General features: G+C 39.7%; 2 protein-coding genes across 2 annotated transcripts; one reads left to right on the forward strand and one right to left on the reverse strand.

The window, feature by feature from the left end:
- Positions 1–1734: 1734 nt before the first annotated feature.
- Positions 1735–35902, reverse strand: PKP-ALPHA (Pyruvate kinase family protein). Its single transcript, XM_077389324.1, has 6 exons — positions 35155–35902; positions 12016–12106; positions 11691–11884; positions 11160–11281; positions 4972–5450; positions 1735–2297 (listed from the first exon to the last, which is right to left on the reverse strand). The coding sequence occupies exons 1-6, from the start codon at positions 35698–35700 to the stop codon at positions 1996–1998; spliced, it is 1734 nt and encodes a 577-aa protein (XP_077245439.1). The 5' UTR covers positions 35701–35902; the 3' UTR covers positions 1735–1995.
- A 14806-nt stretch (positions 35903–50708) lies between these two features.
- Positions 50709–54681, forward strand: LOC143885248 (putative histone H2A variant 1). Its single transcript, XM_077389326.1, has 3 exons — positions 50709–50864; positions 51278–51393; positions 54184–54681. Exons 2-3 carry the CDS (start codon positions 51286–51288, stop codon positions 54478–54480), a joined length of 405 nt encoding a protein of 134 aa, XP_077245441.1. The 5' UTR covers positions 50709–50864; positions 51278–51285; the 3' UTR covers positions 54481–54681.
- Positions 54682–72089: the final 17408 nt, after the last annotated feature.

Raw genomic sequence — 72089 nt, forward strand, 5'->3', positions numbered from 1 at the left:
CCAATTTTTAACCCGATTGGAAAGGCGTTCGAACTCCCGTTGATAATCCCTCAAGGATCCTTCTTGGCGAACCCTCGCTAAGGCTTCATCAAAATCCTCATACTCATTGGGGCCAAACCTTACCAACAACACTTTTGAGAACATCTCCCACGCAATATAATGGTAGGAGCGCTCCATAGATTGGAACCACTGGTTCGCCTCCCCCTCTAGGTGGAACGAAGCAAGCAATACGCGTTGGTCCAACAGCGTGTCTTGATAGCGAAAAAATGGTTCCGCACGATGAAGCCATTATGTAGGTTCGGTGCCGGAATATCTCGAAAAATCCAAGCGTGCAAAACGAGCCTGAATAGTGCCATTGCCCGCAATAGTCCATGTTTGCAAGTTGAGTGGTCGTTGCACATTACTTCCATGCGTGCCCTCAATCTCCTGCGGCATCACATTCTCACGGACAGGGATGCCTAAGGATGCCTATAATTGTCCATTCTGCGATCTGACAGTAGCCATCACTACTACCAAATCTTGGACCGCCGTAGTGAGCTCCCGTAGAGAGGTCGCGGTCTCCTTTTCCTTCGTTTCGAGAGCCTCAATCCTCTCCTTGTTAGTGGCCATGGATCGATGCTCTCCTCTCCTTGTTAGTGGCCATGGATTGATGCTCTGATACCAGTTAATATGATTCTATGGGTTTCTTCGAGGGAAACCAACCTCCTAAACCAAAGCTTGAAAGAAAATATGCCATGCCTTATTCAATCAACTACTCTCTCCTAAATAGAGAGAGATTTACAAAAGGAAATAATCTCTCATACATGGAGAGATTTGCAAAAGAATAAATAACTAATATAGAAGTTCCCAAAAGTAACAAAATCTAGAAGAAACCTACCAAACTAAGGAACTAAACATGGCATGAAATAAAAGCTAAACATGGCATGAAATAAAGCATATCAAGAAGATCTTCTAGCGGGTCCACGATTGCTATCAAAATCACCCTGATTTTATGCAAAGCATTCTGTTTATTCACTACAACTAACCAGATACAGTTGGATCTCTTATGTTTTATATTCCCGATGGCGTTATTTTATAGGGTTTTGCTAACGAGTGCCCTAAGGGCCTGTTAAGGTGCATTGGGAAAGAAAATTTACACATGTTTCTATAAAGAAATCTCAAAATGGGTGTAAAAGTTTGAAAGTTTTGGAAATCTTCTTCTCCAATGCACCTTAACTGGTGCCCTTAGGGCACTCGTTAGCAAAACCCTATTTTATATACCATGTTAGAGATTATTAAGTACTAGAAAATAAGTATATCACATTTCCCTTCTGATTACGTAAACACAGATACTTCCTTTTGATTGTTTCTAACAAAGGCATTTTATCTGCGTTTCGAGTAATCTGGGCCAAGAGATGGATGGCTATAACCGGAGTTTTATTGACTGTAATAGTCATGAAATTTTCAATATCTGAAAATTCTCAACAAATAAGGAAGCAGACAGTTAATTTGCCTCAATGATTGTGCCTGTGAAAAATGGTGAAGGCTTAACTCAGAAAGAAGATCATCTGTACTCAACCGGGTTTCACCGGGCTTGGATATACGCTAATAATGATCAAAACTGAAACTATTTCTATCAGTTCAAAGCCCAATCATAAGGCCGATACATCACTTTCTCATATGTTGTGCCTACATATGGAAAATAGTATAGGAAATTTTATGTACTTGAACAACATTTTCTAAGAAGATACTATCTTATATCTTATATCACCAGATTTTTCTATTGAGCATTAAAAATAAGAGATTATAAATTACCAACATATGAACAATGTCTGTTCCTAGTCTGAGCATAAGATACAAGAGATTATAAATTTATGGAGCATTAATTAGGAGAGCCCCAACTGTAGCTGATGCTCAATCAAAAGATCAAACTAAAACAATAAATAACAATTACTACAGTGAAAAAGTTACTACAGAAACCAAAGAAAAGCTAAAGATGACTGCAGTTGAGTTCTCTTAAGGGACATTCATTACCTGAATTGATTGTAACATATCAGAGACGGCAATTACAAGATCACCTGATTGGATCATCCCCCTCGCCTTTAGCAAGGAAAACGTACGGTTGAGATTGCTCTCCATGTCGTCCGAGAAACTCAGGCGGAAAGGTATGAGGCCCCATTGCAGATTCAAGCGCCTTCGCACGGACGTAGTGGTTGTGAATGCAAAGATTGGACAGTCGGGGCGGCAGCGGGACAGGAGAGAAGCCATGTGCCCATTCTTTGTGTACACGAAAAGTGCATCCACTTCCAAATTGTTAGCTGCAACATAACCAACATTATAATCAACACCAACACAACATGATCACTAGCAGGATATACCGTGTCAGACATGTTAGATTCCAACACTTTAGAATTCTTTGCGGCACTCGAAGATTTCTTATATCTTTTTTTTTTCCCAGAATACTACTACCACAACTTTACAATTACCGCATATTTTGAGTTTTAACCATCCTAAGTGTAACTTTTTTCCTATGGAAATAAAACACTATATTAACTTATTAAAGATTTCAATATGAGCACCACTTAAGATGGCTTGGGCATATCCAACGTAGGCCTTTGGATGCTTCAGTGAGAAGAAGTGACTCGTGCCAAGTTGATGGAATAAAAAGAGGTAGGGGTAGACCGAAAACAACTTGGGTAGAAACAACGAGGAAAGACTTGAGGGCTAGGAACATAACAGAGAACATGACCTTGGGTAGGATAGAATTGAAGAAAATGATCCATGTAGACGAACCCAACTAGTGTCAGGATTAAACTTAGTCAATTTGAGTCGGGTAGATCCTTTCACCTTCTTCATGGAAATTTTCTAAAGGATTCATTAGCCGACCCCAACTAGTTTGGGACAAAGGCTTAGTTGAGTTGAGTTGAGTATTAAAAATTTCAATATATTACTTGTTATAACCATATTATTATGTAAAGAAATTAAAATTACAGAATTGATTAAAATATTTTGGTGAATCCACAAATCTTTCCTTTTGAGGTTTGCCATATTCGACACTCGATATCCGTGTTGGATTCCAACACTAGTACCCGAACTTATGCGATATATGCATATACAAAGGATACAATTCTATTATAAATTACAGATGCAACTAGATAGCAGAAGCAGTTACATTTCTGAATGGCTTCAATCAATTTAAATAGTAATCACAGTAATGTGGATGATGATGACAAGTTGCAATGACAGCAAGGGAATACAAATCACAGCAAGAAAATTCAAAGCAGACATCGAAGCAATCAATACCAGCGCAATTCAAAGCAAAAATTGAAGCTATCAATACTAGTATGATTTGGGCAGGCTCTGGAGGAGGAGAAAAAGCTTCTAAGCACCCAAAAAACTATTAAAAAATAAAAATGAAATTTAAATTTAAATATACAAAATTAATAGTCATAGTCAACCTCAGCTACTAAATTTTAAAAAAAAAATTCCCTAACAAAACTCAAACAATTAACACAGGAACTTGCAAAAACAAGACTACAACTAAAAGCATCCAAAACTAAAGGTAAAGTCACGAAAGACAAGTTCTATAAAAGCACTTTAGAATCCCTCTAACAAAATAAAAGCATTCTAATTCTTGTTAAAACAACACGTCAGGATTTCGAAAGTTTATGGCAGTCGGATCATGGGAGAGCTTTCTGACGATGACAAGATGACATCATGATAATGTCATGGCCATGTCATCAGTACCCCCTCAGTTCAAACAGTCTTTTGGCCTTCTATTGTTATCTTTTGCAGGGGACGGGGATGGTCTTTTAGAAGCATGTGGGCCATTTTCGGTTGCATCAATTCCACCCCATTGGCAGAACTCACCCTCAAGTCCATCCATTCATGTACTTTCGTAGCTTTACCATTAATCTTGTCTATGTTTTTGACATTTATCCGTGATGTTTCTCTTCACGGGACACAATACTGAACACACGATGTTCCATTCCAACAGGGACATGACAATGTAAGATTTAATTCAAGTTCTTGCAAAATTTCTTCAATTCTTTCTTCCTCTTCCTTGGTCGATGACCGTAGTATTCCATAGAGATTGAGAACATTGAATAGAAAGGAGACATGAAGTTCAATCTCATAAGCAGTCCCCCATTCTCTTCAAAACTGCACAGCAAATAGTTACTTAGATATGAAGTTTATTATATATCCCCAAATTAAAATAAACCGAAGAATTGTCTATCCTAGGCCACCTTACATAGACTACTCAGATTATGGTGTCTAACCCAAGTTGTGTAGTCAAGTAGATTGACATCATTTGCTATTTAGTCATTGAACAATGAAAACATAAGTTGAACACTTGACTTTCTTTGAACTGAATTGAAGACTACCTTGTTTGGAAACTAGTGACTTTATTGTTAAGATTTACTACCTGAGTATTGAACTATAAGTTTTGAGTTTATACATGTGCTTAATAAGTGTTGATGGTCTGTTTTTCTTTCTTTTCATAGTAACTTAGAGATTAATGAGTAGAACATTGACGTCACAAGTTGAATACCAGCAAACCTGAAAAAGAGAAAAAGAGTCGCATGCCACAATAGCCCTCAATCGGTCATAAAACGACAGAAAAAGTTAGACAGAGCTTCTCCTTATGAAAAGGGAAAATTTACATGTGATTTTTAGTGATAACAGTTAACCTATTGTAACAAACATAATGAGAGTTGGTCCTAGGTAGTTTTTTTTTTTTTTTTTTTTGAAATGGTAATATCAATATTAAGAAGGGGTAAACCAAGACCAAAGAGGTCTAGGGGAAATATACAAGTTGGTCCTCAGTAGTTAACAACTTAACATCAGCTAATTCAAGTTATGCTTGCCAATTTCTTAGAGAGAGAGAGGAAACAAAATTTGCCAATTAAGTGAAAAATTACTCTTCAGCATGCTAGCCAATTTTAGTGCAAAAGATGCAGATATTCAACAATCAGAAATGTAAACACTAACCCATTTTTGCAGCAGAATTGCAGATCTCTTCTGAAATACTGTCCGAAAAGGAAGATGCAATTTCTTTCAGTTCCATAGCTTCATGCTGCTTCTCCTCTCTCCACCATCTCTCTATTCTTACGCTCACTGTTCTAAGCACTGCCAATGCCTTTTCTGGGAACTGGCCCATGGCCGATTCACCGGAAAGCATTAGGGCATCTGACCGCTGCCTAACCGCATCGGAAACATCTGCCACCTCAGCTCTGGTGGGTGTTGGATACTCAATCATGGACTCGAGAAGCTGAGAAGCAACAATGACTGGCTTGTTCAGTTGCCTACACACTTGTACGATCTTTTGTTGGGCCGAAGGGACTTGTTCCAATGGAATTTGAGCTCCCAGATCACCCCTCGCCACCATAGCTCCATCTGAAGCGCGAATAATCTCCTCTAAATTCTTCAATGAATCAATACTCTCAATCTTTGCAATCACTGCAATATCACTGCAGAAAACCAGTGGTAGTTTGGTAACAATCAGAAAGAGATGGAGGGAACCAAAGGTTTTCTAATCATTAATACAAATCATGGGTAGTTATCCAAATTTGGCAAGCTTGGTCATTTTCCAAGTTTATGAACTGTTTTGAGAAAATGCAAGGGTATACAAGTCTACCCTGCATGAAAAAGGAAAGGCAATTCAACAATTAAATTACAAGGGAGATTTGTTTCAAAACAAAATAACGCCAATTATTATTTAAACCAAAGTGAATTTTCGTAAGGATAACCAATTTTGATGAGAAATTGATACTTTTAAAAATGCATGATATCCACACCATTAATCATCTGATTTAAAACTACTTCACCAAATCTAAATCACAAGTAGCTAATTTACGCTCTTCACATGATCATAAGAGACCATACAATGATTTGCGAAGCCGGCATAATGAGGAGGACATATCCCCCTGAGCAACATACCCAGGAGGTTCCTCCATATACACCTTGTTAACTTACCAACTTCTCCAAAAGCTTAAGCTACTGGAGAAAGGCGTTATTTATCTTTTATAACACTCCCCCGCACGTGAGGCTCACTTGGCAAACACGTGGCACATGTGGTCCCACTTTGGGCCGACCATCACATGTGGATTTTTTGCTATTCGGGAGGTTTGAACTCGAGACCTTTGGCTCTGATACCATGTTAACTTACCAACTTCTCCAAAAGCTTAAGCTGTTGGAGAAAGGCGTTATTTATCTTTTATACTTTAACACACCTCCTCAGCCAAGTCGCCATGGAGGGAGGCATTTTTGACATCCAACTAATATAAGGGCCATCCATGGTTGATAACAAGAGAGATAAGCATACGCACAGAGGTAATTTTAGCACTAGGAGAGAATGTCTTGGTGTGGTCAACTCCATAAGTCTGAGTGTACCCTTTGGCAACCAAGCGCGCCTTAAGGCGCTCAACTGTCCCATCTGGAAAATATTTGATGGCATAGACTCATCGACAACCAACATGCTATGCACCAGGAGAAGGTGAAACGACATCCCAGGTATGATTAGCTTGAAGGGCGGCCATCTCACTGTCCAAAGCAGCACACCAGCCAGGGTGAGCAACAGCTTCTTGCATAGACTTACGAAGGGAATTAGAAGACAAAGAGGAGATAAGAGTGCGAAAAGTAGGAGTGAAATGATCATAAGAGATAATGTGAGAAACAGGATAAGCAGTAGAATGAGAACGAGTATGTGAAGCACTAGGGAAGTCGCTAGACACATCAGGAAATTGAACAAGAGACATCTGAGATGAATGCGCTAGGATAGCCGGCTGAGATGATGATGGCTTGGGAGGAGGGTTGGGGGCATCTGGCCGTTATCGGCGCTTATAAACCTGTATAGGAGCTAGAGGAGAAGGAGGGAGGGGGAGGAACCGGAGGTAGCGGCAATGGTAAAGAGGGTGAACATACAGGATCAGGTAGAACAGGAACAAAAAGAGGAATTTGAGGTTCAGATACAAAGGGACCGCTCTCAGCAGGAGCAGTAAAGGAGGAGGTAGACTCAAAGAAAGTGACGACGGTGGAAACAAATAACTTGCAAAGTTGAGGACTGTAACACCGATAACCTTTTTGAGTACGAGAGTAGCCCAGAAAGACACAACTCTCTGCCCAAGGATCCAATTTATCTAGCCCTGGGTAGGGTTTGAACAAAGTAAACACAGCCAAAGACCCATGGGTAAGAGGAAAGGGATCACAGTGAGGATGTAAGATCGAAAATGAGGATTTGCCATCAAGGAGTGAGGAGGGAAGCCGATTAGCCAAAAAATTGGCGGTAAGGATGGCATTGCTCCAATAGGCTTTAAGAACCCGCATTTGGAAGAGAAGAGTGCGGGCAATATCAAGCAAGGACCGGATTTTGCGTTCGACTATACCATTCTGGTGGGAGGTATAGCCAAAAGAGAATTGATGGATAATACCATGAGGATAAGAACTCCTGATAGCCATTAGAGGCAGAAAAGTACTCTCCAGCATTATCGGTACGTCATACTGGGGTAGTAATCTCAGCATGGAAAGTACGAAAAGCAGTAAACACTTGGGATCGATCCTTAAGGGGAAAGAGCCAAGTCTTATGAGAGAAATCATCAACAAAAATGAGGAAGTATCGATAACCTAGAAGAGACATAGTCCGGGAAGGACCACAAACATCAGAGTGGACTAGCTCAAATGGACGTGAGACACGACTAACCAACCTGGGCGGGAAGAAAGTACGATGGTGCTTTCCAAGCTTACAGGCCTCGCACTGAAAGGACTGAAGAGTGCCAGAGATAACAGAGGACTGCTGAAGTCGCTGAAGAGAAGGATGGCTGAGACGGCAATGCCATTGATGGGCATCAATGGAGCCATGCAACACAGCACGAGGGGGATCACAGTCAAGGTAATAGAAACCATTGGTCGCACGGCCAGACGCAATCGTCTTCACAGTAGAAAGGTCCTGAAAGACACAATGAGAGGGGAAGGAGACCAAACAGTGATGAGTGTTGCGGCCAAAATCAGGGATCTGCTGATGTGGCAACAGATAATAGAAAGATAGACTAGAATAGTAAGTTTTTTGGGATCCGACCCCCTCTCTCTGAGCTTTAGGAGGCTATTTATAGTAGTAGGCTAAAGAGGGGTTAGGTGTGAGATTACCTTAATGCCCCCGGACAAGTGTCATCTTGTGATCGAGCAAGGGCTTGGTCTAGAACTTTCTAAATTGGGTAAGATAACGCACATACCCTTTGCCACGTGGCGGGCTATGATTGGACCGTGCCCCCTTTAAAAGCAGCCCAAATGGTCCATCTCCTCGAGCTTGCGCTCCACGTGAATTGCTTTTTTATCTACTCTCTCCGGTTTTTGAACTGTTGTTCTCCTAACCATTCCTGCCAGGTGTGGACTCGAGGCTGAGTCTGAGTAGTTCTCAGGACTTCTTCTGCGGTGGTGGCGCTTTATTGGGTCTGGATGGCCCCTCCGGGAGCACGAATGGCGATCCTTCGACCTTGAGCGCTCTCTATAGTGACGTTGATGGTAACTAGGGGACTCCTGCCGCTCATAGGTATGCTGAGGATGTCGATTGGACGATATGGGGTGGCGCCCGCGGTATGTGTGTGCTACTCTCTCTTGGTGTGCTGACCTTTGCTCATGCCAAGATCCAGCAGAGTGGTGCCCTTCACGGTATCTGAGCTAATCAGTTAGAGTCGCAATTTGGTGTACCAATGTGTTGAACTGCTCTGCAGTAGGTGGAGCTGTTTGCATCGGAGGCCCACGGATGGCGCCAATCTTTTGCAGCCAAAATCAGGGATCTGCTGATGTGGCAACAGATAATAGAAAGATAGACTAGAATAGTAAGTTTTTTGGGATCCGACCCCTCCTTCTGAACCTTAGGAGGCTATTTATAGTAGTAGGCTAAAGAGGGGTTAGGTGTGAGATTACCTTAATGCCCCCGGACAAGTGTCATCTTGTGATCGGGCAAGGGGGTCTAGAACTTTCCAAATTGGGTAAGATTACGCACATACGCTTTGCCACGTGGAGGGCTATGATTGGACCGTTATTTTTACCCCCTCAATGAGTTTTGGTAATTTGAGTCACAGACAGTAAATTAAAGGGCGACTTAGGAACACAAAGGACCGATGACAAGGTAAGACCAAGGTAAGGGGAAACAGTGCCGGTACTAGAGATGGGTGCACTAGTCCCGTTGGCTAACGTAACCGTAGAAGCAAGCTGAAGGGGCTGAAACCAAGGTTTTAAACTTCGGTTTCAGTACTTCGGACCCCACCGAAATCTCGTAAGAATTAAAAAAGATTATTTAATTAATTTCGGAATTCCGGACTGAAATTCTGAAATTTCGGCCAAAATTCTCAAAATTCCAAAATTTCAGCCGAAATTTGGGATTTCGCGAAATTCCGGATTTTGGCAAATTTCAATTTCAGTCGAAATTTCAAACCATGGCTGAAACAAGCGAAGGAAATCACGGTTACCCGTTATATGGTTGGACGCCCCAGAATCAATAATCCAAGGACCAAAGGTGGGACTATTGGGTTGTACAAAAGGGGCAATATGGGCTTGGCGATACGCACGCAGGTGCAAAAACTCATCATAGTCAGCGAGGGTGATACGAGCTGGTCCAGTGGAGGGGGAAAGACAACCACCGCCACGGCTAAAAGATCCATCACCAATATACGCACCAAGAATAGAAGCCCCAATCAAAAGGGTTAGGAGTCAGCAGTGGCAGGGGAGCCAAAGGTAGAGAAGTCAATCCGGTAGTACGAGGGGATCTAAGATGAGAATCCATGATGATAGAAATATAGAGACACCCTCAAGAACACTATGGTAAAGGATAAACAAGAGAGAAGTGGAGAATCACACGACGAGCCCGGCCATAATAGCGTAGCTCCGATGAAGAGACAAAGCATAAGAAAACATAGGATCACTTGCCATGAGGAGATGAGAGGTTAGGAGATGAAGGCGGAGGCACAATAGCTCACTTAGACATTTTAGCAAACACGTGGTATGCACCTTTGATAAGAAGAGAAAGGGTAGGAAAAACAAGGAAAGAGGAAGTAAACAACGAGAGGAAGATGAGCTTAGATGGGCCCAAAAGACATACTGCGGCTCCGGAGAAGAGAGATAGTGGAGGGAGGCATAAGACTGCACGTTAAAATAGAATGGCAATCTAGTGCATTAGGGCACTAGGAAAAATAGAAAATGCTGAGAATGAATAGAAAATAGGTGATTCAAATGATGGTTAGGGTTAGGGTTTTAAGAACAAGGAAGTAGAATACGGTAAGGGCAGGCTTTTAGAACATATGTTAGGGTAGGATAGAGGGTGCGGTATTGATTTGGGTAAGGGAGAGAGGATGCGACACTAATTTGGGGTTGGAGGGGGGCGCACTAATCACGGTACTGTTCACGGGTACTATTCACGATACTGTTCACGGCACTGTGCACGGGTACTGTTCACGGGTTAGGGTTAGGGTTTGGAAAGGATGGATTTGGGATTAGGTTTGTCAGAGAGAGAGAGAGAGAGAGAGAGAGAGAGAGAGAGAGGGAGGGGGGAGGGGATGAGGCGGAGGCGGAGGCGGGGGCGAGGCGAACGTGGTCCCTAGGTCATCGTTACCCTAGGGCTCTGATACCATGTTAGAAGAAGAGGAGATGAGAATGAGAGAAAGAAAGACTGAGTTGAGGATAGCTCCCCCTCACTTATGTATTTACATAAAGAGAGAAGACAGTACAATGACCACTATGCCCTTAGGCATCAACACACATACACATACATCTAACAGTGTTGAATAGAAGTGCCCGAAGGTATCTACATTCCAAATGATAAGAAAATAAGTATCAGCAAAAGAAGATACAACAACCATATTACATAACATACATCAGAGAATATTAACAAGGAATTAATATTCTTCTCTTGGATACCAACCTATCTCATACTTTCAAGAGCCACCTCAGACTAATCCTGGATCAATTGAAAATAATGCAACCTAACATGTCTATAAGAGTTCATAATAGAAATCCCAAATAGTTGCCTATCAGACACCTGGATGCAAACAATTTGTTACCAATTTACCTTGATATTTGGATTATCGTAACCCAGATTACCAAAATAAATAAGCAGAAAAAGGAAAAAGTCATGGGTATATTAAAATGTAAAAAAACACAGACCGGAGAAAGATATTCCTAGTTACCTATCACGAGATCGTGCAGCAATGTAGCTTTTAAGATGATTAATCACTTCTGCAGACTTGACAAATGAAATTGCTATGAAGTCTACTCGCTCAGAAATCCCAAAATCAATGTCCAGCCAATCCTGCAAAAATCCAGACGCACGAGAACATGAGTTGCAGTGAAACCAGTGCAAATTGGGAAGAAAAAAAAAAAACCTAGCTCACTTTTCTCTTTGTTTGCACATGTCTGTATGAAAATTTTTAGATAAATCCGCTACAACTTTCAAATGGGAAACTGTAAGCTAAACCTTATTTCAGGGTAGATAAAATTCTTAAAACAGACCGGTGGCTTTGATCCAGCACATAATGCATCTATTATTTGATGGAAATCATGAAAAGGGATTCCAACAATCAGGCAATGATTGCCAATAACAGCATCAATACAATATAGAAGATTCAGGAAATAGGGAATTAATAATACCAAGAAAAATAAGGGTACTTTCCGAATTTGTGGAAGAATTGTTTCAAATCCAAGCTTGGAGAGGTACCAACCTTGGAAGAAATTGTGGGCAGCATGGCATTACGTTCTCGAACAAGACTACCATCCCGCCAGAATGTTAGATTAGCCCGGGGTAACAACAACCCAGGATCAGTACAGCGGCACTTAACATCTGGCCCAATCTTTTCAATCACGTCAAACCTGACCATTCCCCCATCCACCAAAAGTTCATCGCCCACTTTCACGTCTGTATGACATCAAAAAATGTTTCAAATTCAAATTAGATATTCACTATTATTTTTCTTTACTTACAGAAAAGAGTTGGAAAGAGTGAGCTACAAAGTCTTCAAGCAAAACATGGGTCTTAGAAATTATGACCTTCAGCAAAGCCATCATAGTTCACATTGATAGTGTGATCGGGAAGAGGGGAGTCAAAAGCGCGGACACTGAAAGTCCATATTTCACCATCCTGCATATATGGACAGGTCACTTGCATTAGTCACCTGGCTAAGAATCGAATATATGTATGTACTTAAAAAAACAAGGTAAATGTGTAAATGTTGCATAACTCACCTATCTATTATTAGAGTGAAGGAAAAATAAATGCATTATCTACATTCTGATCAGTCCCACAAAACAAAGCATTTTAATCATTATTTGTCCATTACCAAGGGTAATCTTACTATTTTTATAAAGAAACACAACAGAAACCCATCTCATCACTCTGGAACATTCAAAGCAGCCTAGCATTTTGATGTTACAACAAAAAACAGAGTACTGCTCATCTCAGAAATGTGATATAACAGAATATTTAAGATCGTATAATAATTGCAGCATGCCATTTTGATGTTACTCCAAAAATCAGATGAATAATGCCATCTCAGAAATGTAATCCTGGTATACCAGAATAGCTGAGAGCTGAGATAGTATAATAATTTGCAATTGGATGAGGTATTTTGTCCAAAAGAAAAGGATCAATTCCGTGGATGATGCTTAGTAACAATTAATCATGGTAACATGATAGGGAAGAGGATTTCCCCTTGCCAAAGGTATTACAATGCCAAATAGGAGATCATTCACTACAAGTAAAGACTCCTTTAGAAATGCTCACCATTTGCTATGAAGTCCCATAAGACTAACATGCCACATTTTAAGTGTCAGAAACTGACACAAGTATGGGGTATCGAACTGGGCAAAACCTAAAATCAGAAGTAGATTTTTTTTTAGGGAAAAATACACTTAGACCCCCTGTGGTTTCTGACACATTCAACTTAACCCCTAATGTTTAAAAAGTTACAAGTAGACCCCCTGTGGTTTCAATTTGTGTAAGGTAGACCCCCTCAGTTGACGGTTCGTCCACAGATTGAAGGGTTAGGATGATCCGATGGAGCTGATTTTTTAGGCACACCCTATCTATGTCAGGGCCCATCAAATGAACGGTTTGGATCATCCAAACAATGTGGGCCCATACCCGAATCCAAACACTACCAAAAAAAACAGTGGGCCCACATTGTTTGGATGATCCAAACCGTTAATTTGATGGGCCCTGACATAGATACGGTGTGCCTAAAAAATCAGCTCCATCGGATCATCCTAACCCTTCAATCTGTGGACGAACCGTCAACTGAGGGGGTCTACCTTACACAAATTGAAACCACAGGGGGTCTACTTGTAACTTTTTAAACATTAGGGGTTAAGTTGAATGTGTCAGAAACCACAGGGGGTCTAAGTGTATTTTTCCCTTTTTTTTAACGATAACAAATATAAAATGGCATAACTAGATTACAACAATGGGACGAGGCATGCCACTCATGCAAACAGAAGCTACGCTAAGCTCAGAATTGTGAACATTTACATGCTCAGCCCAACCCAAAGAACTCTAAACACATGACTCTTAAAAACAACAGTAGATTTGACAGCATACTTTAATCAACTTTAAAAACTTCAGGATGTTTATTTAATAATAGGCTCGTAAAGGTTATATAATAGAAATTTTAGTAGGTTGTAAAAATGAAATATTCCATTTTCCATGTTAAAGCTTTCTACAAGAACGCAAAAAAATCAAAAGTCAAGTCGATCGGTTGACCAGGCCAATAATCGAAGGAGGAAAAATGAAAAAGTGTAAGGCTTAAAAATTTTTATTTTTATTTATTTTTTTTGAAAATTGACAATTTCATTGATACTATGAAGATTACATTGGGGACCAGGGGTCCCTACTTGCATTACATAGAATCAATTAAAGGTGGCCAGGAGCATACTCCTAGGCCAGTAAAAAACCAAAAGAAGTAATCTTCTGGGTCAACCGCTACAGTGAGGACTACACTTCCAAATATGATATATATATATATATGATAGAAAAAAGTATGGAGTCAAGGAGAAGAATAGAATCTTTCAAAAACAAACAAAAAAAAAAGATTATGGGGAGAAACAAACAGAGAAGAAGCCGAGGTAAAGGGGGGGAAGGAAGTACAAGAGGATGAAGATTGAAGTCATGGAGAAAAAAAACTTGATGAAGAAGGTAAGAAAAGAAAGAAAAAGAAAATGGATTTATTTCTCATTACAGTTATTAAACACTTTAAATCACTATTTAGAAAGTCCTTTATTTGATCATTTACTAACCCGAGTCAACTTGTTTTGGTCCTAACAGGTCAATTGGTCAAACTAACCCCTTTGGCTCACCAAAGTCAACTAAAAACTTGCAAGTAAACTTAGTTTTATCATGGGCAAGTTCTTTTCCAAGTCCGAGTTTTTAATCACTCTTTAAATTGCAAAAATTTTCATTTATTAGGGTATTTTAAAAAAAAATCATTTTAAAATTAATAGTGTTGCTTGTTTTTCACAAAAACCATTAGGATATATTGGTAAGTATTTTTTAATTTATATATTAGAGGTTATGGGTTCAAGTCTCAAGAGCATGACTTTTTGTGGTATTTATCACCTCTATGGGATGATCTCATCCACTGATGAGAAATCTCATTCAATGGTTGAGAATGAAGCTCTCAAAAGATACATGAGATGTGTCTTCTCTTGTGGGTAGATCCCAACCATTGATGAGAAGACTCATCCAATTGTGGAGAATGAGTCTCCCAACTATAACTACCAAATAGCTAAACTTCCTCTTCTTTCAAAATATGAAAGGAAGAAATATGTAAAAGGCACATTCCAAATTAAAAGGTGGTAGTTGGTGATGATTATGAGAGAGAACTCTCCTATTGGATGAAAGAAGAGGAGAGGGATGTGTCTTAAAAACACATCTATTTGTGGAGAAAAAGAGAAAATTATGTATCTTAAAAGACACATCCCTTTGGAAAAAAAGTAAAATGTTAGGAGAACACTACTCTATAAATAAAGTAGAATGTAAACATTAAAAAATAGAAAATATTTAAAAAGGGAGGGAGTGCTCTTTCCAACAGAACACACATTCTTATTGTGCTCTCTCTCTCTCTCTCTCTCTCTCTCTCTCTCTCTCTCTCTCTCTCTCCACATTATTATTCAGATGCTCTTGACTTTATCCCATTCCTTAATTATTATTTTCACTTATTTTGGGTGCTTGATTCATTGTGATTTTGACGGATTACAGTTGTTGATTCACAAGAGTGTGTCGGGCATTCTAGGGGCAAATTTTCCAAGAGCCACCGCAAATTTATTTTGGATATTATCCTATTGTGGAGGAATCTACTGTCTTTAAGACAGTAATTTAAGTGGTGCGCATTGCCCTTAAATTTACTATTATTATAATATTTTAATTCCTCTCATCTCTGCCATTTCCAAATTGTTGGAGAAATAGGCAAAAGCGGAGAACGAATTTGAAAATGACGGGAGGAATAAAAATATGATAATAATCCAATTAAGGGAAAGGCGCACCGCTTAAGGCATTGTCTTTAAGACAGTAGATTCCCCCATAATAGGATAATATCCAAAATAAATTTGCAAGTGGCTCTTGCAATCTCTGGATACAATGCCTGACACACTTGTGAATCAACGACAGCAATCTGTCAAAATGACAACGAATCAAGAGCACAAAATAAATGAAAAACAAAAAGACATGTATGCGATAAAGTCAAGAGCACTTAAATAATAATGTGGAGAATTACAAAGAGAGCATAATAGGAATGAGTATTCTGTTGGAAAGAGCACTCGTATTTTTATTTTTTTTAATGTTAACTAGGGTTGTAAACAAACTGAGCCGGGTCACGAACGCATTTGGGTTCGGGTCATTAAAAGCTCGGCTCGGGCTTGTTCGTTTACTAAACAAGCCGAACCCGAGCCCAAAAATTAGGCTCGTCAAATAAACGAGCCGAACTCGAGCTTTGTATAGCTCGGCTTGGATAAGCTCGTGAACTTTTTAGGCTCGGTTCATAAACAAGCCGAACGGAGCCGAGCTTTAAAGCTCGGATTATGTTCGTTATATATATATATATATATATATATATATTAGTTAATGGTATTTGTCTAATATTATGTTCTTGGAATGTGTTTGGAGTTGTAAATTCTTGAGCCCGAACTTGATAACGAGCTTAAGCTCGGTTCGTTCCATTTGATGAGCCGAGCCGAGCCGAGCCCGAGCTTGGTTGAATATTTGGCGAGCCAAGCTCGAGCCCATAGTATTAAGCCCGAGCCGAACACGAGCCTTTGTTCAAACTAAGCGAGCAGAGCCCGAACGCCCCAAAGCCCGGCTCAGCTCGGCTCGTTTGCAGCCCTAATGTTAACATTCTACTCGATTTATAGAGTAGTGTTCTCCCAACGTTTTACTTTTTCCTAAAGTGATGCATCTTTTAAGACACAATTTTTCCTCATTTTCTCCACCAATAGATGTGTCTTTTAAGACACATCTCTGTCTCTTCTTTCATCCAATAGGAGAGATTATCTCTCATAATCACCACCAACAACCACCTTTTAATTTGACAGGTGTCTCTTACGTATTCCTTCTTTTCAAATTTTGAAAGAAGAGGACGTTGATAGTTATTTGGTATTTATAGTTGGGAGCATGGTTTCAAATTTCGATTTCGGAATGCGTTTCGGTCCTCACTGAAACCGAATTTTCTGTCGAAATTTCGTTCGAAATCCGACGAAATCCTATCAAATATTTATCGTAAGTCGTACAAAATTTCGTTCGAAATTACCGAAATTATTTCGGTCGAAATTTCGGGATATGATTAAATATTAATAGAAATCCAGATTTTTTGGGGAAATCCCTTAAATTTCGGCCAAAATTTGGGGATAAACGAAATTTCGATCGTAATAAGTTACCATTTCGAGTATCTGTGATTTTAATTTCGGTCTCGAAATTTCGATCAAAATTTCGGATTTCGGTCGAAATTTAAAACCATGGTTGGGAGACTCATTCTCCACCATTGGATGAGTCTTCTCATCAATGGTTGGGATCTACCCACTAGAGACATACCTAATGTATCTTTTGGGATCTACCCACAAAAGACATACCTAATGTATTTTTTTGGAGCACCATTCTCAATCATTAAACGAGATTTCACATCAATGGTTGAGATCACCCCCAAAGTAGTGATAAATACCACAAAAAGTTATTCTCGAAACTTGAACCCATAACCTCTAATATATAAAATCAAAATACTTACAAATATACCCAAATGCTTTTTATGAAAAATCAAGCACCAATATTAATTTTAAAATGATTTTTTTAAATACCCTAACAATCCCCCACCATTTTCAAAAATTTTGGAAGTATAAATATTAACTTTAAAATAGAGTAAAAATATGGAAGTGAAATGTATACCATTATGTGAACGAATATTGAACCTATAGCTGAACATAGCCAGTCTATTAAGAGGATAAAACCTTGATCTCAATCTTTGGACTATAGATCTACCATGTTCATATTGCACTTGGGCTATTGATTCTTTTAAAGCCGCGCTTTATAAGTTAAAACCTTGATCTCAATCTTTGGACTATAGATCTACCATGTTCATATTGCACTTGTGCTATTGATTCTTTTAAAGCCGTGCTTTATAAGTGTGCTTATCCAAGTTTTTGTGAGAGCTTTAGGGTTTTAATGGATAAACCAATAGGAAGCAGCCCTGACTTCCACACTCACAAAGGTGAATTCATCAAGAGTGCTTTCGCTCACCCCAACTAGACATAGTCGATAAATTCATTAAGCCCTGACTTCCACACTCACAAAGGTGAATTCATCAAGAGTGCTTTCCCTCACTCCAACTAGATATAGTCTATAAATTCATTAAGAACAAAGTTCAACCTAGCCTTTGCGGAAGTTCATAGTGCATTTGACCAACAAGAAATGGGATTTTATATAAGTATTAAAGCACCTGAAATATTGTATCTCACAATATTTCTATTGCGGATAATTTGTTGGCTAAATTTCCTTTGAACTCTATTCTTGAAAATTCAAGAAGTGTAGGCTACAACCAATATTATCTCACCTCACAGGTAATAATCCCATAACTCTCGAGGACCTAAAAATACTCGCTCTAACCATAGGTTTAATAAGAAGGTATGCGTGCTTCCCTTCTCTTACAATTTTTCAAATATGGTATAGTTCAAGTTTACTCATATACAACATCATGACTTCTTGAGAATATATTGCTCAAGAATTTTTTATTATTATCCATATCAAAATATTTTGTCATTTCGATCTCATGGATAATATAACTTATTATTTATACCATAACTTTAACTTCTGTGACTCCAATTGTCACTACTCCAATCTTATTACAACTATTTCCTATTCACTATTCACTGGATAACCAAAGTAATAGTTTTTCATCTAGTTGTAAAACTAGATATACCTCTATAATCTTGGGTTTACTTGAATCAGAATCAAATATGCAATCTTGGATTTGCTCACATCCAAAACTCAGTCTTATAAAATAATTTCCCATTCATGCATGCTGTCTTCTCAAAGTACATACGTATTAAAAATTATTTCCTACATAGCATGCTATATACATAATAAATACACTGTAATCATGTATTTTCAAAGAAATAAAAGTTCACTTTCTGATTATATCAATAATATATTCACATTATAATTATCAACTCATGATAATAAAATAATAATGCATGAAACACAATAGACAACATATTTAATGGTCACTCGTGATAATCTAATCACAAAATCAAGAATGTCAAGTCAGAGACCTTATTATTTATTGTCATCATATTCCACAATATACATTTGTCTATGAAATGAATCCTAATTATTCTACACAAAATCTTCCAAGAATTGAACTTCTCATAGGATAATAATCACGAATCGAGTTCTACAGTCATCATTGTTTATTTTTGCATTTATAAAAGATGCTCTAAATGATTTCCCATGCTTCATTCATATTAACTTACATTAAAGAACCACCAAAAAAAAAAAATTCCACAAATGTTTTTAATGAGAGCTACTGTAAGCATATGGTACAATTACAATGGGTTTATTCTTACCAAGAGGTAAGATATTTTAAGTATGTGCATAAATACTAAATGTGTCCAGAGATTTAGCTTGAGAAAGATCCAAAGTGAATGGCCTTCTAGCACCTTTCACATTGTCGATGATAGATGACATACTATATCAAGGCGCTCAGTTTCACAAAAAAGTAATAGGCGGAACTGCCATGAAAGACCTTAATATGGGCAACCTTAGTCTATGTAAGACTAATTCACCAAAGGTATTAGTTTAAGGAAAAAGAGTAAGTGGGTACAGCTAGAACCCTTAAGTCAAATAGACCAGTTGGAAAAGGTTATGATCATTCCGAACAAGAATCCATCTCTCATCTGCGAGTTGAAAAGGTAAAAGATAATACACGCGAAAGAGCCATAGCAAGAAGGCCATCAACAAAGTCTTAGAAAGAGGCATAAAGTCAGACTCTCATTCTATTTCTCTTGTCTCAGCCTTTTTCTCCCCCTTTTAAAGGGCAGGAATTTTTGGTGGTACTTGAGTTGGTGTTACCAATAGCAATTGTCAGTTTCACACTCGGCTAGGGAAGTTCGAGCTTGAACTCAATTAACTTAGCTAACAAAAATAAAATACAATATATGTATATGAAAAATGGATATTTATCTTAAGAACATTCTTAAACACACTGATGGTTGGACTAATAGGCTATGTTTATGGGCCCTTTAACTTTTTGCCCAAGTAAATTGGATCAGATCCATTAATACCCTCATTTAAAACAAGTTATTTGATTTGACCCACCACTGGTGGTATATTGAAATATTATAACATCCATATGATCGTATAGATGCCGCCATTGCAGCGGGCGATCCTTGGCGCAACGGTAAGGTTGCTCCATTGTGACCTGGTGGTCACGGGTTCGAGTCACGGAAACAGCCTCTCTACAAAACAGGGGTAAGGCTGCGTACATCTAGCCCTCCCCAGACCCCGCAATGGCGGGAGCCTCGTGCACTGAGCCGCCCATATGATCTTATCGATCTGATCAGAGCTTGCTTCAGACATAATACACCAAACATTTGGTGTGATCCCTATACATCACTGTCTGATTTTTAGGGGTGCAACTTGGGTCGGGTTCAACCCGATTTTGGCTCGGGTTGGGTTGGCATTTTCTTGGGTTGGAAAAAGCCAACCCGATTTAATTTCGAGTTGGGTAAGGTTTAGGCTTTGGCAACCCGAACCCGACCTTCATCTTCTAATTTTCTCATGATTTTCTAGGATTATGCTAATTTTTCTTGTATTTTTCTATTTGGCCCTAGACGAACCCGAACCCAACCTGACCCGATTTGGAGGCGGGTTGGGTTAGGGTTGACCATCCTCAACCCGACGCTCGGGTTGGGTTAGGGTTGGCCTCAACCCGACCCGAGTTGCACCCCTACTGATTTTATCGATGAGGTGGTCCTATACTCCCACTAGGAATATTTAGTGTTAACATTTCAAAAATTTGTGTCTAGACAAGAACTCGCCATGTTAATACTGAGTCGACTTGAAAAATATCATTAATAGACACAATGTGCTTTGCACTGACTCTGGAGAATTAGAGGAGGCTTTGATAGATTTGATAGGAACAAAAAAACAAATCAACTTGAATGAGTCAATTGTTGACTCTCACATTTGTTAAACTTGAATGAGTCAATTCTTGACTGGTGGCATGTTATTTAGTGACCGTTAGGGTGACCTATGGTTTCAATTTGAAACGTTGAGTCAGTTACAATGTCTAACTTCTCATTTTGAATTTAAAATTAAAGTGTACACACACACCAAAATAATCTTCTAAATATAGAGGTTGCTTTGGTTGTGTGTTTATTCTAAAGTATGAAAAGAAATAATAGAAAGAAAATAGGTGATCTTGAAGCCGTTTCCACCATTTACTACGCTCAGAAATTGTCAGACCAGTTTTGCTCGTTACGTATCTAAAAGGTGTCTTTCTAGACTTCTGTAAGACTGTAACGGGCGTATCCCTTGAGGTGTTTCTTTGCAGTGGTTGATGTCGAAGTCCATATGATGGTTTGCCACAGCCCACGTAACACATGAATACCGACACAGCCATTGATCACTTGTGTCGCAGTTTACTGGCGATTGATTTTCGTCTTAATTGCCGATTTCCATGGGCAATCAAGACTTTGCCCAAGAAAAAGTGACTTAATGATTGACCTGATGTGTGTTTTATTGACTAGAGTGAGTCTTTTGAGCGACTTGTAGAGCCAAAACTGAGTACACTTCAGTGAGTCAATGATTGACCCGACAAATTTTGTCCACATCATGATTAGGATGGAAAGGACATGATAGGATTAAATCTAAATTCATGTCATGCACAATTTGAGGAAAGATAACTAGATAAAATATCAAAAATGCCTCAGCAGAATGAATGTAGTGTTGGCATCTAAAAAGGATACTTTGCCTGTTTGACGGACAGCTAACTCGGAGACAGATGCTCTTGCAAGCTCCAGGGAGATGAGGGAGTTGATCCAGTTGATAGATCAGGCAATATGAGTCAGGGTCCTCTTAGTAGTTCTGATTCATTTTTATTATCCCAGCCACATAATTTGGGATTACTTCTCAATAGCCTTTTCCCTTTGGGTTAGTTTGGTTGCATGTTGTTACCTCATAGAATAGTGGTAAATTAAAACTCCAGTAGTCAACAAGGAGGAGACAAGCCAAGTAGTCTCCTTAGTTACCTCATAGAGTAGCGGTAAGTAGTGTTTTGATGTCAACTGTCAAGTAAAGTAGTTTCCTGGTGCTGAGTTTCATTACCCAAATAAGGGGGCAGTAAGGGATGTCATTACCAATGTGTGTGTGTGTGTGTGTGTGTGTGTGTGTGTGTGTGTGTGTGTGTGTGTGTGTGTAGACAGAAAGGGAGAGAGAAAGCATAAATTCCAAGAATCTACTAGCAAAAAACCCCCTATTTTTTGCTAGTAGATTGCTAGTATACCATGTAGGCAGACAAGAAGACAAGCCAAGTAGTCTCCTATTAGTTTGAAACTCTACGTGCAACCAAACACTAAATTTTGATGACACGGCACCCCCAAAATGGTCAAAACACCCAGTAAACCCGGGATATTGTGCAACCAAACAGACCTTTTTCTCTTTTCATTCTAAGTGTTTTGGATTTGACGACCTAAGTCTTTCATTCTAAGAGTTTTGGATTTGACCACCTAAGTCATAGGGCTTAGTACCTTTCTTTAATAAAATTTCATCATCATTCAAAAAAGAAAAAAAGAACCATGAAACATAACATGATAATGATGTGCAAATGGCAAGGAGGAATCTCCTCTATTATACCACTTCACTAAATCAGAGTTTAGAACAGGGACCTTTCATGCCATTACTGGCCTAGAGTTGATCAGCTCATTTTGGCTAAAACACTACCACCAAGGCAAGGATCCCTCTACACAAAGATCCTTCGTGGAGGAGTCACGATCTTTGGAAGAGACTGACTTGATCTTCTAACCATATATTTGGTGATAATTAAAGGGTAAGGATAATAGCTATTTTAACAAAAGTAACATTTTTCTCAAAGTAGTGCACTTCAAGACCATGTCACATAAGCAATATACCAGAAACAGTCAGTGTTAAGCTATTGCCAAGACAAGAATTGAGAAATAAATTACCATTAGATCTAGAGGAAGAAGAATAAACAAAGGCACCAAAAGCAACATCAAATAAATATTAGCACACAAAGTGACAAAGGCACCATAGGATGGCTGCGTGGAACCATGGCCCACAAGGAGGACAACAAGACCAAAAAAGGTTTTATTAAAGCTTAGTGGTTAATAGTTAAAGACTTTATCTTTATTACTCAAGATTTTAACTTAAAAGGACTTTTTTATATATGCTTTAAGTGAAGTGTGTATTGGCCTTTTCCTAATTCCTTATGTTAAGTGGTCGTGGGATAATAAAGTTTTTTTTTTTTGGTGTGTGTGTGCGTGGGTCGTGGTGGGGTGTGTGTGTGTGTGTGTGTGTGTGTGGAAGTTCGCTTTGCATCTCTTGAGGGGAAACTTGACTCTCTCTTACTGTTTTCCGATCTCCAAGAACTTCTGCTTCGGATTCAAATCTATTTGTGATTGATTTTGATATTTTCAAGATCCTCTAGCCTATCATTCAAAAGAAAAAAAAAATGAGCAAGATCCTCTTGACTCTTCTCTCTATTATTAGGGTATTTATTTCTGCTTTCTTGGATTGTTCTTGCTTCCATATCATAAATCTGTCCTAAAACTGTGATATGTGCTGTTTTGAGATAGTTATATGCTCTCAGAACCAATTATTCAATTAAATTTGTAATTTTTAGGCAACTCAGACACTACTGGGCTGTTAAGTGTCTGAAAACTCATTCTGGAGACTGCATTAGTTGGTATCATAGACTACTTTTTGGCTTGGGTTTCGCTACAATAAATTTACCCGATAGAAGGGAGCAGGACATAGTTAATTGTCAAACCCCTTCGATAGAGGCTAGAGATGAAAAAACTGAAGATCAATGAAGGCAAGTTCAGCAACTTATGGAGCAACTTATAATGGTAATGACGTTGGGGAGAGCGATGGTAGGAGTCTTGCCTCGGAAGATATGGATTTTAACCCTCTCACTGATCATGTTCTGCATGATGAGCCGGATAAAAGGGCAGAAAACCATAGATTTTCCAATTATCGGTAAGGGATCCTAGCTAGTTTGATAAAGGATTGACATCTTAAATTTTGAAGATAGGAATCAAAAGGAAGATTTTATTGACTGGTTGAACCAGTGTTTAAAAACGCATCCGGCGCGGAACAGAGCCGAACAAAATCCTAGTCGACTTGACACGACGCGGTTGAGTACTCAATTGACACGGCTGAGTACTTGATTGATGCGGTCATAATTTGGGGAGTCAAAGGAGTTTTTATTGACTTTGTCGGGCAAAACACGGAACACAGCGGCAAAACGCGGAACACGCCCAAGGTAAAAGGGAATTGATGGGGACCATCATTGGGCAAGTGTTTTAAATAAGGCCCACATATGTATTATGAAAATTTCAAGTCATTAAGTCATTAGAGGGTATTTTAGTCCAAAGTATAAGGTTTTTTTTTTAGAGCTTTAGAACATTCTAGTCCTCTTTATTCTCTTATATATAAATGATATGGAATGGAATGGACAAAAAAAAAGATTTGAACTCTCTCTCTCTCTCTCTCTCTCTCTCTCTCTCTCTCTCATGTGGATGTTATGCCTTTTGAAGTATGATACTTCATATTAGGTTAGTTTTCTATCCCCTAAACTCATCTTTCTTGCTTTATTCATCTTCTCATTCTCTTTTCTCACCCTTCCCGGTTGGGTTTATCAACCGCTCTTCTTTCCATCTCTATCTTTCTCATCTTCATGATCTTAATCTCTTTTCTTGATCCTGATCACATTTCTTGATCTTGATCGTGATCTCTTCTCTTGGTCTTAATTCCATTCTCTCTCTCTCTCTCTCTCTCTCTCTCTCTCTCTCTCTCTCTCTCTCTCTTGGCCCATTCATTTTCAGCCCCCAAGTGTTTGAAAAAAGTTCAGTTTAAGTATCCCTTAGTTAAATGCCTTATGCAACTTCATCTAGCACCTTTGAGGTATTCGGTAGAATTCCTGTTAGAGAGTAGGATCATATCAGTTTGGTATCAGAGCCCAGGTTCGAATGGCTACTTGGGATAGCATGAATAAGATAAGAAGATCCCCACTCATGGATCCGAGGCTTAGAGAGATACCAAGATTCTATGGAGTTAATGAACGAGAATGTCTTGATTGGGTAGGATGTGCTAGAGACCTATGTATGGCAGCATACCAGGACCTTAGAAGCACGAAGCAGGGGCGGGGGCGGGGGCGGGAGCGGAGGCGGGAGCAGGGAAGCGTGGGTTCTAGAAAAGTCTAAGTTTGGGAGCGCCATGGGAGCGTGTATGTAATATTTTCTTTATATATCTTTCAAAATTCAAGTACATCAAAAAATAATAGTTTCTAACCATTTTCATATGTATCTTTCAAAATTTAAGTACATCTAAAAGCTAATTTCTAACCATCTTCACCATCTTCATTTGTGTGCACTCGTTCCTCGTGCCTTCTGAAGATGCACAAGCCTTTGTGCTTTCTCCAACGAATTACTTTGAAGAGTTGGAGGAGTTTGATATAAGGAAGTTGGTGATCGTGGGACTTATAGAGTAATAGAAGCAAGCTGTGAGCGTCATTAGAGCAGTTCCTGTCTCTCTGGGGTCGCGCTCCCTGGAAGCTCCTTCCTAAGGAGCGCGGAATCGAGGTTCCGAGGTGGGAGCGGCACCCCGAGAGGAGGTTCCTGCTTCTAAGACCAGGACAACTTTGGTCGGGCATGCCTTGGAGTGGTGGCCGACATTGAAGAAGAAAAAGCACATAATGGGAAAACGAGTTGTCATTTGTTGGTGCAACATGAGGGATCTATTTTTGAAAAAGCTCGCTCCGAAGACTTTTCGGGAATGAAAAATACTACGAGCTAAAATGATTCAAGAAAGCCCAAGCTCATACGATAAAATTATCAATCTTCCTAAAGATTCAAAAAACTTAGCAAATGTACCTGGCCAAGCAAGTGTACAAGAGACAAGTTACTTTAGCCATCCAGATTCAGGCTTGTATGTGAGGCTTGATAGCGTGGAAAGTGTTCGACGTCAAGCGGCGGACGAGAGGAGCACTCATCATCCAATGACAATTCTGACAGTATGTGGTGGCTCACTTACATTACTTAAGGATTCAAAAAGCGGTAGTCATCCTTCAGAGTTGGTTCCGTGAAAAGTTAGCTCGCAAACACTAAATGATTAAAAGGGCAACAAACGATATTCAGTAAGTCTGGAAAAGGCGAATTGTTCGACATAGTTCAGCAGGAGCTTCAGACCATGACAATAAAATCATCGATCGTAATATTTGGATCTCTCCCGGATTTTTACTGCTTAATTGGGTGCTCACGAGCAAGTGTCTACAGATCGAAGGAAACAGAAGAATCAGTGTTTTTTCTGCCTAAGTTGTAGCAGTACAAGAGTACATCGAAGGCAAATCTTGTGGTTACATTACTTCAAACTAACAACACAATTGCTCAAAACTTCCTATGCATTGGAAATATTTAGTCTGTTTGAAAGGCCAACCGTTTGCAGATTGTGCGAGGATAAGAGCTGGTAAACTCCCACCCATCATGCCAATCATTATATTCGACGGGGTCAAAACTTCTTGTGCATTGGAAATACTTAGTCTGTTGGAAGGGCCAACCGTTTGCAGATTGTGCGAGGATAAGAGCTAATAAACTCCCACCAATCATGCCAATCATTATATACGACGGGGTCGAATCTTTTCAAACAGGGGAGTATAATGGGGACCATCCTTGGGCCCTTTTTTAAAAAATACCATCCTTGAGCCTGTATTCTAATTTTTATGTCTTTTTGCTGTTTTTAAGTCCTCTAAGTTATAGGAGGGGTATCACGATCTTTTCCCATCAAAATCACTAATGTTCTTTGAGTTATGAGTGTTTTAAATAGGCCCTACATATGTATTATGAAAATTTTAAGTATTTTAGTCCAAAGTATTAGGTTTTTGTTTTTTAAGTGTTTTTTTTTTTTTTGAATGGTTTTGTTTTTTAGGTGTTTTTAAGTCCTCTAAGTTATAGGAATGGTATCACAATCTTTTCCCATCAAAATCACTCATGTTCTTTAAGTTATGCGTGTTTTAAATAGGGCCCCGCATATGTATTATGAAAATTTTAAGTCATTAGAGGATATTTTAGTCCAAAGTATTAGGCTTTTGTTCAGGGCTTTAGAAATTTTTAGTCCTCTTTATTTTCTATATATGTAGCCTCATGATACTTTTATGGAATGCTATGGAATGGAATGAAAAAAAGATTTAAAATCTCTCTCTCTCTCTCTCTCTCTCTCTCTCTCTCTCTCTCTCTCTCTCTCTCTCTCTCTCTTTCTCATGTGGATGTTATGCCTTTTGAAGTATGATGCTTCATAATAGGTCAGTTTCTATCCCTAAACTCATTTTTCTATCTTTCTTCATCTTCTCATTTTCTTTTCACCCGTCACTTTTCTCACCCTTACCGGTTGGGTTTATAAACCGCTCTTATTTCCATCTCTATCTTTCTCCTCTTCATGATCTTGATCTCTTTTCTTGAGTCTGATCGTTTTTCTTGATTGTAATCGCATTTTTTTATGACATAGGATGTCCCCACCCCATTTTAGGGCGGGACTAAGTCCTTTTGTAACGACCACTTTTCTTTATTGTTTTTAATTAATAAATAGTTTCTTTAAAAGACTTGATAATGGCACACCTAGTTAGATAATATTAAGGAAATTGATGTTTACACCCTGATAGTGGGCCCATTAGTTTAATAAAACGTAATTAAATGAAGAAATTTGGGGTATTATAGGAAATAATTAATTAGGAGATATAATAGGAGGGGATATTATCTAAAATATTCGAATAATTGGGGAAAACCCAACTACCCCAATAATATAGCCACCCACTCCAATTTGGAGTGCGCACGGCTATTTTTTCTCAATCTTTTTGGGCCTCAATTGTAGGCCCCATATCATAATATATATTATATATAAATATAGGTATATACGAAGGAGGAAGGGAACCGACTAATTCCAAAAAAAAAATAGGCGTACGCCCCCCATAAAGGGGTGTGCGCACGCCCATAATGAAAGGGGGACCCACTTACAACTCAATCTCTTAGAATTTTTAAAAGAAAGACTTTCTATTCACACTAGGATTAGTATAAAAAGAAATAATTTAGGAAAGAATAAAGTTAGAAACAAAATAAAGAATTGGTAGGAAAGAATCCCACCAAAATTGGGAAACACACACACACTATATATATATTATGGGACACCCCTCTCTCTCTCTCTTCTCAAATTTCGTACGATTGAGAGAGAGAGGCGTCGGCCAAGTTGGGAGAGAGAGAAAAAAAAAGAAAAGAAAAAGAGAAAGGAAGAAAAAGAGAGAAAGGAAGAAAAGAAAAAGAGAGAAAGAGAGAGAGGAAGAGAGGGAAAGAAAAAGAGAGAGAGAGAGAGAGAGAGAGAGAGAGAGAGAGAGAGGAAGAAAAGGAGACAAGAGAAGGGAAGGGGAAGGAGAAGGAGAAAGATCCAGGGTTCTTCGCAACTTGTCCAGGTAAGTGGCGAAACACATCCTTTTGTGTGTTTTTTTACAAATAGTATAAGAATTGATCGAGAATCAATATTTTGATAGTAATAATGATAAAACTCATATCTGGAATCAGTTTTGTACCCATATATGTTCAAAAACGATAATAACCACACATGCTAATCTTTTCTTATCTAAAATTTAAACGAATTAGGGTGAAAATTTAATAGAAAACAACTTGGAATTAAATATACTTGCTGGTTAAACTGGAAATTCGTAGATATGGACCCAAAAATCTGAAATTTGATAATTGCACAAAGTCGGTTCGTCCTATTAAAAATTTGAGTGTTAACTTTAGAACTTTATGATAAATAATGACATCTTATACATACTGGAATAATCTGGAATAATTAAAATTTGTGAAATTTTACTTTTGATAACGGCACCAAAAACCCTTGTCTTATTCAAAAATAATACTAAACATATTAAAAACTTTTACAAGAATGAATTATACAATTAGAAGTTGCTGGAAATCAGGTTTAAAAACAGATTTAGTGGTTTACATGTTTTGATAACAGCACCAAGTGCCTTCATATTATTTGAAAACAATGAGAAGTAGAATTAAATCCTTTTTAATAGTGAATAATACATAAAATAAGTGCTGAAAATCAGATTTTTTAAATCAGATTTAGAGACTTACGTATTTTGATAACGGCACAAAAGTATGTCGTCTCATATGGAATTATATGGGAAAATTTCAAAATCGGTTATAAAAGTTTTTGTAAATGTGTGCGAAATAAATAATTATGCTGAAATCCGAGAAAATAGGTAATTATAGTCAAATCCAAATTTGATAACCGCACCAAAATCACTTGTTTTTGCTGAAAAATTTAGGTATATTTAACTTGGGACAGCTGAACGCAGTTAAGAATGATATGAATTAGTTTTCTAACCACTGACAACTTAAGAAAAGAATAAGAAAAGTTTTTGATAACCGCACAACGGACTTTTGTCTTTTCTGAAAATTAAAGAAAAATAACTGAAAATCAGCAATAAATACTTTGGAAAATAAAATATTAAATCAACTTTTAGAATTTAAAAGTTCCAGTTTGATAGCGAAACAAGAAGGTAGGAAATGTTAGAAAGCCCTGTTAAGAAAGAGTTAGGATCGAATCAAGAAAGAACAGACGAAACATATTAAAAGAAAGCGAACAAATGAATGTCTATGACACTGTGTGTATGTCATTGCTCATGTTGAATAATTGTGCTTCTCGCTTAGGGATCTCAGTTTCTCGAATACAAAATATCATGGCAAGTATTGGTTTACTCGCTTAATAATGATTATGAAGATAATGTGAATCTTATTAACCTAGCTACTACCATGATGATCCTTATTTATGAATTTGTTACACTGCTTATGAGGGATTTAATTTAGTTATCTGTATTTCTATAGATTTCTTTTATTTATGAGATGGAATAAAAAATGAGTAGTTGTATGCCATGCGATTTCACCAAAAATTTAAGATTTTGTAAGAAAAGAGAAAAGTATTGTTATCGGAAATTGTGTGATACTTAGGATTGTGAAAGTGGGAGGGATGACTAAGGAGAACCCTTGGATCCAACCTTGGGCGAAAAGCCAAAAGCCGACTAGTCTGAGAGCGTACGACAGCTGGTCGGCAGTGCATGATGGGTGGAATCTTTAAGATGACCCGATAGAAATCCTAAAGTGAATCACATTCCATTAGGGAATAGAGGGTCCTTGATGGCCAATGATCACTGGCCAGGCTAAAAAGCTACCGATGTACATGAGAAGAGAATCGATGGGGATTGCCGCATGATCATTGGGGAAAAAGGAGAGAACATTCTAATGGTGTGCCATGCATTTGCATTTTTAATTTCATTGCTGAATATTTTGAAATTGATTGATAAGAAAAAAAAAATGCAAAAAGTGCCGTGTTCTTTTATTATTCCATTATTGTAGGAATTAGTATAGTAAAGTTCATGTTACTCGTTTTTATTATTTTGTGAGTTACACGTTGCTTCCATTGTGTGTTCGTATATAGCATATTATCTTGTATTTGATTGGCTGGATTTTCATGTTTTGCGTTTTGTTTGGCATGGCTATGGTGAATTACAATCAGATGCTAGACCTATTGTTAGAGTATAGGAAGGGACAAGATCGATCATTTATTATTGGAGTGTGCAAAGAAACAAGATGCATTGTTTGAAGAAGTTTGTGGCCTTAGCCGAAAACGGGATCAAATTAAAGCTCAACGATACAAATCTCCTTCAACGAAGAAGAAAAGTTTTCAAGAAGGGGAGAGGGTTGGCAAGGGGCTGAAAGATAAGCCAAGGGATCATCTTAAATTGAAATCAAGACCAAGAGTGAATCAGCCTTCTTCTCCACCATCACGATCAACCAAGGTGAATTCCAAGCCGTCTCCTAGGATTGCCTTTACTTTCCCTTGTTTGGCACACTATGAGGACGACCAAGACTACCAATATACAATGCGTATGCATGAAAAGAACTCCAATGTTGATGAAATTGTTGAGGAAAGTACACATGGCAGTCCCACACTTGTAGAATGTCCAGAAGACGCCGAAATTGTTATTGTTTTGGAGCCGGTTCAGCATGGCATCAAACTTCATGATCCTAGTGACAATGAAGTGGCTTCCACACATAAACAAGAGACAATTGAGCAACATGACAGCAAGGGTTGTTCTAAGCCTAAGAAAATAATCACATGCAAGAAGACTTCGATGAGGAAAGTGTAGAGGCCAGTCATGTGCAAGGTGAATGCAATGAAGAGTTTGAAGAGACTCTTATTCTAGGGAAAGATGAAAGTCATGTAGATGAAGGGTTTGACATCTTAGCGCATGGGGAATACCAAGGAGTCAAAGACATTCATACTTTGGATGCGGATGAAACCAATGTTGCGGTTGATGGTCTTCATGACTTGGGAGATTTATCCTAGTTATGATCATGGCGAAATACTGGAACAAGACTGTTTTGGGCAGCAAGAACTCTTGGGACATGAAGATGGAAATGAACCTAAAGAGGAAGTTGACACTTATGCTGATTATGAAGATGGATTTCATAACTTTGACAGCGTGGCGGAAGTTCTATCATTGGAGAATTACCATAAAGATGAGATTGACAGCAAAGAGTTGGGAATGTTTCCAAGGCATGGCATAATTGATGGAGAGGAAGCCTCTAAACTTGATATTTGCCAAATTAGTGAGCTTGAATACTTTGAGGATGCTTATGGAGATGAGCAATTGCAACCAGAAGAAGAGGAATTTAGTCACATTGAGGAGACAGATATGAGACCGAAAGAGGAAACTTTTGGCCATGGTTTGGAGAATAAAAGGACTGGTATTTTAGAGTGGAAAGATGTCATGGTGCTGCCCACATATAAGAATGCAATTTATGAGAGTTTCTATGAGGTTTATCCTATTGAATTGCACCATAGACCTCTCATTTCATATACATTTTTCCATGGCAGGGATTTACACCATAATGGGGACTTCTTTGGATCACTTGTTTTGTGGAAAATTTGTTCAACGAACCAAACGCTACTACTTTTTTTTTGAATGGACCAAAACACTACTACTGGGCAATGGAAAAGGAAGAAGTGCAAAGTACCGGAAACGGATCATATACATATTTGATCCTGGCAGGGTCTAATTTCACACGGCCGATGGGAACTTGAGACGAGTTCTTTCAAGAAGGAGAGTTTGATGCAGGAGCATCCCCTTAGCAAAGCTACATCAGCCATTCATCGCCCTTTACTCTAGGATTCTTTTCTTTTGTTTCATTGGATGTAGTCATGTGGGGGTAAACTAGGCAATTAGTACTAATTGTCATTTTTTCATTAAATAAGGGTAGTTTAGGGATTTAGGGTTGTAATGGGCTATAAAAGCCAATGAGCTCTCATTTTCAGGGCACTTTTGGAAATCGGAAGGTTGGATCTGAGTTCTTCGAGCTCCACCATCCAAGTGAAGGAGAAAGGGAGCCCTAAACAAGCACTTACAGTGTGTAGAAGTTGCCTGGATCTTTCATCTTCTTCTTGCCTGTAGCTGTTTGTATTCTTTGCTGCAAGCAAGGAGCTGATATCATTTCAGGAATTCAGTGAGTTCCTTTTGTCCCCTCACGATTGGAGCAGATTACTGAATTTCCATGTTATCTGATAATACTAGCATCTATCCATTTGGTCTTATTAAAAACTCTATCACCGGAGCTTATGTGCTCTGAATTTCAGTTAACTTCAATTTCTGAGTGATGATTGAATAAACAGAGATTTCATCTCTATTTTAGTTTTTGGAAGAATGATTCATCCATTTGGTTCTTAATAATCTCTAGATCTGTTCCTAATTGGGCAATAATACAATCTGGTTCAGATTTAGCATTCTCTAATGACATCGTTTGACATTTTGAGGATTAATTTTCGTGAGTGTCTGAAATGTGCATATTCTTGATCGATTTGGTGAACAAATTACTCCAAGGAGCAGATCTGAGAGGTCAATTGGTTAATTTTGTCTCTGAGTTAACGAGCAGTGGCAAAGAGGTCAAAAAAAAAACCTAACTCAGAATCTGTTTGTGTTAATTCCTCTTAGAATTTCTTGCAGCAATTAGATGTTCTCTTGAGTTTTAATACCAGTGATATCGCCAAAAGTCAGAGAGTCAATCGAAGCAGCCCCTACCATCGGATTTCTTTGTGAATTCTAGCTTCCGTGCCATAAATTGCTCTACATCACAGAGTTTACAGAATGACATAGTTGTTATAACCGAGAGTCGTAGTTAGTTGGATTTGGTTTTATTGATTTGGTTTACAGACTTTAGTTTATAGTTGGGTTTGAGTTGAATGATTTGGAATATTGATTTGTTATTTGGGAATAAATAGGATTTTAATTGTTAAAGAAATGACGATTTATGGAAATGCTTTGATTTGGATAAATTTTTATATCGCTTCCGCTTATGTTTAACTTGTAGTGTTTAAAAAAAAATATGTGGTACTTTAATTGTTTCGTAGCAACCTCAGGCAATGGAAGATGGAAGCTGGGTCATTACACCTTTGGATGAATGCAATCACTCGTAAACCACGTGCATCAGGTAACTCCGAGGGGACTCAAACTCATTTTTTTTTATATTAATTGCATTTCTTGATCTTGATCTCTCTTTTGGTCTTGATTCCCTATTTTCGTTCTCTCTCTTCCTCTTGGCCCATTCATTTTTAGCTGCCAAGTGTTCGATAAAAGTCCAGTTTGAGTCTCCCTTAATTAAATGTCTTAGGTAAGTTAATCTAGAGCCCTTCAGGTGTTCAGTAAAATTCCTGATAGAGCATAGGATCACATCAGAAATCGACTCGGGGGAGTCCACGATGACGCAAGGGAGTTTTAAAACTATGGGTCGAACATGGTGGCACGGGCATTTGACTTTAAGGTGCCAAATAATTAGAAAGTAAAGATAGTGACTATTTGATTTTGAAAACATTTCCTTCCAACACATGGTCCACAAACTCCAACTCAGGAAAGAGAAGCACCCAAAGTCATCATATAAGCACAGTTCAAGAAGGGGAAGGCACTAATCATTTCTATGTGGTGCCTTGCTTATTTCCTGGTTGGGAAATCCTATAAGGATGACCCGGCTCTAAATCGAGTAAATGGGATATTTCTAGTACGGACATCTAATTTCTCATCACCCGCCCGCAAAAAGAGGACCATAAGAAGATTACTGAAATTATAGCAATTAGGCAAACAAACTTAGTCAGAACAAATAGGAACCATGCGTCTAGAGAACAAGAAGCAAACCATTTCTCCCAATGTTAGATGTGATTACACCATGAAACTAGTCCGAAATGATAACAAAATAAGAATCACTAAGGGGCCGTTTGGATACGCAGATTTTAGAATCTAGGTTTTAGTTTGAAAACAGTGTAAAAGAAGGTTCATGATCAAGCTGCTGTTTGCTGTCCTGACAGCATTTCTTGGATGTTAAGTAAGAAATCCAGGTTTTAGAAATCTCTCCCACATCCTGAGATTTCTAAAACCTGGAAACATGGGACAATCTCCTGCTCTCTTGCTGCTCTCTTGCTGTCAGGAAGAAGGGTGAGAAATCAGAAAACAACGGTTGGTCTCTTTCTTCTCTTGTCTCCCATCTACAATTTTGAGGAAATCCAAGATTCTAAAATTCGTGTATCCAAACAGCCCCTAAAAGTCCACAAACAATAACCACAGAAGCTGCAACAACAATGTAATATAGTTTGCACACAAATTAATAAACAAAAATAACAGAAGTAAAGATAACCAAAATGATGGTAATAACAAATATATAAGCAATTGTTCCAAAATCCATTATTACTCTCTTTCTTATGCTTCGTTTTTCTTTAATTCGGTCAGCAATTGGGACAGAAATGCCAAAGTCAAACACCTTTCTGGCATCTAAATCCAAAAGCCCAAAACTCTCAACCTAGGAAGTATCTATACATGGAAATCAAAATCAACCCAATTCTGCCCTCACCTCTCCCAATAATTCAAATCAAAACACAAAAAAGGGAAAGAAAAAAAAACATGACTTATAAATTATAGTTGGAGGAGGTATTGTAAGCCTAGCTCCAATCAAACAACTTTATGAAGTCTAAATCCAAAAACCCAAAACTCTCAACCTTGAGGGGCCGTTTGGATACAAGGATTTTTTTTATTTTTTTTTGGATACAAGGATTTTATAATGCAGGTTTGTAAAATCCTTGTTTTTATAAGCTAAAACCAGGATCCTACATTTTCAGGATTGTACAATTATAAATTTCATGTATCCAACCAGACCCAGAAAGTATCTATAATGGAAAGCCAAATACCAGTCCAAATTCCTCCCTCACCTCTCCCAATAATTCAAATCAAATCACAAAAAAAAAAAAAAACAACATCACTTATAAATTATAATTAGAAGAGTTATTACTACAAAGAGATGCAAGAATAGGATTCAAATTACCTCAGCCTTAGTAGACGCAGCCCCTCCAAGATCCCCCATATGAATTTCACTCCCCTCAGTATCCATCATAATAGCAACAGCATAACCCTTCTCCTCATTAAGCCTCCGAACATGGCCAATAACCTGGCGGTGCCACTCACGCGTACCATGACACATATTGATCCTCGCAACGTTCATCCCACCCACCGCCAACGCCTCTAGCTGTTCAAACCCACATGTCGCCGGCCCAATTGTGCACACTAACTTAGTCCTCCGCGTGCTCCGAAATCCATTCTCCTTCAACTCCGCCTCCGTCACCGCATCAACTTCGATGATGCTCGTGTCGGCCGCCGGAGATCCGTTGGGGGAGACGAGAATGCGGGAGGAGGATTCGAGATCGGGGGAGATTGCGGAAATAGGGTTAGGGTTAGGGTTATGGAAGATGGAGATTGGGGTTCGGCGGAGAGAGAGAGGGAGGAGGGAGGTTTTTGAGAAAGGGAGTTTTGAGAAGGATCGAGTGTGGGAAGGGTTTGATAAGGGGATTCGGAATTGGAGAGATTGGGCCATGAGAGAGGGAGATTAGAAGATTTCCGTCGGAAATTGGGGGATTTGTGGGTGTGAAGGAGAGATACTGAGAGAGGGGAAGGGTTTTATAGAGAGATTTGAGAAGGATGGAGGTTGAGGACGGCTTTTACGAAGGTTGATGAGGGAGTTTCAGCTTTGGAGTTGTCGCCCGAGAGAGAGAGAGAGAGAGAGAGAGAGAGAGAGAGAAGGAAAACATTAAAACGGGATTTGGTCTGGAAAATAAAGACGGATGAAATTGGCCAACGATTTCACCATTTCCAGAGTGTCATCTTGTCCTCTTGCGTATGTGTTGCCTCAGAGGATTCTGTCTTGTTTTCCAAGACGAGATCTCGTTTTCCTAGCAGACCTTAGAAATATCTTGAATTTTTTATGAAACTTTTTAGTTCTATTTTCCAATTTTGCATTTTCTTTCCTCGGCCACCCTCTTCTAGTGTAACAACAAGAGCACTAGCAAGTGGTAAATACACCAAAAGGGGTGGAGGGAGAGGAAAGGGGGGATGAATATATGACTTCCCTTTCTAAAACGTTTTCCGTGGAAAGTTTATTCGGCACGTAGAAACTTTTTTGGGAGATGATTTTTTCGCTCCCTCAATAGGATAATGCGCCCCTCTTGTAACATAAATTGTGCGGCAGACTTTAACGCTTTTTGACGTCAAATCACGGGGCGCATTATACTACAGTGGGGCCGTTTCACTGAAACATTTTTACGGTGGACTTTTTTGACACCTCATGCATTGCATGGGTGGGGCCATCATTTTACAACACACGTATTCACAACGTGAGCCCGCCCATCATTTTACTCCAATCGGCTTATAAATTTACATTAGGCTCCTCAATTTTTTTTATAGGTATTGATTGCACTACCGTCTTTTGATAATCGCACAAACTCAGCTTGTTGTTTATTGTTTTTAACCGGCTTCTGACAGTTTTTTGGGAACTGTATAACCTTCGATAGCAGCGTAAATAAGAAAATACAAAATGAGTGAGTGCAATTATCAAAACATCGTAGTGCCAAATTGCCAATATAGCCTAAATTTATTTATAGCTTTTAAATACCTTAGATTTTCAAATAACTGTCTCTATTTCTATCTCATAAAAAATTAAATTATAAAAAGACATATTTTTGTAGAATAATCACCATGCATAGCACGTCTTATTATTTTCTTGTATATATGATAGGAAAACATGAATTGTCATGCCCGCAACGCTACTTTATAAAAACCATTTATATGAGATTACTATTAAGAGGAAGTCTAAACTGAAGGGAGCCCTTGCTAAAAAAGGGCTCCCCCATTGGCTACACATCACCATCATGCATTAATGATGGTGATGTGCAGCCAATAGCAGAGCCCTTTTACCTCTTTTTTGCAAGGGATCATTTCAGTCTAGAATTCCTCTATTATTAATTGCTATAAAACGTATCTTCCTATTGGGTGGCAACTTAGGTTATGTGTAATTACTATTAAGTAGAATTATGAAAATAAACCAAATCCGATTTTCAAAAATTCACAATCGGAATTCATGAACTATATAAGATCCCACATTTCTGTGATAACATGCAATAGAGGATGTTAAAAGACAGATAATGCGCCTTTGATATTTCTTTCTATAATTCGAAGTAGAGAAACCAAGTCTTGAAGATGAAGAATCTCATCACATTTCAGTAATTGTACTTTGTTTTTAAAATACAGAAGGAAGGAGGAAAGAGGTTACCTAGAGCCCACTTACTAGGAGAATAATCAATGAAACATAAAGGAAGAAAACATAAATGGAAATGCAATAAAATGATCAACAAAAGACGAACAAAGCGTAAAGGTGTGTTTTGGATGTACTGGCAACTTTCTATATTTTATCACTCCCTCTCGGACAAATAATTGATTTAGGCATCGGTTTAGAACACAAGATATCAAATGCATGGTCGGGAAGGCCTTTGGTGAAGATGCCAGTAAGTTACCATGTACCATGAACCAAATGAACTTGGAGAGTGTCATTGACGACGAGCTCACAAAGAAAGTGGTAATCTAACTAAATGTGTTAAGTGAAAGCCATACAAGTTGTATTTCCAAGAGGCATTAATCTTTTTGTATATCTGCTGATAATAATATTTTACCGAAATGCAAACATCATTTTCAAGTACAGACAATTGGGAGAAATTCTTATCTTGTTGTAGTACTTTGATAAACTCTCCAACTGAAAATGCATATCTTAAAGCTTAGAAAGAATTACAAGATAAGTTTAAATAGAGGGTGATTGCTATCAATTAAATTTCTAAAACTTGGCTTCCCCTTTAAAGAATATTTTGTGAAGGCATAGATAGAGAAGAATGTGCATTTTCAATTTTTGAACCGTATTACCTCAAGAGTAGAATGTACACATTCGCAACTTAAAAATACTTGCAACTTTCAACTCATTGATCATGTATCAATGCTATCAATGTCTGCATTTTATATGCTTTTCCAACAGTATGAGCTATCTATGTCTAATCCAACTTCCCCACATGCACGAATCACTTTACTGCTACCACAAGGCTTCCTTGTGCTCACAAGATCACATATTTGTTGGATGAATGCAAGATGTTGCATCCAAGTGATGTTTACCGACAATGACAAATAGATGGTTGAACAATCGATCATTTAGATTGTGTTAAAAATAGCCAATGAGAACAAATGAAAATGATGCATGATAGAGAATTTGCAGGATGAATACCCAAAATGTCGAATTCTATTTCCTTCCCTCCCCGTCTCACTTCTAATCATACGTGGTTCCCTCTCATCTTCATCTGCAGGTTGGTCATGGTTGCTCCTAGTTTCCTCAGCAACTAATTGCCTATCAACCTTAGCAATGAAAGCATGCTCAGGCATTACGCCCATTATGAAGTTGTGAATACAATAACATGCTATTGTTGGAAATTTGTTTCCATTTAGGTGGCCCATAATTGATACACCTAAGATGTGGGAAATATTAGACTTTTGTAAAGTGGGTTTTTGGCTACTAAAGATAACTCTCATTAAGAATCCTAAATAAGAGTATTAGTGTAATTGGGAAACCAATTACATTCCTTCAAGCATATATACGTGTGTTGCTTAATGGGAGCAACGATTATATTCCTTCAGAAACTTGGGTTTAGGGTTTTCTCTGTCTGGTCTCGGATCTACCATGGAACGGCCCATGATTCCATTGATCTGAACATAAGGCTTGGATAGATCTGAAGACTACGTCAGAACCGAGTCTATCGTGTTCGTCGTGGAGCGTCTTCAACCGTTGGATCTTGTGCATCGTCAATCGCTTCTATCTGATCATCATGGCCAGAGGTAACGATCTTTCCTCTTAAGGTTAATTAAATTTCTAACAGTTAGTATCAGAGCAAACCTCTGATGCCTGATGATCGATCGAAGCATGTGCCTTGATCAGAAATTAATTTGGTTTTAATTTATTAGATTTATTGTATATTCCCTATGTTGGATCGACTTTGGAGACGGCCAAAATAGTCGGATCTCTAATAAAGAACAGAGATCTTGGGGAATATGATAAATCCATTGTTCAGGAATATTTCATGAGAAATCATGTAGTGTAAATCTGTATTGTTTATGGTGGGACCTATACACCGTCAAGGATTCCTGTCATTCATTGCTAACCGTGGGTGTTGTTCACATCGCGGGAAATTAGAGAGCAATGGATGGCTGGTGGTTGTATTTAAAGCGGGTCCTATTATGGATTCCACACATGGACAGTGGAATGTGTGGATGACAGGGGCTATTGAGAAATGGGTTTCAAGAGATTTTGGGTTTCGTTCGGGCCGCGGCCGTCACCTCTTCTCTGACCGGCCGGTACAGTGGTCCACCGACCGTTGCCGGATTTCCGGTTCTGCAAGATTCTGTCCGTCCAGCGGCAAGGGAAGCCATGGCCGTGACCCTTTTGACAAAACCCAATCGAAATCATTTGGGTTATACCCTTTCTGTGTAACTTTCTATTTGGAGAAGGAGAAAGACATAATTATCCTTTTTCCATTTAGTAGGGCATTTTAGTAATTTAGTATAATGCCTTTAAGTTTGTCAATACGGTAATGGGGCATGATGATTTTAGAAAAGATGAGGGGCATGATTGTAATTCCACTAAAAGAACCACTTTTGATTTTACAATCGTACAGCCATGTTGTTTTGTTTTGTTTTAATATACATATATATAATATTAGGTTATTACAATCATGCCACCATTCTATTTTTCTTTAGCAAACAGCAAGTGGGCAATTGTGACTCTTTAGGCTTGAATTTTGATATTTGGCCCCACGTCCGATCCCTAAGACTAATACCTTGTTTTCGATCCAGAAACTTGGGACTGTAGACACCCCATTTGGACTGGACCATTTTCCCCAAAATCGAATAAATTTATGAAATCGAGTAAATTCCCGAATGAAGTTGAGCCGAAATCTCGAAATTAAAACTCCCTTTCAATCAAAAGGGATAAAAAATACATAAAAATTCAAAAACAACAAAAACATAAAAAAACAACAAAAGCATTTTTCGAAAAGCTGTTTCGAACTACGTTGGCTTGATCCCTTTTCACAGGGTACGTAGGCAGCTTGAGACCGTCATCCCAAGTTCAGTCAAACTTTTCAATAAAATCATTTAAACCCTTCAAAAAATCATTCAAACATTTTCTAAAAAATCTTTCAAACCTTTCACACCAAAAATCAAATTGGGCAAGGATGAATGATTACCAGGTCACTCGGAGCCTTCCTTTCATTTCATTTCCGATTTTGATCCTGGTTTTCCGGTTTTATCAGTTTTCTGACGTTTTATCGGGTTTTGGGACGGGCGACGACGTAGCGTGGCCCCTTCATAGGGATTGTCCTCGCTGAGCCCAACGATAGGCTATGACGATCGTGAGACTTATCCGATCTTTAGCGGATCAGGATCGCCGAGCTTGATTCATTAGAATCGCTCCCTGAGCCTATCGTACGCTCCCTTTTCTTTTCCCTGGCATTCTTGGTCCTCATGTACCGTTGATTTTCCGATTCATTTCTTTCCTTGTATCTTTTAGCTCATTGTGTGTTTATCTTTGACTTCTTATGTGCTACTGTTAGCTTGCTTACTTTCCTAGCATGAGATTGATTATTATTTTCTTAGCATTATCTCTTACATAGGCTCGCATGCTAGTGTGTTTATTCTATTGCTTTGGTAGTTTACTGCTATGCTTATCTGTCCTCTCACCTGCTACAGCATTTATTCATCTTATCTTGATTATCTGCTTAGCTGTAGCTGTGCGTGCGGATGTTACTGCTTTCCTAGATGTGATGGGTTAGGATTAGATGCGGTGAGTTATGATTTGGATGTTTATTTTCTTTTGCCCATCTCCGGGTCATGCATGCTTAGATAGACGTTTTCTCGGGGATACTTGTTCCCATTTCACATGATTTTAGCCCAAAACTTTTCAAAATTAATTAAAAATGGAATAAGAGACCATGTGCTTGCACTTGGGCAAATTGGGGGCGCTTAACACCTTCCCCATCTGTCATCAGGCACAGACTTTTGTATCTTTGGTTATCCGTTATAACAGAGTATTTCATAGGATCCATGGCCTACTTCCTTGGATGACGACTCTTCTTTATTATAGGTACATCTTGGTTCCGGGCTAGTCCTTGAATTGAGAGATATCTCATTTATATCGCCACCCATGCTGTGTGTGGCACTATTTCGAGAGCTCCTTGCTAGAGCTCTCCTTCACATTGTGGAGATCTTAGAGGATCGGCGTGGGATCTTGTGTCCCTCGCCCACCGTCCTCGGGATCAGGGCCCACAGGGACCAAGCCCAGAATCAAGGTAACCCCTCCCAAAATCACTGTTTAAGCCCAAACATAGAAATTAAAGGCCCATAATATATTTATAGCATGGAAATAGATTTTTTAAAGGCCCAAAATGAATTTTAGGGCCCAAGATCAATTTTTTAAAGGATGCCAAAGTCGATCCTACGACCCGCTCAAGTAGACCATTAACTTGGATCCTTGGATTTAGGCCATATAAAGCACTCCATTGGTCAATCAAGAGTTCAAGCTCAATGGTTAAGGTTTCATCATTATGGGTTTTTAGTGTATAAAGTTGTTTTGGAACCTTAAGGTTTGCAAAGCATATGTTTTGCAAGGCCCACTTATGGATTATGTTTTATTTTGATGTGTGTGGATGTGCTTCTAAATGGTTAGTATGGGATTAATGTTTGTTTTCTTATTATTGATTCTTATGGAATTGTAATTTTGATATCCATACTCTGCAGTTAGTACCTGCCCTAAGAAACCCCTGTGAACTGAAATCGACCCACTGGCATATGGTTTCGGGCCGATGAGTTGATTCCGGTTCTCTTTATGTCACATAAAGGAGGATGTCAAGACAACTTGAGAGCGGCCACAACATCTTAACTTGTATTGGCATTCGGTGGTTAATTTAGACCATTGGTTGCACTCAGCCACATCAAGAGAATTCGATGTGTGTATGAACTATGGATTTATTGATTCTATTCGATCTAAGGCAAGAGCGTCCAATGGACTCGGGAGTAGCCACAGCATCCTGGGCCATGAGGAGGTTCTCGTGGAGAAGTGCAACGGCAAAGTGCACTATGCCACATGGGGTTTATCGATTTGCATTGAATTAAGTGACACAAGGCATTGTGATCAGGCAGTGAAACGTGATTGCTCGGCCCCACAAGGAAGCAATCATGGTTCACTGATTGATCGGTTGAGGTGATCAGTTTTGGGGATATTTTTAGATGCCCACAGGTATAGGGATATCTCTGGTTTTACAACTGGTTGACCCCATAAATAAGGATTCTGGCAAATTGCTAGTGGTTGCAACCTTTGCCCACAGGAGGGTTGCAATGACACATTTTATTTGCAGCAAATGTCGTTAACGTGGGTTGATAACCTAATATATTTAAATGGAATCTAGCACGCATTTTTATTAAAAATTGCATGTTTTTATGTTTTATAGTTGCCCGTTCTGCTATGTTAAGTAATGAAGCTACTCATATTCTCTTTCTAAATGGGGAATATTTCTCGGACTGGAAAGATAAGGTCCTGCTTACATTAGGATGGATGGACCTTGATTTGGCTTTCCGTGTGAAAGAACCTCCTAAACCCACGGAAACCAGTAAGCTAGAGGAAAATGATCTGTATGAGAGGTGAGAGAAATCCAACCGATTGAGTCTTCTACTCATGCATAGCCATATAAGTAAGAGCATTAGGGGATCCATCCCCAAGTGCGATAAGGTCACGAAATTTCTTCATGCTGTGGAAGAGCAGTATGTAAGTTCCGATAAGGCTCTGGTTGGCACCCTAATGTGCAGATTATCTTCTTTAAAACACACTGGAGAGAGAGGGATCCGCGAACACATCATGGAGATGAGAGCTATAGCTGCTCAACTCAACTCACTGAAGATTGAGATTTCTGAGTCTTTCCTCATGCCTTTCATACCCAGTTCTCTTCCAAGCTAGTATGTGCCATTTAAGATCTCTTATAACACACATAAGGCGAATTGGTCCATAAATGAATTGTTGACCATTTGTGTTCAAGAGGAAGGGAGGCTGAAGCAGGAGAAGTTAGAAAGTGCCCATCTAGCTACTCATGGAAATAAGTGAGGAAAGAAGGGTCCAGGTGTTCACAAGAAGAAGCATAAGAAACCGTCAGCTCGGTTTACTAGTGATAAGGATCAACGCCCTTGCTTCTTCTGCAGGAAGAAATGACACATCAAGAAAGACTGCCCCAAATATGCAAAGTGGCTTGAAAAGAATGGTAATCTATATTCATGTGTTTGTTATGAATCTCATCCTGTTGATGTCTTTCGTGATTCATGGTGGATTGACTCTGGTTCCTCAATCCATGTTGCCAATACCATGCAGGGCTTAACCAACCACAAAACCCCAACTGAAGGTGAGCAGTTCATCTATTCAGGAAATCGGATGAGCTCACGTGTGGAAGCAGTTGGGTCATATACACTTGAGCTTCAGTCTGGTTTTAGTTTGCACCTTGAGAGAGTCTTTTACATTCCATCATTTTTTAGGAACTTAATTTCTGTTTCCAGACTTACAGCTTGTGGTTTTTCGTTTAATTTCTTTGACTCTACATTTGAGCTATCTAAAAAAAACCATTCAGTTATTGGCTATGGTAATCTTGTTGATGGTTTGTATAAATTACACCTTAAATCTCCTTCTGATTACAATCTAATGGCCGTGCATGATAAAAGAGGCATCAAAAGACGTAATATGGACATTGACTCTTCTATCCTCTGGCATAAGAGATTGGGACATATCTCCATAGAGAGAATCAAATGGTTAGTGAATGACGGTATCTTAAAGACACTGGATTTCACTGATTTTAGTGATTGTGGGGACTGCATAAAGGGAAAGCAGACCAACAAAACCAAGAAAGGTGCCAGGAGGAGTACTGAGACCTTAGAGATCATACATACAGATATATGCGGACATTTTCCTACTCCATGTTTGGATGGTCAAAGATACTTTGTCTCTTCTATCGACGACCATTCACGATACATGTATATCTACCTTCTATTTGAGAAAAGTGACGCATTAGAAAATTAAAATCGTGAGGTCAGATAGAGGAGGAGAGTATTATGGGAGGTACACGGGAACAAGACAAAAGCCTGGTCCATTTGCGAACTTCGTTAGGGAGGAGGGAATCATTGCCCAATACTCCATGCTAGGAACGCCACAACAAAATGGCTTGGCTGAAAGAAGGAATCATACGCTAATGGATATGGTGAGGAGTATGCTTAGCAACTCCACTCTCCCAATTTCTATGTGGAGTGAAGCCCTTAAAACCACTGTGTACATTCTTAATAGGGTTCCCAGCAAGGTAGTTCCAAAGACTCCCTTTGAGCTTTGGAATGGTTGGAAATCCAATTTAGGCCATGTACACATATGGGGTTGTCCAGCTGAGGTAAGGGTGTACAATCCACATGAGAATAAGTTGGACCTAAAGACTATTAGTGGGTTCTTCATAGAATATGCTGATAGGTCCAAGGGATACAGATTCTATTGTCCTTCCCACTGGGCAAAAATAGTTGAGGCTAGAAATGCTAGATTTCTTGAGGATAGTGACAATAGTGGGAGTGAGCAACCTCGAAGTCTCGAACTCAAGGAGATGCGGGTTCAGGATTTTACACCTGCACTAGAGATGGTTGCACCCCTTGACATCCCACAGGATATCACGATAGAGCAACCAACAAATACAATGCCGCCCCATGAGGAACCGATTCTCACTGAACACGTTGCCTTAAGTCCACTTCCAACAGACGAAGAGGTGACTTTAAGGATATCCTCAAGAGTAAGGAGATCGGCTATTCCACATGACTATGAGGTGTACTTGCAAGAGATTGACCATGAAGCTAATACCGATGGTGACCCAATCCCGTTTTCACAAGCTATGAGTGGAGAAAATGCTATGTCTTGGTATGATGCCATGAAGGACGAGATGGATTCCACGGCCAAAAAATAAAAGTCTAGGATCTCGTTGAATTACCAGAAGGAGTCAAACCCGTTGGACCCAAATGGGTTTATAAGGTTAAAAGATACTCATATGGTAATATCAGACGATATAAGGCATGACTTGTGGCTAAGGGATTTTCTCAACGTAAAGGCGTCGATTACTCTGAGACCTTCTCTCTAGTCTCTAAGAAGGACTCATTAAGGGTAATCATGGCATTGGTGGCTCATTTTGATTTAGAGCTACACCAAATGGTTGTGAAAACGGCCTTCCTCAATAGGGATCTTGACGAGGAAGTTTATATGGATTAGGCTGAAGGGTTCATATCAGATAAAGGAAAGCACCTGGTATGCAAATTAAAGAAGTCTGTTTATGGGCTAAAACAGGCATCCCGCCAATGGTATATTCAGATATCAGAGTGATCCAGGGATGAAGTACTATAAGGCAGCAAAGAAGGTTCTACGATACCTTCAAGGGACAAATGATTACATGCTTACTTACATGCGGTCTGATCATTTGGAGGTGATTGGATGTTCGGATTCAGACTTTGTCGGGTGCCTCGATACTAGGAAGTCCACTTCAGGATATGTCTTCCTACTTGAAGGAGGTGTCATTTCATGGAGGAGCGCAAATCAGAGTCTGACCGCTTCTTCCACTATGGAGGCAGAGTTCGTGGCGTGCTATGAGGCCAATTCACAGGCATTATGGTTGCGGAATTTAATCACAGGGCTTAGGGTTGTTGACTCCATTACTAGGCCATTGATGTTTACTGTGATAATTCCGCTGCAGTTTTCTTCTCAAAGAACAATAAGAGTGCCAGTGGTAGTAAGCACATTGGCATCAAGTATCTTACTATTCGAGAGAGGATTAAGAATCGTCTAGTGGTGATAGAGCACATTTGCACTAATATGATGATTGCAGATCCCATGACTAAGGGGCTTCCTGCCAGATTGTATGAGGGTCATGTGGAGCGCATGAGTCTAGTTAGATCATTTAGTGCTTGATTCTGATACAGTGACACAATTATTTTCATTTAAGTTGCAACTATGGTTTGATGATTCTTGCTATTGTTATTTTTTTCTTTCAACTAAAGTGTATACATAAAGTTCTCATGAAAGATAAAGTTTGTCTATGATGACAAAATAAAGTTGGACAAGAATGGGCATTAGTTAGCCTATTCATAAAGGGTTACACTAAATAAAGTGTTCAATAAAGCAAATCAGTAGCATTGTGATACATGGAAGATAATACTCGCTTTAGGGTAATACCGCCATGATTCATGCACTTGAGACTCTTTATATGAACTAAGGTAAACTCTTAAAGAATATGGATTGAGAGTTAGTTTTCGAAATGTATGGCTATACGTCAGGTTTTTAAAATGCCTAAAACCCAAGTGTCCTTTTCAAAAAAAAAAAAAAAACTTAGGCTTATTAATATGGACCAAGTGGAAGACTGTTGGAAATTTGTTTCCATTTAGGCAGCCCATAATTGATACACCTAAGATTTGGGAAATCTTAGACTTTTGTAAAGTGGGTTTTTGGCTACTAAAGATAACTCTCATTAAGAATCCTAAATAAGAAAGAGTATTAGTGTAATTGGGAAACTAATTACATTCCCTCAAGCATATATATATGTGTGTTGCTTAATGGGAGCAACTATTCTGTTCCTTCAGAAACTTAGGTTTAGGGTTTTCTCTGTCTGGTCCCGGATCTACCAAGGAACGGCCCATGATTCCATTGATCTGAGCATAAGGCTTGAATAGATCTGATTACTACGTCAGAACCGAGTCTGTCGCGTTCGTTGTGGAGCGTCTTCAACCGTTGGATCTTGTGCATTGTCAATCGCTTCTATCTGATCATCATGGCCGGAGGTAACGATCTTTCCGCTTAAGGTTCATTAAATTTCTAACAGCTATCACAATATCTACTTGCTTTTCGAAAGAGTACATTGGTTCGCCATTCAAGATGGGGAAGCACATCTTTAGAACTCCAAAAGTACGTTCAATTTTGTTTATGTATGATGAGTGCCTATGATTAAGTAACTCCCTGCAATTACGTGGTGCGTGTCCTCTGCTCTCACTCAAATGGTACCTCGTTTTACGGAAGGGAGTGATAAAATTGGCCAACAAGGGGAACACTGGATTGGCGAGATAAAACTTCCCTGGGTGGGATACAATTCCAAGCTCATCAGCTAGTGTGCCCCTAATATTCTCGAGTGAGAAGCAGAGCCCTCCCACCCAGCTACGTCAAATGTGAATCTCAAATCAAAATCGCATGCAGCGAGTACATTGTGCGTGGGGAAGCCCTTGCGACCTATAAATCAATCCTTAATTTCGACCAGTACTTTGGACTGAATGTGTGTCCCATCAATCGCGCCAATGCAATCCTTAATAAGACCACAAGTGAAGGTGTTAGTGCTCTACACATGACTAGAAGTGAAGTAAACATAAGGAGGTTGTTAGCATGATACCTTGAAATATGGGTACCACCTAGGATTTTCCCTGACCTGAATAGGTTTATCGGGCGACGGGTGATTGTATGAAAAGCATCCAAGAGGGTTATAAATATATCTACTATACTCAGTAAGGACCGGAGAACCTTGTTGAAATAGCGACTAATGGTTTCCCCTGATCTTCGACAGTACATTTTCATGCAACGATTCCTCTGGTTGTGTGATATCATGTGCATGAAAATTGCAACATGTTCTTCAACAGTGCAGTGGATAGTATCTGAAAGTCGTCCTTTATTCTTTGGAATATATACCAATCTTCTAAAGCATTCGACATTCATCCTCATGAGATTATGACAACGCTCATCACTCTCAATCACAAACCTTACAAAGGTTCAATTCGTCCAGTAATGGTTCTCGTAAGGCGCCCTGTGTATGAGAAGGCCTTCATGTTCCATCACCGTCAATAAAAATAAGGAGGCCCCAATAGAAACCACTACTACAACTTTTGCAAGCATGTCATCATCATCACTATCTTCAACTCCATCTAATACAGCCTCATCATCTACATCCCCATCATGGTGATAATCCATTTGGACGTATGTTCAGAGACGATTAAGGCTAAGAACATGTTGCATTCAGAGTTAGGAAGAGAAGAATGACATTAACTACTGCCTAATAGAACAAGCACATTGGTTCAAAAAATAAAAAACTTACAAAGAAATTGGGATGAGTTATACAAGAAAAGGTAGGCGAAGAAGATCGGCGAACACAGAACATCACATGGATCCATTTCGGAAAGCATTATAAATCACAATAAATGGGACCATTTAAAAAAAAATCCTTCTAATCAGAACATAACAAAGCAAAAAAAATAAAATAAAAAAATAACCCACAAAATTTGTAGAATTAGATGAAAGAAGATATTATCATATGAAAAAAAATGCTAGAAATGTGCAACTTTTTTGACTCCATATCTGAATACAATTGCAATCAAGAAATAAAACCACAAAAAGTAACCTAAGCACATCAACGGGCAGAAAACATGCACAATATGGGTTTAGTCTGGTATACTAAAGAAAACTAAAAAAACCCAAATAAACAATAAAAAAGACATGCACCGAAGAGGGTTTCATCGATTCAGGAATAAAGAAAGGAACATGCAGCATAGAGGGTTTCATCGACTCTGCAATTAACCATTTTTTTCCAAGACTCGTTTAATCTACAGAAAAATCATGCACCAAAGCCAACAATTTACCCGAATTGATGATTTTTTTTTTTTTTAAAAAGGCACAATTTCCTGATTATTCGACCCAGATCTTAACCCCATTAATGAAACCCCTTTCTAATGAACACAAAAACATCAGAAAACCCAAAAAATGTGTTTGGAGAAGATGAAAAAAACAAAAATGAACAGATGAGGGTCTCTCCCACTCAGGAACAAACCCCATTTCTTGAACCCTTCCTAATAAAGAGATAATGCATCAAAAACCCCAACAAAACACGCACAAAAAGGGCTTCGTCGGCCCAGAACTTCACCCCATATCCGAAACCCTTTTTTTGCAGCAATGAAATCAACCTTCATAAACCCTAAAAATGGCAGAGATGGACCAAAGATGACGAAACAATCACAAAATATGGATCTGTCCTCATGAGATAATGGAAGAATAGGCAAATTTTTTTGCTATGTAGCGTCTCAAATGCCACCAATACCCTATCTTTCTTCCACCAAATTGGCAACCAATTAAAGCCTCCTATATGAGATTCATTAGGAAAAAGATACTCCTCTTAACCAAATTTTCTCTTCTCAACTACACATACAATACCAAAGACGGAGTCTTCTTGTCTCTAAGCAAAATTTTGATAATTGCACTAATTTAACTTGTCTTTTACTAATTAAGCAGCTGCCAATATAAAAGAAAAGCTATAGGAAGCCAATTATGAAAGAAAAGACAAGGTGAGTTAATGCAATTATCAAAACATGGTAGTGCCGATATCAATGGCTTGGAGTAAATAACTAAATATAGAATAGAGCGTATCTTTTACTTCCTAAGATAATGGCTCTCATGGGAAGCGGTGGTAAGGAAAAAGATGAACACATGTGATGTTTGTACTAGAGGTAAGTAGGTTATCATCCATGCCCGCCTACTATTTGATATAGGTCTTGTCCTCTTTTTTTAAAGAGCCACTACTTGGCGAGTTGGCGGGCCTATCAAAATAGTGAAGGTATGGGAATGAGCCCTACCTCACGGCCAATGCCATGACAGTCTCCTTTTGAGTGTTGCAGTGCTCAATGCTCATGAATCTTTGGAACAAGTCCTACCAATGAGGAAGTGAGCCCTGCCTTAGTAATGGAAAAGTGAAAGGTGTGTGCACTGGGCCACCACCTCTCGGCCAATGCCATGAAAGTCTCCTTATGTGGTTGTAGTGCTCTATGCTCTATCTTACCAATCGGAAAGTGAGCCCTGCCTTACTAATGGAAAGTGAAAGGTGTGTGTACTGGGCCACCACCTCTCGGCCAATACTATGACGAATTGACAATCTCCATGCGGGTGTTGTAGTGCTCTATGCCCTATGAATATCTGGAACACAACCTTATTGACCACAACCTTATTGACCTTCTCATCGATCCATTCAAGAGGTCGATTGTACCATTCTTGCTAGACATACTGAAGAAGTTGTGATGCTTTGGAACAAACCTTGGAACAATGCATGAGGCAAGCAAAAATGAATAAAAACAAGCAATAATCAAATCAAGGGAGTGCTAATATTATTTGGGAGTGTTTTGATAATGGGCCGAACTCCCCTGCCTTTTATTATTAAATTGGATGGTGACAGCATTTGTAATTGCTTTTGACAGCCAAGTGAATAATATAAGACAAGGAAACTTCCGCCCATTATAGAATGATTACAGTGCTAATATCAGCATCTTATTAATTTAATTTATTCACTCGGGTCAATGGGTCATCTTGCTATTCCTATGCCAGTTCTGTCAGAGGGCCAGAAAGGTATGTTTATCCGATATGGAGGTTTTCGGTCATTCCGGTCAAAAGTAAGGACATTATAGTAATTTACACCAAATTTGAATTCTAAGCTCCCACCAAAAAAACCATCCCTACTAAACATAAAGGCCAAACCGCTCCCACGTTTCTTCATTCATCCTTTTGTTTTCTTTCGCTTTCATTTCTCCCTCAGGGCTCTAACAGAGAAGGTATTCTCTCTCTCTCTCTCTCTCTCTGATTAATTTGTAGATTAGTAAAAAATCTTGTTCTTGGGTTCTGGAATTTTATTTCCCTTGTTTTTTTTTTGGGCATTTCCGCCTTCTTCTTTGGAAATATTTCTATGGCTTTTGGACAGATTTCTGTTTTATTTTTCCTTTTTACCTTTTTTTTTCTACATGATCTTCACTTGCTTCTCACGAATCTCACCTTCTCTGTATTTTATGTTCTTTATTTTTGTTTAGGAACTGATTTATCCGCCCCTTTATTTTACTTAGGACAGCCCCGTCTAGTGTATTTATGACTCCTCTGTTACACAATAGGGGGCTGTCCCAAGTAAAATAAGGGGCGAATATATTCATTTCCCTTTTGTTTTTCGTTTTTCATTCATTATCTTTTTCTGCAGGCGTGAAAATGGCGGGAAAAGGAGGGAAGGGACTTTTGGCGGGAAAGACCACAGCTGCCAGCAAGGACAAGGATAAGAAGAAGCCGGTTTCTCGGTCGTCTCGAGCCGGTCTTCAGGTAAAAGTCCTTCTATTTTTTTTGGGTCTACCCTTTGACCCGGTCTCCCGTTTCTCTATGTCAGATCACATATTATCCACTGGAGGATTTATTTCTACATTTTGTCCTTGTTTCCGTAAAAAGAATCAGAAGGTTTTTAATACTTCCTGCACACTACTCTAGTCTGATGCGCTCCCCAATGTGGGTGGCATAAGGAAGAAAAGGGGGCTAATATACGGAATTACGGATTTGTGAATGGCAATTTTGGTGGTGGTGTGGGCGTTTCAGTCAATTCAAAATATTGCGGGTGTCTTTTTATCAAAGATCACACGATACTATTTCGATAATGCCACCTCTTTCTATTTACACTGTCCTTGTTGGTTGTGCATATAGTGTACTCTTTTTAGAATAAAACTAAAACTAGACTATCCTAAGAAAAGACTCCAACAAAGTAAAACTCAAGATAATCTGTGATCTTTGACTATTAACAAATCCTAGGTAAAGATAAGGATAAACATTAGTAAACAAAATCATTAAAATAAAGAGATTTCTTAATGCTCTTTTCTACCTAGATTTTTTTTTCTTGACATACGATTCCTTGCAAAATATGCACTGCATCAACTATTAGCTTACAAGTGTCGAGTGAGGGGTAGAGAGTGGAGTAGAAGAGGGAGAAAATAGAGAGGACATGAGTGAGGAGGTGCTGCATGGAGGGTGAAAAATGAGGAAAACAAACACTCTAATTTTGGGTGAAGTTTTTCTCACCCATTCCTCACTGTTGAAAAAACTAATGTTCCATGGAAAACTTTCATGGCCCCCAAATTTATGACCTCTATGCAAATAATCATGTTGGGAAAGGTGCCTTGTTTCCCAATTAGTAAAATTAGGAAATTAGGTTAGCCAATTTTGTTGGGAAGGAAAAATATAAAGGTGAGTGTTCTATGTTTTTCGAAACCCTACGAACCATCAGTCTCCCAAATCACACAAACTAAGGTGGCTCTGTGGGGAAAGTGATTGTGGTTTGTGGATTTGCAGGTCAGTTCCGTTGTAATCCTATTATTTTATTTTCTCATGGTGGAAGATCATATTCTTGCTCTAGTTGTAGGCTTATTAGCCGAACTATTGCGGCAAGAACTCGCCTGCTAGAAATCCGGTTCTCGGAGACTACTCGAACCAAACAATACCAAATAGAGTGCAGTGAAATAAAGAAATAACACAAGAGAGCAAGAGACACAAGAGATTTACGTGGTTTGGCACTTTGGCCTACTCCACGGGCAATCTGGCAAGTAAACTTCACTATTAATGATGAGAAATTGACACAAGAGATTTACGTGGTTCGGCACTTTGGCCTAGTTCACGGGCAATCGGGCAAGTAAACTTCACTATTAATGATGAGAAATTACAAACAAGGGTTAAAACTCTTACCTCTCCAACAATGGTGAAAACTCCACCAACACCCTCTTCTTACTACTCAAGCAAAAAGCCCAACTCCTTTATAATGTCTTCACAAACCCAAAAACACCATAAAAGGAACCCCAATAACCTTGGATCAAACCCTTGCAAGAGAAGAAGATGAAGAAAGCCTTAGAGAGAGAAAACCCTTTTCTTGTATAGAGCTCTTGACTTTCTTTTTGAATTAAGCCACCCACTAAAGACAAAAGCCCTCTTTAGTAGACTTAATAAACACATTTCAAGAATGCCCCTCTCAAAGAAAATATTACCAAGTGATTTTATATCACTACTCCAACACGAACCATTCAGGCCATGTTTGGTTGCTTGGAGGGCGGTTCGGAGAGTAATGGAATAAGAAATCAAAAGGAAGGAGACAAGCATTTGATTTGTATGGAATTACTTTGGAGAATAGTGCAAGTAGTGTTTGGTTGCACGTCATATACTCAGAGAGTAGGAGAATAAGTAGGGCATTACCAATATAGGGAGATAGGAGAGCGAGAGAAGAAAGAGAAATAACATTATTTCCTAAAAAATTCAAGCAAAGTTCCTTGGTTTTGGAAGAATTTGCTTTAAATGTCATATAGAGGGGACAAGGAATTCACCTCAACAAACATGCAATTATTGCATGGGAGATATCTAATGCTCCGTTTGGTTGCTCGGGGTGGCTCGGAGAGTAGTGGAATATGAAGTCAAAGGGGAGAAAACAAGGATCATTTTTGTATACTTTTCTTTTTATTTGTGCATGATCAGATTTGTCAGATTTCTCAGACAGATTTTCTCAACAAATCATTTTTAAGAGATGACCTTAAAATTTTACCTTAGTCCCAAACGACATTCATGTGGGATCAAGTGAACAGTTTAGCTTCTTTTGAATATGATAAAGTTTTTCAGGGTAAAAAATTGAAACATTCCTATCAACAGCTTAAGGCTGCGTTCTTCGACATTTCTCATTTACCATCTACTTAATTTAATAGCTATAACAACTACATTTATAAGTTAAAATAGCTATATGATTTCCCTGTGAGCAGCTTATATGGTTTTCCAAATTCTATATATTATATGGATACCAATATTATAATCTACTTTTACTTCTGCATGCTAGTTTCTTTCCTATATAATGTAGTATATGGATACCTATATTATAATACTTACTCGATATGCGGTTCAGATCAATCAGATGTGGACCTCACCTATTGTGATGAGGGCACACCTCAGCTTTATTACAGAGGGGTCACCCTCAATGGATCCTTCTTCTTCCTAAACTCTATTATACTAGCATCACTGTACCCTAATTTATCCATGAAAGGAGAAACAAAGACTTTCTGATGATTCTTCTGTTTTGCTTGATATGAAACTCAGTTTCCCGTGGGTCGAATCCACCGTCAATTGAAGTCGAGGATAGCTGCTCATGGGCGTGTTGGGGCAACCGCAGCCGTTTATTCGGCGGCCATCCTTGAATACCTAACTGCAGAGGTTCTTGAGCTAGCAGGGAATGCAAGCAAAGATCTGAAGGTGAAGCGAATCACTCCCCGCCATCTGCAACTCGCCATTCGGGGGGATGAAGAGCTTGATACTCTGATCAAGGGAACTATTGCAGGTGGAGGTGTGATCCCTCACATTCACAAGTCCCTCATCAACAAGTCCTCCAAAGAATGAAGTTTGGTTTGTTAGATTATTTTCCATTGGTACACTTCCACTGTTAGTGTTTAGTTGGATAGGTATGTTTATGTTTATTTAACAGGATTTAGAACTTGTAGGTTAGGATGGAGTTTATCCTTGTTTCTATTATTATGTTTTGATTACTGATTTGAAGTAGTAGTTTTATTAGAGAAGAGAAAAAGGGTTGAATTGATCTAACATGCTCTTTATTTGATTGATCTGAACCATTCACTTGATTTTTCTTGCTTGGGATATCCTATGGCCAAAAAATTAAGTTAAATCATTCAATCCTAACATCTAAATTGTTTACATCTTGACGTGGAACATGGATATTCAAAAGCTTTAGACAGGAAACTGTTCCTATTAAACAATAAAAAACACACATTATTGGATGGTTGACATTTAATGGGCCATAGGTGATCCGAACCAACAAGGTAGATAGGTATGTTCGTCGTTTCTTTTTCATTATTTGAAGCTTGGTTTGCTAGTTTCTTTTTCATTGATAGACTTCCAACTTTCTTTACTCTTTAGTTGGATAGGTATGTTAATGTTTATTTAACAATATGTAGAGCTTGTTGGTTAGGATGGAGTTTTTCCTTGTTTGGTTATCCTGTTTCTATTATTATGTTCTGATTACTGATTTGAAGTAGTACTTTGATTAATTGATTAGAGAAGAGAAAAAGGGTTGAATTGATCTAACATGCTCTTTTATTTGACTGATCTGAACCATTCACTTGATTTTTTTTGCTTGGGATATCCTATGGCCAAAAAACTAAGTTAATCATTCAATCCTAACATCTAAATTGTGAACATCTTGACTTGGAACATGGATGGTCAAAAGCTATAGGTCGGAAATTGTTATTAAACAATAAAACACACACACATTTTATGGGCCAAAGGAGATCTGAACCATGGCTTATCAATTGGACGGTTTCGATCAACCAATTGTGAGACCTGTGTTATAGTGTATGAACATATGTCCAATCGTTATGACAGTTAATTTGACCATTGGATATAAACAAAAATCATTGATGAATGCCTCATCTTGAGCATCCTCGAATTGATGAAAAATTTGATCCAATAGTCGGATACTGTTTCAATTTTTTGGGCATCAACCCTTAGAATTTTCTAACTACCTGTAAGATTTCCGGATGATCATAACCCTTCCTTCTCATACAAACCCTTCTCAACCAAGGTATCACTTGTGTAAAACCAAGGTATTGCTTTGTTGTTTCCAAGGGTATCCTTGTTCAATTTTCTAATCGAAGGAGTTTTATTGGATTACCGTTAGCCAGCACTCTTAAGACCAATAACTTGAAAACCTTATGGCTATACCCTATTTTTACACCTTTAAATAGCTTAAAAAGGGCTAATTCCCTTAACGAAGGGTTACAGTTTAGAAAATCTCAAGGGTTGCTTGGAAATTTGAAGGGCCAATACTTTCAAAATTTGAAACGCTTGTACTAGTTGTCTAAACATCGTAGACTAGATAAATCCATACATTAAATTAAAAATATTAAACCATCAAGCATGTTTTGTAGACAAGATATGTGACGTGGGTACAGTCCATCAAGATCAAACGGACGAAGGTAACTGTTGAAATCAGTTGTCGACAACTAATCGAACGGTATGGATGAATCATCCCACCATCCTCTTTCATCTGCAAAAGAGCATTGTAGTGTGGTCTGTGTTGGGGTCAAAATCGATCTCCACCCACATGCTGACACGTGTCCTGGGCCCAGAAGATCCCTGGCCAAATGTAGGCTGGTCCTCGATGAATGATGAAGCTCTTAGGTATCTCCTTCCTGCATGACACCCAGAGATCATGTGCCACCGCATCGCCCAATCGGTCACTGCCATAAATCTCCTAGGACTGCAATGTGAGCACCAATCACCAATCACCGCATAGACATCCCATCACCAATCATGGCCTCTATATGCAATGTTTGAATCAACCTACCGCGTCGATACAGGCACCAATGCTAGTCATGGCCCTGGCGTCACGCCACCCATTGCCTCCCGAGTCACGAAACCTTCGCCTATAAAAAGAGATACCCTCATTCAACTCAATAGGTTTGAATGCTACCGCCCCAGCTATGCGAAACCGATCACCCCGACTCAGAGCCTTTCCTTTTATTTAGGGCTGCAACTCGGGTTGGGCGGGTCGGGTTTTGGAGAACCCAACCCTACTCGAGAAATATCTCGGGTCGGGTCGGGTCGGGTTTTTTTTCGGAAAACCCACGATTCCCAAACCCGGCCTTACACATGATTAATCTCGGGTCGGGTCGGGTCGGATTTTTTCACGTTGACGCAATTTTTTAAGGAAAATTCTTGTTTGGCAAGGTAACTCAACTCATAGAAGTAGAAATTACACTCACATCACACTTGAATCAAACAATGATGTAATTACACTCACATTACACTTGAATCAAACAATGTTGTAATTACAATCAAACAATGCTGAATCAAACACTTGAATCAATTCAACTCATAGAAGCAGAAATTACACTCACATACAATAACAGTGGGTGCGTGGGTTTTCACTTTTAACTTTTAACTAACAATAGAAAAAATGTACATACTATAACTTATCTAACTCGGGTTGGGTCGGGTCGGGCCCCTTCAAACCCGGCTCGACCCGAGATTCATGCGGGCTTTTGAATGCTCAACCCTGCTCGACCCGAAACCCATGAAACCTGAACCCAACCCAGGCTATTTTCGGGTCGGGTCGATGCGGGTCGGGTAAAACCCGGCTCGAGTTGCAGCCCTACTTTTATTGAGCTTAGCTCCATCTGTTGCCTCAACTGACTTAGAGTGTTGAAGGGATTCCTTGGAGTTTTGGCCCGGGCATTCTTGACCACTGTCTGTGAGGACAGGACATCACTCAAATCACCCAGTTGATCACCTCTTTGCCGCAACTAGACCAAGAGTGACCCATTCAAGTACTCAGCCGCATTTGAGCACCAACAATTTGGATGCATCATACATGATCATTAACGAACTAATTCTTTAATAACCAATATATCTATAAACAATTAAAGGAAGTCTACCCTCGAAACTTTGTTTTTGTTTAGTAAAACCATGGCCACAAAAAAGGTCCGCATTTATGATCCAGAAGGGTAATTCTCCGAAGGAAAATACTTCCAAAGCGGGATTGGGCATGTATACACACTCCTCTTCTTTGACACTTTGACACTGGCCTTGCACTTAGGACAGAGGGTCTCATTATAGTCCACTCGGAATTTTCTCATCCAACTGGAGAGTTTCCTTGTCAGTGTGGGCATTTTCAATCTCCTCTGTCATCAAACCAAAAATAGTTAGGTCTATGTCTTGGTCTAATAGTGACTTCTCAACTGAAGGCTGTTTCTTGGTGATGCCTCGGTTTTGCCCCCTAGTTTCATTTCGACCTGACTCATTTAAACTTTTCACAAATAGACTCAATGTAACCGCGTTGACATCCACGGCGGATGGAAACAAGTCTTTGTCGACCGTCATGACTTGACCCGACCATCGGTGATGGCCTTCTGCAAAGCATTGTGAAAAATAATACAATTGTTCTTACAGTACGACGCGACATCAGATGTGGTATGTCGACACACATAGAATGTGAATGACATGTCAACGCACACAGGTGTGAATGACACACTGGAAGAAATGTCAATGCATACAGAAAGCAAACGACGCCGTTGAAGTACGTAGAATGCAAACAACTCTCATGATTGATAGACTGGCTAATTAGCAAACTAACAAAACAACACAGACAAAAACCAGTTGGAGGGATAGGGAATTAAAGATATAGACTCATATGAGAAAATGGGTTCGTTGCTTCCTTAATCCTAATGGAATAGCTACAAGTAGGAAAAGTAAATGCGGTATACAAAAGTAAATGATAAAAGATAAAATGCTAAGACATGTCTGATGTTGGCTTCGGGACCTCTTCTTCGAAGACAATTCTCTCTTCTTATAGCTATATTTGGGTAACGATCTCCCATTACCCTGTGCTCATAATGGAGGAACTTTTATTAATTGCCTATCTCAAGCTCCACTATTCGCACGTCTTCCTTCCTCCCAGATGGTTGCTACCCCATCTCCCATCAAGTGACAGCTGACATGTAATGTTAGAGTATATGCCCTAAAAAACTAATAGAATGACATCTATTAATTAATAAAGGTTTATTTCATGACATGAATGGGTAATAATATTAATGAATGTGTGTGATGTGCTTGTTTATTGACATATGTTTGTCCTTAGGTAGTATAGCAGAAATGCCATGCTCAAAGGACTCATAGATCCAAGGGAGCAAGGAGATATGACATATCGGTTCTATGCAAGCTTTAATAGTTCCAAGTTGGGAAAGAGATTGGACATCTCTTTCTGTATATAACTAGCACCAGTCTTGCCTACATGCACGTGTCGTGAGGTGGCTTATCTCTGTCATCTGGGTTGTGGACCCTAAGCAAGAAGAGTGGGTGCGGCGATTGGATCGCGTAACTAGATCAGATCATATAAAGGATAATTTGTGGACAAGAAAGTATAAAGTTGTTCTTCTAGACATGACTCTTCACATGTCCTTAGACATGAGGGATCTTATTGGTCTGTCGGCCTGTTTTAGGGTCTTAGTCTATCTTATAGTGATTCTATTTTAGAGTCACATTCGGATAGAGCTATATCCTAGTGCAAACCCTCGAGACCAATAGTGATACTCAGCAAGGGATTCGCCCAAAAATTTAGGGATTGACATCTACAATTTTGTCAAAGCGGTAGGCTTATTAAATAGCCTGGCCAGGCGGATTTGATAAAATGTTTATCGGAAAGTTTTATGAAACAATTAATTGTTTTCAAAGTATTTTACAAATGCATTTGGAGGACGAACACCGCTTGACCAAAATGGTACACCAGGAGTGGGCCAAGGGGGTAAATGGTATCCACCTCTTGTATGACTCACCTTAGTAGATATAGTTACGAAGAAAGGACTTGCATATACATGATTTGATTAGGGGTAAGATGATCTGACGGTCATTTTCAGGGTTACGTCTCGATTGAGGCCACTACCTAATGCGAGTGCAGTTTAACTACAGAACGAGATCGCAGTGGGGCCCACCATAGGGTTCTGCAGGATCGACCGTTGGATCCCTGTGACGATCCCACTCATAACTCGAATGACCCGATAACATCCAAATGGATTAGGGTTCTGCATTTTATGTAATTGCACGGACGAATATGATCAGTTGGATTAATGTGGATATTAATTAAGTGTATATATATCTATATATGTTGATGTATGTATATATACATGTCTTTGTTAAGTAAGTAAGAAGAGACAGTAAGAGAATTTTTCGAAGACATATTTGAGCAGAAATAACTCCCATTGGATGTGAGTTATTAATTAATTAAATTGTTAATTAATTATTTAATTATTATACACTATTATGTATTATTAATTTGATTAATAATAAGCATAATAATGTGTAATATAAATGAGGATAGTTATTCCCAAACCGGTTTTGCAAAAAATTACAGAATTGAGACACAATTGGGAATTGGGATATGACTACACATTTGAATAAGGTTTGTGGGCCCACCACACTCCCAAATCAATTGGAGAGTTAGGGAAAAGAGTTCCAATTGGTCAAGGACATTGAGTTGCACTCAAACTCCTTGTTGGAGAAGAATTGCTAAATTATAGGATCTCCAAAGTAAGAAATTTGTTTCCAACACTAATTCTTATGAGATAAGACAACAAGGGCTGGAGAGAGAAATAAGGATTTATCAAACCAAGACTCTACTTTCTATAAAAGGGAGAGGGCTGAACGAAATTTTGAAGTGAGGAATGCTCCAAAATTCGTTCTTCCTTGCTTCCTCCATTGGAAAATCATTTTCCATTTCTCTCTCTATCTCTCTTCCAATTGAAAAAGTTCAAAGAGAAAGGCTTTCAATCAATTTTTCTATTCTGTACAACAAAGGTACTGATTAGATCAGACCTTAAAGAGGCGAATAAGAGTTATTCACATCCACGATAGTCCGAGTAAAGAAAAAGAATCTATTGGTTCAAATAGCGGGGTTCGCAGCGTTCAGAACGATCGCAACCGTTCGAGGAGTAGATCAAACAGCGTGGTTCCTTGATTTCTTATTCAAAGAGGTATTTCTTTATGTTTGATTAACATAATTAACTAATCTAGACTTTAGGATTTTGAGCAATTACAAGATAGAGAAGAAAAATTTAAAGTTCTATGCGATTTTTATTCCGCGGCGCATAGCGATCTTGCGGGAAGGGGATAACCTTCCTTTATGTAACTCCTTTGACCTAGTCCAACTAGATCATCGTTTGGCGACTCGATCCTTCTTAACCGATCTAACTTCAAAGAAAGGTGTAAACATCGACCTAACTCATAAAAAGTGTCACCTGGCATACAAGTCTCTTGACCAGGTCATTACTTAGTAATTCGGTCTCATCTGATTGATTCGAAACTCAATAACAGGTGTAAACAACCGAGAGATACTTATAACACCTTACAGTGGTGGTTGCTTATTTTCCAGCAACTTCCTACGAGATATTTTTCCATCTTTAAGGAGAAACTTATACATCTCCAGCATGATGTATCATTTAGGTCAATTCACAATAAGATCAATGGGCCAGATTAACACACCGGGAAGACTTCATCTCTAAACCTGGAGGGATTTCATTCTCACAATGGTCTATCACCACGAATAACACTCACCCACACTAAGTGCGATATTGTCAACTACCTGATGAGCCACCCACACCAAGCTAGTTCACCAAATGACATGGCAGACTCATCATCTTCCCAATGTCTCCAATGCACATGTCATGAGATTGATGAAGACGCCCAGTTGGAAATCAATTTTCAATACAAAATAATAAATATAATATAATTTATAAATCAATGCATGTGCTTGTGTGCTAGATTATCACGTGATCTTCATCACGTATCTTTGATGGAGGGTTGATGGTCACATGGATTATACAACCATGAAGAGAGAATGTATGGCAGCTCCTTCTCAAGTGATACCACGAACAAAAGAAACACTTGGACGGAGAAGTAACTAGATGTTTACCATGAAAACCCATATTGAACATCTATGACATTTTTTCCTCATAGTACAATGAACTCTTTACAAAAAAATGTCTAGGATAAAGCGCTCTCTTTCCTAGACCCGTCAAACGGGGAACCCGCGCGGGTACGTACGTACCCGGCGGGACGGGTAAAAAATACCCGTGATTCTACGGGTAGCCTTTTAATGTACCCGGACCCCATCCGGGCGGGTTGTGTAAACCAGCGGGTAACATGGCAAAATTATATTTATTTATTTATTTAAAAATAAAACTTTTTTAATTATTATTTTTGCTTTCTTCATTAGGGGTGTCAATGGATCCAGACGGTCCGATGGATCGCCCGAATCCGAACGTTAATGAACGGGATCTAAATATATGAATAGGATCCATAGGCATATTTCAAATCATCAAATCTGGGATTCGAAAATTTTTGGATTGTGTATGAGCACACCACAGATGCCCACATTGGGTAGTCACGATCCGAAATGGTTTACAAAAATACCCTCCAAGTTTTTGTTAATGCTAACCATTCTATGAAGGGTATTTTGGTCAAAACTTCTCTTAGCAGTTAGGGGTTTTGTTCTTTATGCGTCATATTCTTTGATAATAGTTATACATTATACTTGTGTATGTAGTTTTGATTAGTTTTATTGTTTACAAGCATTATTATACAAATAGATTAAAGATAGATGCATTTTTAATTTAGTTGAAGAAAATGCATAGAGACACACTAATAGTGAACTGCCATTCTATCTCTTTTTTTTAAAATTAATTGTTTACTTAGCTTAGTGGGACATAATAGGACACTCCGATGGACGGTCCGAATTAAAATGGATCGTGATCATGACATAGAAAGTAGGATCCGAAGAACAATCCGACTCCGACCCGACCGATAAGGAATTTGAATGGATCGTGAATGTGGCATAGGTGGATCCGACCCGAAGTGGATCCGTTGACACCCCTATTCTTCATTGTTCATTTGCAACCATTATATGTTAGGGGAGTGATATTTCACGTTTTTTCGTGAGATATTTCAACTGCTTGAGGATAAAATCACCCCCTTTAACGTTGAAAAACTTAAGAATATTCCGTCAAGGGCCACCGGGGGGGATTTTAACCATTGATCGGGGGGATATCATTTCCCTGTTATTACGGGCACCCACAGGTCCAACAAGCCGGGTCAGTTTTTCCATGACCCATGCGGGCTGGGTGAAAAAAATAACGGGTCATTAATCTGTGACCCGTACCTGCAAATTTTTTGGGTGGGCCAGGTGGACCCGGTGGTCTAGGTCACTTTTTGCCAGGTCTACTCTTTCCTACATCATGATGCGTGCTAGTCCTACTTTGCTCACACTGGTCACGTACAAATTCTCTTCCCAAGAGATCTTGTCCATTCCTTCTTGTCTTCCACTCGAGTCTCCTTCTACTCTCCTAGTTAGATATAGCTTCTCTCTTCCCAAGAGTTATCGTCCATTCCTTCTTGTCATCCACTCTCGAAGTTAGGTATAGCTTGTCCCTTCCCAAGAGTTCTCGTCCAATCCTTCTTGCCTTGGTAAGAGTCCTCTCCCAATCCTTGTAGAGTCCAGCTTGTGAGGGCTCTCTAAGTGTTTGACCAGGAAGTGACAAGAGTCCAGCTTTGGCTGCCAGGTGAGGATTTTATTTGGTCGCGATGTTGCCTTTGGTATTTCTAGACCCACCTTCTTATTTTCCTCTTTCTATTTTTCTTTCATGGTTGATGATAGACCATGTGGGTGATCATTTCTTCTTTTGTTTAACATCTTTTTTCCATGATTTTCTCCTCTTTTGTTTGGTGTGCAATGGATGCATGCTTTTCTTGTACAAGTAGCTAACACCAGGAGATTAGGATTATTGAAATCTTCATATTTGACCAGAACTCTAAGAATTTAATTAGTTGGTGCTTGGTGTTGGATATTTTTAAAATATTTTATTTTCTAATGAGTTTTTTCAAAGAGACACTTCTTTTTTTTGTGCCCCTCAAAAAGAAATTTTGTAATGTGTTGTTTTAAATGAAAGGGTAACTTCTTGTCCTTTTATCTTCTGTAAAAGAAGGCTTAGGGTGTCATTTTAATAAGATTTTCTCCTCTTTAGCTCTTCTCATTTTTCACTAAGTACATGCGGTCTTGAACTCAGGGTGCAACTCAGGGTGCAGCTATTGCATCCTCGGAACTTATTTTTGTGTAGCCACCGGCATAAACTAACAGAAAACTTCGGCTTGCCCGGCCTACCTGATGGGAGATAAATACGGCGCTGCTCTGAAATCTCACCACGTGTCACCCATGCACCAACGAAGCCTAAGCCATCATGAGGAAAGGCGTTGGGAAACGGCAAGACCATACGATCACGACACGTGTCACTCTCTCGCCATCCAGACCTCATCATCACAAGTTACGGAAGGAATTATCTGGCAAAGCCACGCGCGCTGTCGGAGCAGGAGAACGGCCCAATCCTGCAAAGGAAGGTTTTTTCTCCATAATGATGAAAAGGTCCGCGCGCCACCCCTTAAAAAGGGGAGAAGGGAAGAAGAGAGGGATCCGCCTTTTTTGAAGACTTCCCTTAGATCTCCCACAAAATAACCAAGAAAGAAGGAGGCGAGGCAACAACAGAGGAGGTCGGGAACTTAATCCCATTCTCCCTGTTAGTCCCCTCCGACCCATCCACACACACACCAAGAAAAGAGCCTGCGCCTTGGCCTTGGTAAACTTGATCGAACCATCTCCTCTTCTCGCTGTCCTTTATATTGACTGGTCGAAGAATCTGACTTGGGTGTCGAAGTGGTCGTCCGGGACCCACCCCGGACCCCCCTGACCCCCTTTGTTTGTGATTGCAGACCCCGCGGAGGCTCTCTACCAACCGCGCGATCGCAGACCCGGATTCCGACGTCAACATATTGGCGCCATCCGTGGGACTCGTCGAGTATTGAACGCCTTACGGCGATGAGAAACCACACCCAACAACAAGAAATAGGGGTAATGACCAGGAGCTGGGCCCAACACGCGCAGACCCACGCCTCAAGTTCTCGGGAGCCAAACTCGCTGCTCTCGGGCCGACACCAGCCCTCCTCCAGCACACCGTAAATGGTCCCCACCATGGAAATGTTCAACGAACTCCGCCGAGAGGTACTCCAACGTTTGCCTCCGCCGGAGCCCCCGGCCCCGGGGAGGCCCCTGACAACACATGACCAGCTGAAAGCCTATGACGAAGGTGGCGAGGAACAGCCGGGGGAGCGTCATCCCTGTCGAAGGCGAGTACCGGCCCGCCGGACGCCCTCCCCATCGGCAAATAGCCCCTTGCCTCCCACAGCTAGGGGGCACCAGCTGTAGACACCCGATTTTGACCGAACCCGAGTTCACGTTGCTTATGTGAAGCCTCGTCAAATCAATGAGCAGGGGTCCCAAATTGAACCCTGGGATAGCTTAGGGTCTCCCTAAGATCCTCATAAAATTTCATTGAAATCCGAGCATGTTTGCTTAGTAAACGAGGCAAAAGAGTGAGCGCAATGCAGACCAAAAGGGGGGTGAACTATCTGCATAAGGGGGCTGTCCAGTTGAAATGGGAGAGTCGGAATATCATATATGTATAAAGGAAAAAGGCGGGGGTGCATTAGCCAGCTTGGGACCAAGCCAAGTTCGCGCGCCCATCATTTTGGTGGTGCGCTCATCAGCTGGGGGAGTGCCAATATAAATTTTCGTTGTTTAATATATAAAGCAATAAGAAAAGGAAAAAAGAAAAACACTGTTCATTTTCTCGTGAGAGAGAGAGAGAGAGAGAGAGAGAGAGAGAGAGAGAGAGAGAGAGAGAGAGAGAGGGATTTTTTTTTCTCCGACGAAAATTTTGTCGGAATCCGATCATCGCCGCCTCAAATCCGAGATCTCAGATCTGAGAATAGCGAGGGAGGAGGAGCTGATTTTCGCAAAAATCCGAGATCGCAAAGAGTGAGAGAGGTGGAAAGAGGTTTCTCTTCTCCGGTGGCTTGACCGGAGCTCCGGTCAAATCGCGTTTCACAGGTTATTTTCTTCTTTCCTCGGCCATGCTCCGATGATATTATAGATCTTAGATCTGAATAATTCTTATCTTAAAGCTTGATAGAAAGTTGCAGGTAATTTCCGATCCCCTTTCTCCGACCAGATTTTGGTCGAATTCCGGCCTTGTGTTCTTGATACTCACCTCTCCTTTGGAAACCCTCTTCTACCCCAGTAAATCCTAGATCGACGTCTTTTGGCGGATCCTGATCTAACCTAACTCTTTAATCAAAACCCAGATCTGAGCTCTAGCAACCTTTTTTTGTTTCAGATCTATCAAATTTGGCAAGAACCCCACTATCTTTATCCATTTGCAATCACCACCTCTGATCTCCCATAGATCCATTTTCTATTTTGAAAAAAAGAGCAAACCTCTGGTTCGGGGTTAGCAAAGAGAAGACGAAGCTAAAAATAAAAAAAAAAAAAAATAAAAAAATAAAAATAAAATATATATATATATATATATATATATATATATATATATATATATATATATATATATATATATATGCTTGGATCATTTTCAACTATCTTCTCTGTAAGTATCCTTTTAATTCATTTTTTTATTTTTTATTTTTATATATATTTGTTCCTGTGACTTTGTTTGAAGGTAATTTCTCTTTTCTTTCTGTTATAGTTTGAATCCAATCGCATGGTATGATGATTGCTTCTTTGAGAAAGTGATATGTGGTTATGAATTTATTGTGCAATAATTTGTGCTAGTAAACTGGATTGGAGATTTATAATTGATCATGGTGTTGTTGTGTTGGTAAAAGGAAAATGAGAAGGTATGGGTGGAAAATATGATAATGTAGAAAATTTTCCCTTGGGATGTTGGGTGGGGGCAAATATCATGACAGCCCATTGATGCTGTCTCTTCCAATTTTTTTTTTTAAATGGCCCTTTACCCCTACTGATTTTTATAAATCCTTGTATGGAATGTAAAGGTTTTCTCATATTGTCATTGGGGGTTATGAGTGTTGTCTCAAGAAATCATAGCTGTTCACATAGACTTCATGAGCAGTTACGTATTCGTTTTGGGATTAATGGCTATAACTAATGTACTGACGATTTACTAATGTCATTCATGTTTAGTTCCTGATTGCTCATTCATTTACATTTTTTTAGAATTAACCTGTCAAATTTATCAAGGGTTGCCCATATTTTGTTTCCCATGGTCATTACTAGGGGTTATTCTTTGAGTTTTCCTCTCGAAGTCTTTTAAATTGAATATTATCCCGGCCTAAGTCTTAGTTTGCATTGTTGATTCAATTAAAAATGATAATATTTGGTACCTTAATGTCTGTTCAATAGAAAAAACTGTTTTGTGGAATTCTTTAGTTGTCATGTGGTTATATAACTATATAGGTGCTATGTATTTTTTATTTTTCAAAAGAAAATATACAAGTTCCATACTTATGCTTTGCATGATAATGGAGAATGCAACTTTTGTTTAATGGGAAGGCAAATGGGAGGGCCTTCAATTACCCCACTGATTGAAGCTGAAACCCTTATTATTTGATTGAGCATTGTGTCTGTGTGATAAGGGATTTTCATAATCATTAGTGTTGTAGCCTGTTATGGAGTTGTAAAAGTTGTGTTTAACACGGTGGTCCAGGCGTACCTGCAATTTGGATAGAAATTATCTTGTTTGGTTTAGATCGTGATCAAGGTAAGTTAAAGCAAAGAAAGGAGTAGCAAGGGGCACAATTTCTGCACGTCTGAGTTTATCAAAAGAACCATACGGTCTATAAGATGTGTTTAGCTATAAGTATGCAGACAATGTCTTTTCGGGCAATGATGGCGATAGTCGGAGCCTTCCCTTTAGAGAGACAATTTGTGTCTCTATAGAAAAGCCCATCCTTAGGGGACTTGCTCAGTCCTAATAGCGCCCCCCTCTTTTATTTAGGAGACTTTCTAAGTCTTTTAGATATATTTTAGATAGAGGAGCCTTTTGTTTAGGAGATCACTGTGGTCTCAATAATGAGTTGCACTAGGAGACATGCTTTGTCTCATAAGGTGTTTCTCCCTCGGAGATAAGCCTTATTATTTTGGACCTACCCTTAGGGAGTTCGCTTTAGTTTGGTAGAGAGTATACCCATAGGAATCATGCCTTGCCTCATTTATAGAGCCTCTATTTGGAGACAAATCTTGTCTCATTTAGAGGGTTTCATTTTTTAGAACGCTTACCCAGCCTTATATTAGAACAGCTCATTTTAGAGAATCTTTGACTCATTTCCTCCTTTAAGTTGTAGTATTAGAGAGCCTTTGGCTCATTTATCCTTTTAAGGATTTTATTAGGGAGTCTTTGACTCATTTGTCCTTTGCTAGCAGTATTAGAGAGTCTTTGACTCATTCTTTAGTATTTTAAGTAGGAGTTTCTCTTTAGTTTTGGTGTCTTTTCTCTTCTCTAGAGACTAGCACAGTCTTATTAAAGCTTTGTTTAGTTGTGATCTTAGATCATCTCATTACTTTTGATAGCTAGCTTATTCGGTTTAGGGGTTTCCCCTGTTAGCCCTAGGGTTTGACCCTAAGGTGTTGCTTTGCATTTTCCCTTAGGTCTTTGACCAAAAGGGTGAAATCGGAAATTAAAAATTTAAAAACATCAGAAATTCGAAATTCAAAAACATATAAAAAGCTTTAAAGCCCAAAAACATTGAATACGTTTAAAACTCAAAAAAACATTAGAAATTTAAAACATCAAAAAAATTAAAAAAATATCAAAAGCCTCAACTCTTTTAAAGTGTTGAGTGTTTTAGGAGCAGTAATTAGGAGAATTCGTTTCGAACTACGTTGGCTTGATCCTCCTTCACGAGGTACATAGTGCAGCTTGGGATCTATATCCCAAGTCCAGCCAAACTTTTGTAAATAACATTTTAAATCTTTTTGAATAAGTAAACCTTTAAAACCTCATTTTCAAAAGATCTTCCTCTAGAGTTAGGAGTTTCTCCTAGATAGAGAGTTTTAGAGTTAGGTTTTTTTCTTTTTGATAGGTTGTTTGTTTGTTTGTTTGTTGTGTGCTTGTTTTAGAGTTAGGGGTCTGTCCTAGAGTTATAGGAGCGCCTCCGTCCGGTCAGTCGGCGATCCACATCGCCGAGTGATGACTAGGGTAGGATACGTTAGTCCACCCTTTGTTTTCCATAGGAAATATGGCCTAGTTACACATAGGTTGTAGGAATCACCTGCATTAGCTTAGGGCTAATCTGCTTTTAGTTAGGGCATATAGGGTGTCCTAAAATTCACAATTCACTGGAATTTAAATAATCGTATAAAAAACTTTAATAACTGGTCTGGTCTTTTAGATCGAGTCTAGGATAGAGGGCTAGATGTCTTAGGCATCATAAGCTTAGAGGAGGTGTGAAGAACTACGTTGCCTTGATTCTCGTGGAGGCGGGGATACGTAGGCTTCTTTGGATGAATACCAGACCATCCGAAGACTCGGGCTAATCATTTAGAGTCTTAGGATTTATTGTGCTGTTATTGTAGGATTTGATGTGTTTTCTTACTTTCTAGTATTGATCCTATACTTTTTAGCTATAGCTTGCATGTGTTTGCACATCAGAACTTAGACACCCATTAGGCATGTCACTCATAACCTAGCTATGCTTAGGTGACACATCTTTCATTTTATTTTATATGTGCTTATTATTTTATCCTCAGGAAATGCATGATTAGGTAGACGACTCCTGAAGATTGTTCCCATTTCACATGATTTTTACCTAAACTTCTTTGGAGTTAATGAAAATGGCATAAGAGACCAAGTGCTTGCACTCGGACGAATTGGGGGTGCTCTCAGACCTTCTCCTTTCGTAACCAGGCACGAACCCTTATATATTTCTGGTTATCCATTGCACAGAGGATTTAATTTTAGGGTTCCATGGCATATCCATGGATGGCGACTCTGAGTTTATTTCAGGTATGTCTCGGTTTCGAGCCTTGGCTCCGGATCAAGACATATCTCTTTCTTTTTATATCGCCACTCGTGCTATGCTATGAGGGTGGCATCCGTTTTGAGAGTTCCTTGGCAGAGCTCTCCTTCAGACATGGATGATCCAGAGGTAGTGTAGGGACCCGTTCCCTTGCCGCCTATCTCGGATCGGGGTCCACACCAGCGAAACGACGGGAAGCAAGCTACGCTAAGCAACGCTCCCCCTGTCCGGACGACTCGTTTCCAGGGACCACCCCCAGCTCGGACAGAGGAGGTAGCGACCTCAACGCAACCCCCCGGCATGGACCCGATAGCCGACCTACAGAGGTAAATCCGAGAAGTAAAACTGGAAATGAAAAAGCCTTACGCCCACGGCATCCTCGACGAATGGGAGAGGGAAACGGCATCCCTATTCACCTCGAAGGTCTTAAAGACCCCAGTGGAAGCAGGAATAGACCTCTCCCATTTCGGCCTGTACGATGGGAGCACAGACCCTCTTGAGTTCCTCCAAATTTTCAAAAGGGTAATGACGCTCCGAGGCGCGTCGGACGGATTCATGTGCAGAGCCTTTGCCTCCCTGTTAAGAAAGACCGCTAACGACTGGTACATGAGATTGGAGCCTGACTCCATTGCATCCTTCCACGAATTCGGAAGGAAGTTCAGCGCAAGATTCGCCAACAACCACCTCCGCCACGATCCAGCGGATGCACTCTTAGCCCTCCGGCAAGGAAGAAACGTGACCCTAAGAGACTTCATGTTGAAATTCAACGCCGAGCTGGCCCAACTTTCCAACATGGACGTCCAAATAGCGGTCATCAACCCAAGCTCCACCCCGACCCGGGGATTCCCGAGGACACTATCCTCAACGCCGATCTTCCAGTCAGGCTTAAACATTTCTCCTTGCACCCGGTAGCAATCCGGGGAAAAGTCCATTCGCTCCAGAAGCAGCTTGATCATAACCGACCCTTCCAACTGACTCGTCATATCCTCCGCAAAGGCAGAGGGAGGACGGGCCCCGAGGCCGGCTTTCCCCTGTTTCGCACGAGAAGGGGCAACCCTCTTGGCAGGAGGCTCCAACTCCCGGGGAGGAGACCTACTCGTACCCCTCTCGGGTCCGACCGATCGACCGGAAGAGCTAGACGGCGCAGACGGGGGAAGCCTAGTTTGCGACCGCTCTCTCCTGGTCGAGGCCATAAAGCCGGAAGGAATCTTCTGACGACTAACCGGAACCTTCGCTACAGTCGCCGCGACCCCCTTTCCCCTACCAGCATCGCCAAAAGAAGACATACTTGCTGCCAAAAACAGAAGAAGAAGAACAACCACTCAGAGCAAGAAAAACGACAGCTAAAAAAAAACGGGGGGGGGGGGGGGGACAAACCTAGGGAAAAAGGCTCACCACGATGACTGGTGGAACTCTCCCCCACTTCCTCGCCCGTGCAGCGGGCCCTCCTCTCCATAACTCCCAGTAAATCGAGCCTCCTCAGACACCTCTCCCATCTAAACTCAGAAACATCAATAGCCTCCCCAGAGGCAAGCTTCCCCAAGTCAAACTTACTACAGTCGGACTCGTTGGGGAGGGACTTCCTTCGCCACTCAACGGAGCGCCTCCAAGAACGAGGGAAGCCCCAACCAGCGTCCGATGGAGGAATAATAAACACGTACTCCTCCTTCCACTTCTTAATGGAAGAAGGCAAGTTCGCCGCGATTTTCACTTGAGGACGCTGGGTCAGGTACAACCAGCTGTCCTCTCCATTCACCAACGGGCTAAGGGCAACACAACTCCGGAGCAGAGCGAGCGTAGGCTGAATCTTGTGAAGACCCGCCTTGGCGACAAAGGCCAAGAGAGTACGCCAACTATTAGGCGCCAGTTGGGAGGGGGCCACCCGGTAAAACTCGAGGGTCTCTACTATGATACCTAAGAGCGGAAACCAAATCCCCGTCCGGAAAGCCTCCACGTAGAAGGCTACCTCTTCCTCCATAACGCCCTCACACATACCCTCCCCAAAAGAAGGAACCCTAATCCCGTAATCATCGGGAATGTGAAACTCCCTCCTAATCCTTTCCGCCGCCCCTTCTTCCAAAGTACTTCTACAACACGCCACCCGACCAGGGCGGATAACGGCACCGGACCGAATGTCCCTAATCTCCGCCTCACGAGCAGAAGAGACTCGAGTGGGAGATTCAAAGGGAGCGGCCCCCAACGACGATCCAGAAGCCCCGGAGCTATCTTCCAACTCCCTGGGCAGCTGTACATCTCGAGAGTCGCCGCCCCCGCCCTTCACCAACCGCCTCCTTTTCCTTGGCGGAGCCCTCTCCACTACTTCTACCGACTCGGAAGACGGATTCTGGGAACCGGTTGCGACAGACATCGTAAAATAATCAAATGTCGGACGAAATAAAAAGCACAGAACTCACCGAGGCAGACAAACGAGGAAGGGCAAAAAACCAGAGAAAAGTTGGTGAAGAGCAGCACCTAGAGAAATCGCCGCAGAAGGAAGCCCACTTCACCCGAGGAAGACAAAGAAATAAGACAAAAAATGAAATCCCCAAAAAGGCTTTAAA

The sequence above is a fragment of the Tasmannia lanceolata genome, unplaced genomic scaffold (assembly GCF_043159265.1).
Source record: "Tasmannia lanceolata isolate RefF3 unplaced genomic scaffold, GAP_Taslan_0.1 ptg000008l, whole genome shotgun sequence".
NCBI classification, from domain to species: domain Eukaryota; kingdom Viridiplantae; phylum Streptophyta; class Magnoliopsida; order Canellales; family Winteraceae; genus Tasmannia; species Tasmannia lanceolata.

Coding starts and splice junctions, on each gene's coding strand:
- PKP-ALPHA (XM_077389324.1), bottom strand. CDS start 35,700: ATGGCCCAATCTCTCCAATTCCGAATCCCCTTATCAAACCCTTCCCAC. Junction 11,885..12,015: donor CTATGATGGCTTTGCTGAAG/GTCATAATTTCT, acceptor GATGTCATACAG/ACGTGAAAGTGGGCGATGAA. Junction 5,451..11,159: donor GCTGCACGATCTCGTGATAG/GTAACTAGGAAT, acceptor GGTTTTCTGCAG/TGATATTGCAGTGATTGCAA.
- LOC143885248 (XM_077389326.1), top strand. CDS start 51,286: ATGGCGGGAAAAGGAGGGAAGGGACTTTTGGCGGGAAAGACCACAGCT. Junction 51,394..54,183: donor CGTCTCGAGCCGGTCTTCAG/GTAAAAGTCCTT, acceptor TATGAAACTCAG/TTTCCCGTGGGTCGAATCCA.